Source organism: Nestor notabilis, unplaced genomic scaffold, assembly GCF_000696875.1.
Source record: "Nestor notabilis isolate BGI_N333 unplaced genomic scaffold, ASM69687v1 scaffold22710, whole genome shotgun sequence".
Lineage (NCBI taxonomy): Eukaryota > Metazoa > Chordata > Aves > Psittaciformes > Psittacidae > Nestor > Nestor notabilis.
In genome coordinates, this window is record NW_009912781.1 from 1 (window position 1) to 70534 (window position 70534).

General features: G+C 40.4%; 2 protein-coding genes across 2 annotated transcripts in view; one reads left to right on the plus strand and one right to left on the minus strand.

The window, feature by feature from the left end:
* The first annotated feature begins 12047 nt into the window (after positions 1-12047).
* Positions 12048-36866, plus strand: DLC1 (DLC1 Rho GTPase activating protein). The gene is made up of 13 exons (XM_010021344.1): positions 12048-12114; positions 14975-15056; positions 22348-22411; positions 25226-26652; positions 27811-27987; positions 29894-30053; positions 30291-30489; positions 32821-33034; positions 33421-33535; positions 34424-34645; positions 35339-35556; positions 35752-35925; positions 36494-36866. The coding sequence occupies exons 3-13, from the start codon at positions 22379-22381 to the stop codon at positions 36612-36614; spliced, it is 3060 nt and encodes a 1019-aa protein (XP_010019646.1). The 5' UTR covers positions 12048-12114; positions 14975-15056; positions 22348-22378; the 3' UTR covers positions 36615-36866.
* A 27392-nt stretch (positions 36867-64258) lies between these two features.
* Positions 64259-70534, minus strand: part of KIAA1456 (KIAA1456 ortholog) — a 6986-nt gene continuing 710 nt past the window's right edge. The window contains exons 2-3 of the mRNA XM_010021355.1: positions 68041-68214; positions 64259-65295 (exon numbers count right to left, since the gene is read on the minus strand). Coding sequence (XP_010019657.1) covers positions 64259-65295; positions 68041-68214 — 1211 coding nt within the window. The remainder of the gene's footprint in view (positions 65296-68040; positions 68215-70534) is intronic.

Here is a 70534-nt window from a genome sequence, read left to right on the forward strand (position 1 = left end):
CTCTCTGCGGAGGGCACCGTCGCCCATCTCTCCCATCTCTTTTCTCTCGTTGGTGTGTCTCGTCCGCCCGCACGCTCCCACCCCCTTTTTTTTCCGGGTGTCCTTGCGAGACGGGAGCCGTCGAGTTTCCTTTGAAGTTCTTCGTAATTAGCCCGGTGGCCTCCAGGAGCCCGGTGGCTCCCCCCGTGCGACGGCGGCCAGCCCTGATGTCACCCCGGGGCTTTGATCCCGGTGGAGGAGCAGCACGTCCTGCCAGCCCCCCTCCGCGCCGTTCTCTAGGCAAACCGAACACCGACGATGCTGTTTTCCAGTCGGGCAGTTTTGCGTTCCGTATCGCTCTGCCCTTCTTTGCAGACCGCCACCGATGACTGACTTCCACCGTAGCTGTGAAGTTGTTGAACGATGTGTTGCCATTAGACTAATTGCCAGTCAGAGGCACTTACAATTGGTATAACAACCTTTTTTTTTTTTTCCTTTCTTTTTTTTTTCATCCCCCGGTTCACTTTGGGAAAATTAGAGCACTGAAGAAATAACAGACTCTAAACTATGTGTTTAACTAGGTCAGAAAGTTCTGCCTGATGTGTCATAGTACTTAACACATGTGAATTGAAAGACAGGAATGTCACTTTATCTTAGCCATCCATTAGAGATACTTTTATATTTTTACAGGAGTGTGATCTGTTTGAATTGCCCTGCCCTGATCAAGAAGTTTCCAGCAGCAAATAAGTAACACTGCTCTGAGTCTGGTTATGCTTTAAGGCTGTTTGTAGTGAACTTAAGGTAATAGACAAGCAGTTTCACATGAGCCTCTGAGTATGAATCTAGTTCGGTGCCAGACCGATTAAGCATCCATCTGGCAGCCAGGCTATTGCCGGTTGACAGCACATGGAGGTGGTATTATGCACATCTGTTGATTGCACAGATGTAGCCTTTTATCGTGTCTTCCAGGTATCCTTACTGATGTCTGATAGGCATCTTAATCTACATCTACAGTGGAAGCAACAAAAAAGAGAAAAGCTGAAGTGGCCAGGAAGTGCGATCAGTGTCTCTCTAGCAAATGGTTTTGGTTACTACTTCAGTTGCCTGCGGGATCCTGATTAGGGCTGAGATTTTTTAATTATGGAACATAGTACATGCAAAAGAAGATGTAGATATTGTTTTAGAAGATTCCTTTTCTCTGCAAGTTCATAGAAATCAAAGCATTTGGAGCAACCTTCTGTAACTTCTAGGACTTCCCGATCTCTTTCTTTTAAAATAACTTGGTTTGTTAATTGATTTTTTTGTTTGTTTGTTTTAAATCAGAAGGAAGTGCAGATAGATTGTTTTAAACACCATGGAGCTATTGTTAAATTTAGTTTTCAAATGGTAGTTAAAAGCAAGAATATATCTTTTCATGGTTTTATTTGGGTTTTAAATCTCTGTATAGATTCAGTCCAGGATTTTTAATTCTTGAGTCAGAGTCTTTCCTGCCAGCTCTGCAACTGCCCTTGCTGGGCCAGAGAGGAATACTGATGCTAGTCATGGAAACTCAAAAGTACCATGTGTGTTTTTCCTCTGGTGGGCGCAGGAAAAAGGTACTGCAGTTGTCCTCATTCACTAATCTTGAGTGTTTATATTAGGATTCCTAGAAAAAGGAGATGAGAGGTGACTTTTTACTTTCTGGTTCTTCTAATTCATTACATTTTAGGCAATGGTTTGTTTAAGGCATGTGAATTTATGAGCTCTGCAAATATTTAGAGATGCAGATTGAACGATAAAGTTTTTTCTGGTCAGAATACCACAGTATGTTATGTTTGGGCTTCTTGAGAGGTTGAGGCTTCTCTTCCAATTCCCCTCTAACTGGAGTTGTGCTGTTGGCTTCAACATAAACACAACTGCACCCTTGTCTGGTTAAAAGAGGTGGAGGAAGAGAACTCATGTGTTTAACAGGATGGTCCTGTACTGTAAACAAGCGCTTTTCATGCTTAACTATCCTTCCTAGCAACAGGAAGAAGGAAATGAGGCTATGCAAAAGGACCCTGACACGTTTCAGACAATGCCAGACCCACCCTAGCATTCATACAGTACAGCCAGAAGACTTGGAGAAATAAAAATAACTTCAGATGTTTCCCCTTCCTTCTTGTGCATACTACAGAAATACAGCAGTCAAATGTTCTGCAGTTCACAGAAAACTTGCTGGCTTGATCTCTGATAAGTAAAGATGAGATGCCCCTTATAATTTATATATCTTCATTGGGTATCATACTGTTCTGCTTACAGTCTGATCCTCAGTGTTCCAGGGCAAATGAAATTACAAAACACCATATCCTCTCATGTTATGTAGTGAGTGTAGATATCCCATAATTTTTGTAATTTCAGCAATTCCAGGTGTACTTATTGCTTGTACCTATGCTATCAGTAATTCCGACTGGTGCAGAGTATCAAGATTGTCTTGCATATTTTTGATTTCCCAAGTTTTTTTCTAATGTTTTTTCTTTTTTCCTTTCTGTTTTCTCTTCTGTTCCCCTCCACACCCCCTTCTCCTGTTTTAAGTATAAAACAAAGTCTGTTTCCCAGCAGTGATGAAAAAGTCTCATAAAAGGGGCACAGGACTGTGCTGTGATTGGAGCTTTCTGGTTCTTTTCACTGGACACTTACTCTGCCATACTTGCTGACACTGAGTACAATGCTATCCTGCCCAGCATACCTTTGAAATCAGTAGGTGGTTAGCACAGTATACCATTGACATAACTGGTAGAAGTAAAGTCAAGAATGACTTAACCGCCTAGCTTTAATTATCTGCATTATCTGGAAGATACAGGTTATACTACTTACCTTTCTGAAGTACTTTGGTGTCTGTAGAAGAGCATGATAAGCATTATTATTTGTTAGGATTAATATTCTTTCAAATACTGTCTAGTATCTGTTTCCCTTGGGAAGGACTGTGCTAGATGAGATGGGATCAGGAAATAATATTATCTGGTCTCTCTTCTAATCAACACAGAATATGATGGCTCACTTATTGCTGAGGGGGACATTTTTTTTAAAGTCCAAAATGGTGTAGAATTCCTCAGACTTGGTTTAAAACATATTTATTTTATATTTATCCAAATCTCTTTATTCAAGTGCTCATCTCAGTCTGTGCAAAGAACACTTCCTGAGGAGATGTATGAAAGACATTTGCTGAAGCCACACAGTTTGACTTTCCCAGACCTATTCTTGTCATCTACTGAGGATGAGGATTAAGAAAAATATGCCCCCCTGCATTCTTGCATTTTGGGGATGTTCTTTCTGTAACCCTGGGGACCCACAGAACTGGATGCTGTGCTGGCCACCTTTCCCTCTGCTCTCCATTTGTGTCTCTGAGAACAGATTTCCTGTGCATTATAAGATGCAAGAAACTTTCCAGTGTAAAGCACCATGATTTGTTTTAACTCTCCTTCTTCTTCCCATACATAGTCTCTGCTTTCCTTTGCAGTGCTACCATGGCTCTGCTGTATATAGACCATTCTCTCAAAGTGTGACCATTAGATCAAGTACTGAGAAAAGCATTTTCAATTGTGCAGTATCACAGACAGAATACTGGAAATAGAAGGTTCATACTAATATTTGCTTTGGGACAATCCAGGTTTGTATCTTTAATTCTGATTTAGGGAAACAGGCATTCAGCTGGGAGACTACCAGCTTTATGCTGGGCTGTTTCACTGCAATAATATTTCGTAGCATTGTATCATCCACACAGGGTGCAGTTTGGGGACTGGGTCATCCCATTAGGTGTAAGCACGATGTGGTTATGACACAAAAGCAGGCTTTCTTCCACACAGTTCTTCCTATATGCGTGGATGGTTTTAAGGTTGAGGCTTAATATGCTAGAAGAAGTAACTGTCTCTATAAAATCTTCTTTCTTCTGTATGAACCATTGAGACAGCTCATATAATCTCTTACATAATTATTATTTCCCAGATCTGAACAGGTAGCCCAGACTTCGGGCATTTTTAGAGGAAGTATATCTGTCACGCAGGATCTACTCACTTTTGGTTCCCTCTGGAGCTCAATGTGCCTTTCATTTGAGCTTTGCATACAGTGTGCAAGCTTACCAGTTTACAGATAGGGTGCAATGGGACAATATTAATGCTGGGCTTGGGAGAAGCAATGGTTAATGTTTGCCCTTCAGTATGTTCTTAAGGTTCATTCTAACCAAGTAATTTCAGAGAGAAGAGAAGGTAAAAGTCATCTTCTGATCCCCAGTCTTTGGAGGAGGATTCATTTCTCACTCTGGAATCTGTCAACATGACCTCCTTCAGAGGATTTGACTAACTGCTTTCTCTGCCCCAAATAATCCTCCTCCAAGACCACCCTGTGTTAATCAGGCCAGATAAATAACCCACGTGCCCAATTATTTCTTAAGGGGGTTTTTTGAAGTCACTTGACATCTTGTTCTTCTTCATCTGCAAACCTTCTTAAAAACGAATGGGAGACAACCATATTTAATCTATAAAAAGAATTCTTCTTTGGCAGGAAAACTGCCATATGAAGCTTCAGTTTTCTGTTTAAACAAAGTTAGTTTTTAACTTTAGATCACATTTTTTAAATTCCTTTTAACATATCCTCCTGTATATGTTCAAAATGCAAAAAAAAAAAAAAAAACGAAACAAAAAAACAACCCTCCAAACATGTTTATGAATAAATTATCCAGATTTACTGTGTAAACCAGGAGTGTGATAGTTCTTTTGTGTTCTAGAACATGCTTTCCCAAAGTCTTAGGAACAAATTAGGAAGTAATGCAGCTAACTTTGGGCAGTTAGAAGCATATTTAATAGTGTGAGAATAAGCAGTAATTGCAGTCTGATACAGAGTGTATAGGGAAAGTGCTTCACAGAGAGATGGGGAATGTCCTTTGTTCTAGCACCCTTGTACTGAATCCTGAAATGGTGCTGATTTGATGCGTTTTGGAGTGTAACAGTGCTCCAGTAACAGTTGACAGAGGGGAGGACCACTTGCCAGCCAGGGCATGCTTGTGGTGCTGGTGGTTGTGCTCTCTCTGCCCTCCTGCCCTCAGGCACTGTCCTTCCTTGTGCTCTGATGAAAACCGGGGTTGCTCCTGATGCCTTGAGAAGGGGCTTATAACACAACTGGACTTACTGAAACCAGAAGTCTCATTTCAAATATTTTTGGAGTAAAAATAATGAGAACTGTGAAACTGATCCCCTTTATTCCTGAAAAAGAGTATTGTTGGGTTTTAGAGACCCATGGATTTGTGTTGGGAAAGATTTAATTCCTCTGAAATTCATGGACACTCCCATTGATTTCAGCAAGTGTTGACTCAGTCCTTAACCATTTTAAATATTTTCAACAAATTCTGTTTCTCTTGTTCAGGTTTGAGCTGAAAAACTTTAGAAGTGATTTTGATATGCTGAAGTCTGTGAAAAGGAGATCCAACTTAATTAGGTTTTGGTTCACAAAGGCAGTATTGTGTTTCCTGTGCTAGCCAAGAGGATTGGTGAGCAATTAAAACTACTATATTGTGTAACCTAGTACAGTTGGTAGGGAGAGAAATCACATACAACCAACATACACCTATGTGGATATTTTGGAAACTAGTCACATGTATTTTAATTTTTTTTATTCATTTGTTTTATTTTCATCATTAAGGGAATAAACAAACTTGAAACCCCACCAGTGGAAGTAAGCCATTTGCTCTTTCAAAAAGCTCTGCTGACAAAAAATGGTGTTCAAGCTTCCTGATTTTTTTCAGAAAAAAAATCAATATATGATCTTAAACATCTGTTTCCTTACTACTTCTTCATCTGTTCCCACACAAATTCCAAACATACTCTGTTTCTTCTCCCAGTGTCCTGTGGTTTATACATACCATCAGCAGCATAGTTGCTGTCTTGCTGCAAGGCTCCACAATTTGGAAACGCCAATCCCATGTTTAACCCAAAGGTAGCAGGAACACAAGGAAAGTGTTTCTTCAGTCATCACTGTATAGTTGAGAAATATTTGAGTTAGATTCACCACCACCACCTCTTTCTAGGCTATTTATGACTAGAAAGCAGCATATATATTTGCTGTCATATATACTTTATTTCAAGAACTTGTGGCTTTTTCCCCCGGGAAGTTTTTTGTAACAAGTATTTTCTTAGCATTGTGCATGCATCCATATCAGCTTCAACTGACTGTTAAGGCAGGCAGCGTTAAGGGGAGATCACAGCATGCATCATTTGACTAGGAAGGTAAATTAAAGCACAGTGGAATACAGGAGCACGCCAAAATAGGCAGCTGCTGTTGCAAAATGAAAGTTGCACTTTAAAGGTGAAAGGAGAAAATGGACCTTCTCAGGAAGGTTGTTAGTTTTCACTTCAAAATCTGCAAGCTTGTCATCAGTTCAAAAGCCATACTTACTGTTCTCTTAGACACGCTGGTTCTTCCAAAAATGAATCCTTTGTAGGCTGAATGTGTCAGACTAATATTTTAGGATAATTGTGTAAGATTAGATTGTTCTCTTAGAATAAGAAGAGTTTCGAAATGTTAGAAATTTGTGAAGAGCTTTTAATGAGATTCTTAGAATTCTCTAGCTTTTACTGGTTGAGCATTTATTGACAAACATACCAAGTTTCAGTGTTTGAGGGCATGATCCTTATAAAATGCTGTTCTTCATTAATTACGATTTTGCTTTCTGTAGTCCTCACTACATGCCACTTTCTTGATAGGTATGGAGCACTAAGTTAATGATACTGCTGGAGGAACATTTACTATTTAAGTTTGAGAAAAAACAGACCTATGAGAAGGAATTTAATTATTTTCAAGCTACAGTCACACATCTTCAAAGTGAAAATCATCTGAGGCCATGGACACATAGCAGGCTAACTCTTAGGAAGTCATACTGTCCCAACTTTAAAGGGTTGCAGGCATATATTGCACAGAACTGATTTATCATTTTCGGTGCCTGCCCTGTTCATTTGTAGACAGCTGCCATGGTGCAGTTTTTCCCCCGGTTTGTCTCAGATTTCACGTCCGTGTTCATTTATCTGTAGACTGAGTGGCTGGATAGTGTGATCAAATCTAGTGTGGGGACCACAATTCACATGTCAGGGATGTAATTCAAGCACTTGGAAAAATGATTTCTTGTGCTTGGGCAGTGGAATTCTATCCAGGAGAGAGTATTTCTTACATATACCACATCTGGTCTTAAAAAGTATGATTCTGAATGATCTCAAACTTCTTAATAACTCAGGACGGTGTTTTGGAGTTGAACAAAAAAAGTCAAGTAGTGAAATAAGTCAAATAGTGAAAAATAAGTCAACTAGTGAATTTCATCTAGAATGACCTGGTCAAAAATTAAGACCAAAAAGAACCCCAAACAGTCCAGTTGTTAGGTATGGCATTGGAGTGAACTCTTAGCAAAGAAGCCCATTTTTGGCTGAAATTTGATTTTAACAACTTTGATTTGACTTGTATTGCTACAGATTTTTACAGTCTGCTCTCTTAACAGAACCAAAAGGTGAGACGAGTAGAAGTGATGTGTGGAGGTGCTAATATGGCTATAAAGGTGTCTGAGTTGAGGCAAGAGGAAACCATCTGCTTGGAAGAACAGTTCATATGATGTTTAGCACTTAGGTGAAAATGGAGTCAGTGCATGACTGTGCAAAGATGTATCTGCTTTGCATCTTGTCCTGAAGACCCTGAAAGAGCTGGTGCTTAAGCTGCATGTTATTTCATGAAATCAAAAAGCAAGGAAGAATGAAAGCAAATGATCTTGCTGCTCCTAGCTAGACTGCTATGATTATTTTTTTTCTGAAAGGGCATTATTGCAGCATCACACTGGGGTTTTTTATTTTCTGTAGGAAGGAAGGTATCCTCCAACAAAAGACTATAGACATCTTAAGAATTTTGTCTTCTGCTATTGCAATATCAAACAAGATGTGAATTGAGGTATTTTTGCCATGAGGTTTTTAAGTTGCAAATTTGCAAGTCCATAATCCAAGATTAACCAAGTTAAACAAAAAGGAAGTTTTCAATTTTCACGTACCAGTTTGGGGGAGAATTAAGTCCTACTATAACCCCTCAGGAAGTGGGTAAATAAGGACTTATGGTTCCCAACCATACACAAAAGGAACTCCTACCCTTGACTTGAGCATGGAGGCCTGCTTTGTGAAGCAGACTAACAAATAAAGCTGTTTCCAATAAAAATTTCCTGTTTCCTCTTTAACACATTTGCCTGCTGTTTGCTTACACGACACTGAGAATAAAGCCTACATTGTACTCCTTTTTGTTATGTTTTGGGGGTGGGGATTTTTTGTTGTTGTTTTGTTTGTTTTGTTTTGTTTTACTGTCTAAGAGATTTTCTTGTGTATCGGGACATTCAGAAATGATAGCACAATTTCTTTCTTGCCAGCGGTTCTTCCGTACAAGAACCTCCTGCTGCTGGGGGAGGGCACAGGATGCACATCTGAAAAGCAGCGCATACGTTTCTTGCCTGGAATGTATACTGAATTGTAGGTTATTGTAAAGGTTTTAACTGGCAAGTATGTTTGATTCAGAAGGAAGTGGCACTACAGGCATGGAGCAGGGAGGAGGGAGTGAGACCAGTGTCTTGCCTGCAGCAACTTGTATCAGCTCAGCTGCAAGTCCTTCAGTGGAAAGGTGCTCACAGTGGGAAATTGCTTTGCATATCATGGCACCTTGATTGGGGCTGAAGCAGGGTTTCCCTAAAATGTGTTGGAAAACAATGTGGAATTCCTCTGCAGGCTCCTCCCTGTGGCTCTCAGCTGGCCCCAACCAAGTAGATTCTGGGCTTGGCAGCGAGTTCATAGCTCAGGTAATCATCTGTAACCTTGGTGCCCTGGGATGCTGAATGAAGGCTTCAGAGTTTCCTTGTCCCTTCTAAAACTTTACAGAAGTAGTGGAAAAATCTGACTTTTGAAGCTCTGTTCTTCCCTTGCCCCTCATCATCCTGGTTGCCATTGATCCAGATGACAAGGACTTGCACATATTCCACCTGGGTATGAAACCAGGAATCCCAGGACTGATACTGTTGAGCTGGAAGAAAGGTATTTGGAAAATGTGGGAATGAGCTTTCTCCTCTAGGTTAGTTTAAATGATTTGTCCAGAACCTCAGGTTTAACTAACTTATTTTATTCTCAAAGGCAGATTCCAGTTAAGTCATGCTAATGAACTTTTTACCTATAGAAGCTTTAGCTGTTTAAGTTTCTATCTCTTACATGAGGAAGCTTGTTCTGTGTACTCACCTTTCTGTGTAGCCTATTCAGTGCACCCTGGGCAGGATTCTTCTTCCAGCTATATTTTGATCTGCCTGAATTTCGTATACATACACAGTTGTGTTCATACTCTGGCTCCTCAGTAACCAGAAGGGTTGAGATGGAGAAGCTGGGTTGGAAATGACCTTTCTGTTCATTTGGTCACAGCACATCAGTACAGACGAGGAGCAATCCTGTGGTTGGCCAACTGGAGTTGAATGAAAGGAGCTGCTTTTTTAGGTCCTACCTCTGCTCCATCACCTTAACCCCTGCCGTGTTCCTCTCTGACACGCACTTTGTGTGGATGGAGGTGACACAGAGACAGCCCTGACTGCAGGGGACTCCCTGGCCCCTTCTTCAAGACAGCTCCCCAAGCCCTTTATCCTTCCAAGGACTTGCAACGGGAGCCAGAAGCTAGAGTCCTGGGTTTCCCAAAATGTTTGAGATGGGAATGGGGAAACTATTGTGTTTAAACCCTTTGTGCTGTCCTGTACGCAGCCGCAGGCATTTGCCTAGCCTAGCTGATAAACAGGTGCACTGATGTTTTATTATTCTCTGCCATTCTTGTAGCCAACCAGGAATAACTCAGGTGTTTCACTGTGTAGGTAGGCTTCTTGGGAGATTCTCGAGGGTATTCTGAAAGCAAATACGCTCAGAAAATCCCAAAGGCACCTGACACTTGGGTGCCCGTAAAATACGAGTTCCATGTAACTTGCATGTGTATTTGACATGAAAAGACACACAAAGCTTCTACAGAGAACCCTAAAAGAAGTCTGATAAATGCATATTCATAATTTCTAGCTATAGAAGTATTTTACAGGTCATATACCTGGGGTGCTCAGTAAAGGACCTGTGAACAAATATTTAAACATCTTTAAGAGCCCCTGTAGTGGTAAGGAATCTGATGCTTTTTTCGATTGCACTACAAGCATCTGTCTGCATTTTTAGATTAATACTGGTTATTGGGATTTGGTTAAGGGTTTTTTTCCCAGTTTTAAATCAGGTAAAATTGTCATTCAGTCCAGATGTTTCTGCAGGATGTGACCTGTAAGATAGTGCATTTTATTTTAAGTAATCTTAAAAATTAATTGCAGATCTTTTTTTACTTTAGTATTTTCATTGCTTCTGAGATAGCAGTATGGTGTTGTCCTTGCTTTAGCAGGATAAGTTTTAAATGTGTTTTAGATTCTTTTTTTTTTCCTTCTTTATTAACTTTTCCATGTATTTCCTTAGGATACTGAATTTAAAATACTACTTTAAGCAAAACTTTACAATCACTTGCAACTGGAATTGAAGAATGCTTGTTCTTAATGTGTACTTAAGTCAGTATGTCTGTACGTGCTTGTTCTCATGTGGTCCCATAACCCAAAGGTGAAGCAAACACAAGTTACACAAATGCCTGCTTGTCCTGACTTCAGTGAGAGTGGATTTTTAGCTGTTTATTTATCTGGAATGTTGTGCTTTGGCTCACCTTAACCCCTTGGTTTGGGTATGTATCTCAGCAAAGTATTCTGGCAAAGCACAAGTATTTTAACCCTGTTGTAGCAATTTGGAAAATTAGAGGGGAATTGCCATCATTTTGGAGACGGTAAAAGATACCTGCAGTTTCATCTGATTTTAATTGTGTACCTGTGTCTCCCTGGGAACATTTTGTAATGTGCCAAAATCTTGAGGTGTTTTACTGATGTTTGGCTCTGTTTGGCTCTTCACTGCTCTGTATGTAGTAACTTGTATTATGAGCAATTCTGAGGGAAAAAACCCTTGTACGTAGTTTCTGCAGCAGGTAGCTAAGTGTCAGCTCCAGGTAGGTGGCAAAATTGTCTACTGAGTTGTACATAATGAAGCTTTGCTTTTCTGGTCCATCAAGAACAGTGAATATAATCAAAGCCAGATGAACTTTAAGATTTTGTGATTGCTCACTGTCTGTTATACCAGTTCTAAGGAGCTAAATTCCCAGTAGCACTTTCTTGAATTTTTAGAACAACAAAATTAACCCAATCCATTTCCTGAACACATGGAGAATATATTGTTCTAGTTTGAGCTAATAAGATAACATATTCTTTATTTCTGCTTGTGTTAGGTAACATGATTTTCTGGACAATTTATTCACAGACTAATACAACCCATGTTAAGAATGTTTCCTTAGTTTTGGTGTCGTGTATATTTATGTGAATCATTTCATTTTGTGTCATGCTGTTTGGGCAGTGTGAGGGAAAGTTAGCTGAATTTCCTGTAATGTACCAAGTAACTCATAAGTGCCTTGAAGACATCCAGTGAGACTAGGTTCATGTTGTAGTAAATGTGCGCTTGAGTGAGCTGCAGTACAGTGTGTCTGTTGTTCTTGGGCTTGGATCTGTCAGTCCCATCTACAAGACATAAAAGTGCACAGTATTATGAGCTCTACTAGGAATTTCTGTCAAGACGAAATAGTTGTACAAGAGAATCATAAGATTTGTTGAACAAATGCTGCTCATGTTGATTGTGGTGCTGGTTCCTCTAGCGTTAACAAAACTTGTTTGGAATAATCTATAACTCTGCAGTATTTATCTGTGCCTGTTTCTTTAACTATTAAAATGATGAGCCTTTGATAAATCATAGATGAACGCTAGTGACTTTCCAGAATCTAGGATATGTTTGATCATAAGAAGAAAAGCAAACTGGGATAAGCAAACCTGTGTCTCAGTTCAAAGTTGCTCAATACCTTTGTTCTTGTTTTGTAATGGTAGTAGCAAAAGTGGCGGAGAGGAAGCTTTTGCTTTGCAGATCACTAATCAGAGGGTGTCTTGTTTCTGTCCTCTTCCAGAAATTGAGGCTAAGGAAGCTTGCGACTGGCTGCGGGCTGCTGGGTTCCCACAGTATGCGCAGCTTTATGAAGGTAGGCACCTAAGCTTTCAAGTCGATCATCCCCGGGTAATTTTTGGACAATAAGATGTAATATTCACCAGTAAATGAGGTTCAGGTGCTCAACTGAAATGCCAGTATGTAAGATGACTTTTAGGGACTGTACTGGTCTCTACTACTCACCACACACAGTGATCTACCAAACCCAGTGAGACCTGAAGCACTCTTGGAGTTTTAAACTTGTTTCAAGTTCGTTTTATTACGAATCTTCCATATGTCTTTATAGCACAAATGTTACATTAGCAGTGTGGTACATTCCCTGTAGTTAAAACATCAGTGAACTGTATTTTCATGAATGTAGTCATCCACAGCTACTAGCCCAGCCTTAGAGAAAAGCAGAAGCTGTGGCCAGCTCCAGTGGCCAGCTCTTCTGATGGAGCAGAGGTAGGAAATTCTGCATCTGCACTGCATCTGACAGCCTCATGATTCCCAAGTCCTGTGTGTTTTTTCAGAACAGTTTGAGTTGGTGTTAGACACAGGCTAACTATAAAGGGGAAAAAAGAACATACAAGCCGTTGTTGCAAATGTGCAGCAGTCCCTCAAAGAGAATGCTGCCTCCTGCACTTGTCCCGTGGGATGGATTCACTTTGCGTGTCCACTTTTACAATGGTTTTGCTCAATTAAAACTCTTGTCCTCATTGCCTTTCTAACCTACTAGACTCTTGCAAGGTTTGGCATACAGTTCTTACATTCTGATGCAGAATAACATACAGAAGTTTGTTTCAAAGTGTGACATCCTTTTTATATATGTATGTTATTGTTCAGAAGTTACCACCACCATTTAAAATTACGTGTATTGTAGCAAAATTATTATGCACCCTTATCTGCCTCTTCTTTTTCATAAAACAAACTCCAGCTGCTGTTTGTAAGAATGAGCACAGAAAGTCCATTATGTACAGTGAGTAACTGTTGGAAATTACAGCAAATGCTGAGCTGACCTTCTTGAAAAATGATCTCGTTGAGCTTTGGTTTGCAGCTGCATTGGCAATATGAGATGATAATAGCACTTTCAAAAGCAGCACTTGGCGAAACGTTTCTTCGCCTGTTCAGAAATAAGATTTCCTTTTATTATTTCTCTTCCTTTTTCCTTTTTTTTCCTTTTTTTGTGCTAATGGAGTTGCCAAGATTTTCTTGGGATGCAGAGCTGGGACTGTACTTCCAGTCTTTGTTACAACTGGAGACAAGACTCTCAGCTGAGTATCTGGGTTTCATGTTATGCTGAGCTGTAAATCCCCTAAAAAAGTAATTTCATTCAGAAAACATGTCCTAGCTGTGGTTACCATTGCCCTACCTCAAGACTCTAAACTTACATAGAGTTTCTAATGTAGGACCATGTCCTACACAACATCAAAAGGATTGCAGAGGTGAGAGCAAGGCCAGCCATGGCCATTGAAAAGACAGCTGTCTTTATAGCAAAACAATATGCCATTGTCCTTTGCAAGTCCCCCTGGCAGCAGAAGCAACAACAACAGCAGAAACAGCAGCAGCATAAAAAGCATAAAAAAAATGGACTCGTGCAGACTGTCAACTTCTTCACGTCACTTCTGTCACTTAAGTTCTCCCTTATCTCTCACTTTCTTGTGGGCATTCTAAGGTACTAACTTTCTCAGTGGAAAAGGTTACATCAGAACTGGTGAAAAATACCAGTTGGATGTATTCACCCTCTTTGCTTGCACCTTGGACTTAAAATAGTATCAGTTGGGTATACTTCAAGAGTTCTGAGAAGTCACCTGTATGGAGAAGTCCCACACAGTACACATTTAAAATGGAGATAAATCAGTGAACCTTTGTCGGTTGCTTTGCTAAAACTGCAGTTTTCTGTAGAAGAGACAGAATTTGTTGCTTTTTGAAGACTATGTCATAATCTGTTTATTCCTGAGGCAAAATCAGGACAGATAGTTCATTTGAGACATTATGTATTGGTATAGAAAACCCAGAATATTAACTACCTTTCCACAAATCAACACCAGTCCCATTCTTTTCATAAGCTCATTCTTTCCCGGTCTCTGGAAATTAAAGTACTTTAGAGACAATCACTTGGACCAGGAAAGTTGTATGCAACTACAGCAGTATATTTGTGGATTGTCTTTGTATTGCTGTGTACCCTGAACACCCAGTGGTTTTGGTGGGAGTTTCGGCTGTGCAAGGAATGCCAGATCAGGATCTGTATGACAGTCAGGAATCTGTGGAGGACAGTAAATAATATATATGTGGCTGCTGTTTCAGAGCTGTAGTAAATTTTCAGCTCTCTGCCAACATTGTTTCCTCCCCCTCACTCTCCCAGTTGTTTACCTAAATAATCTCCTAAGGAAAGGAGACGGCATGGGCTCCACGCAGCTTGTCTTGCTTTCATTTCAGTCCATATCTCATTAAAGTTGTACCAGCGTCAAACTTTTAAACAGCTTGATCAACAGACAAAGAGATTCAGTTTTTCACTCTTTTCCAGAGATTTGGGTTTACTGACCTTTTTTCTTTAATGTGAGATAGTAGTACTTTGGTGGAGACTGTATTTTAAATAAAGCAAGCCTGAGTCAATTTATGCTTCTGATGTTGGATAGGGAGCTAGCATTTTGCGTTTGCCCCTTTCCCTCTCCTGTTGTTTCATCTCTGCTTTGCTCATTTTTCCTCCATTTTGCATGTTACAAAAGCTGCTGTCAAAAATCTGTATGTGAAAAGGAAGCATCTGTGGCATTTGAGGTGAGAGCGTGTGTTTAACTGAGAAGTGCCGATCACTGGCATCTCAGTGAGCTCAGCTGGAGGCAGCTGGTTGTTCTGAAATAACTCACCACTGGGAATAAGGGTCATTTTGATTCCATCTGTCTCTATTCCTGCAGATCTCCTTTTTCCAATTGACATTGCTCTAGTCAAGCGAGAGCATGACTTCCTGGATAGAGATGCTATTGAGGCGTTATGCAGGTAGGTAAAAAAAAATGACGCTGCATTTTGAAACAAACCCCTTCGTGTAATAGAAAGTATAACCTGGGAAGAACATAACCTCAACTGGATTATGTACCATTAAATGACCGTTTGCTTAAGACCTTTAAATTATCCACTATCAGTATGTGCGTTATATTAGAATAATATATTGGGCTAAGTAATGTTTGGGATCTTATTTAAAACAAAGTTGGGAGGAGAGTGGCAGCAGGTATTTGTGACAGGTATTCCATAGGCATACCCTAATTTGTTTTCATTCCTAATTCTAAAATCAGTTAGGCATGCTCAAGCAGAACCATGTTGGCTACAGTCATCTGCACATACAACTGTAGCATCAGTTCTCACACAGGAATAGGTTTTTTGGGAGCAGTATTAGCCAAGCAGCGCTGCTGCACTGTACTCTTCTTTCTTACATTGGTGAGCAGCAATGTATACAAACAAAACAAAAACCTATGTATAGAAACCCTGATGCTGACCTCAGTGCATCACCCTGTGTGCACTGGGATCACAAAGTGGGTATAGGTATGGCTGAACGGGATAATATGAGCAAATCCAAGAGTTTATCACCACTGCAAAGATCAGCTTGCCTTCAGCCACATGCTCCCATTTCTTACCTCTTTTTTTGATGGGCTCCTTCCTTAAACCAGTTTGACTCACTCACCTTACAGAAAAAGCATCTGGACAGTCCTCTGTTGGTTTAGTAAATTAAATCAGCCCATGGAAAGGCATAATGAAGTTCGAGTAGGTGCAAAGAATGGGACAGGATCCCACAGCCAGCTGCAGGGGCAGGAGAAGGGATGAGTAGAGAGAAAGAGGGAGCTAAACATGCCAGTTTGTGGCAGCATGTTTTTATAGAACTACAGCCTCAGCATTGCCAATTTTATCATAAAAGCAGTTGTGATGGCCCCACCTGACATCCATCCATTAGTTACCTCTAGTTTGAGTCCATAATCTTAAATGGCAAAAACATGCCTTAACTTTTTGTATCTCCTGTTACCTAGAAATAAGTGCAGTTTTCTGCCTCAGTTCTTCAGTATGGCAGCTTTCCAGATTGTCTGCAAAATGTATGCTGTTGAATACTGCACACATGATGTCTGCAGCTCTAAATGTCAATAATTTTAATGAATTACAAAACCCTTTTAAGAAAGGCTTTAAGTTTATGGTGTTCTCATGCCAACACTGCCAAACTTGGAAGGGAAAGAGAGGAACTGGAATTTAAAGATCTTCAGAAATATTTTCAAACTAAGGAAACAGATTTGTTGTCCAGTCATTAGGAGGTAAAAGTCTCATTAATGTTAAATTCACACTTGAGATGTGCCCTACTCAAGTGCAGGGCAGCTGTCCCACTGATGTTAAATTGTGATGCACCAATGTGCTTATTTGAGGGCTCTGAAACTTGTGAAGTCATTGAACAGAAAGTGCAGCAATGTGAATAAATGGTGGTTCCCAGAAGCATGGTCTTCCCTTGCCAGGAAAACAAAATACAGTCAAGCCAGCATATTTTGGACCTAGGGCTCTCCCGCGAGAATACTTTCTAACCTGGGATTATTTATTTATATGGGTAAAAGAGGTAGCAGATCATTCCTCACTGGTGAAAGTAAGAATACGCCCTCCACATCTTTTTGAGATTTGCCATTAGTGTGATCGATAAAAACAGTTAGCGCTTCTTCTGAACACAGAGCACAGTAAAAAGGTCTGTGACCTAAGAATGGAAGCTTATACTGTAAGCCTGCCAATAAAGATGACCAAATCAAAATGATATGGGTATATACATACTTTGTGAAACTATGAAGTCCTTACTATGTGTACGAACTGAAAAATAACCCCTTTCTTTCATCTTCAAATCATTTTCTGTGTAATAAGCATAAAAATCCACCAGTCTTACTGTAGCTTGAGACAAAGATTTTAAAGGCTGAATTATATCATTCTGAAGCCTATGGTTTATATATCAGAGTTATAATTTACAAGATAACTTTAAAACTGAAGCTAAAGTTTTTCCAGAAGCATCTAGATCCCACCCAAAATAAAACTGAAGTAGTTCAGTTAATCATCTCAGATGGCTGTATTTGGGCCCTTACCATTTTTGTTAGACAAAAGCAGTACGTTATCACAACATTTCCACCTTTAGATTTTTTTTTTCTGCATCTCCTTGTTTAATTTTGTAAAGCTCATTAAAAAACACAGAGAAGGCACATAGTTTGGAATGCTGCATTTCTGCCTGAAGCCTGGGTTTATTTTGACTAATGCCATGGTCAGTGTGTAAACAGTAAAGGGGTTTACTCAGGAAAATACTTAGAGCTGTTTCACAACTGTGAGTCTATCACTGTTGCTTGACTGAAAATCAGAATAGTTTTGGAGTTACTTGCATTTTCAGCACAGAGCTAAATGAACACTGCATGCAGTGGATGGTAACAAAATAGTAAGTCATCTCTGCTGAGAATCTGCTTTCCTATATAACAACCGGTGTTCTCCCAGCAATTCCGACTACCTTGTTGTTCTAATTACTGCATGTGAAAAAAATTGTTTTTAAAAAGACTGTAGAAATCACATTGACAGTGATTTAAGTTGGAAGTATTTTAAATAATAGTTTACATCTGAACAGTATTGTAAATTATCATTTAATAATCTTGTAAGCAGGAAAACCAATGTAACTTTAAAACCAATATATTAGTAAATGTTTTGCCAGATTCCTTTCTAAATGGAAAAGGTATCAATATCCGCCCCATTAAGGTTTTTCTGGAAAAATTTTAAGTGACGAGTGGGTTGAATTACAGAGAAAGCATATGGCGCTTGGTAACAGTAGAAGATATATGGTTAAGAAATGTCATTTAGTGATCTTATCATGAAATGTTGGGTTAAAAATGTAAGAGCAATGACTAATTTGCTGGGATGCTTCATGTAGCGACTGTGCAAAGCACTGCTGGCCTTGGTTTCATAAGACTTTATGTAGATTAATGACTGCGAATTTATCTCTAGAGGATAACCGGCTGTATCATGCACTGATGAAACTAAGTACTAAAACATGCTTATGCTAAAGGTTGTTGCTAAGTAAAAAATACATAGCAAGCCATGATGGAAATCCTATTTAATCTCCTTGCGCATAGCTAGAAAACTGCCACGCTATACATATACAAGAGGTTTCTTAAATCTTTTACCATCAGGACTTCTCATCCAAGAACCTGGTTGTAAAGGATTCACATGAGCAGCATTCACTGCTCGTACCATTTGTTTTGGAGAGAGCTGGCCTCCTTTGCAGGTTGGAATGTGCATATGAACCCCAGGAGCCAGCGTGCAGGCTGTCTGCTTCAGTGAGACAAGAAAGTTCATGTATCATCAATTAGTTGCAGGTATAGCAGAGTTGGAATTTGCCTTGTAAGAAGGAATTACTTTAGATCCATCAGGAAATATTTTAAACCTTAAAGCTAGATCATACAGTTACTCAAATTGAAAACTGTCATTTGAAATGTGTAAATCTAACATTCTGCATTGCTACCACTTAATTCTTGAGTGCATGGGTTGAGAATTTTCTCCTGTTAATGACAGCAGAATGAATTATCTAGGGTTATAGCCAACATCAAACTGACTGGTACCTAGATTTAACAAAGACTTCACATTATAGCCCATATTTTAATTTATAAATTAGCTGAAATTAGCTGTTCAAAATGCATTTTTGATAGCAAATATCTTGTTTAGGCTGCCTTTCTTAAAAGAAGTTCAGGTTAAACTAGTTTGGCCATTTACGAGGAGAAGACTAGGAAGAATGCATCACTTGCTCATTTCTGAGAGAAGCTCCAGTGCCTCATGTTTTGCTGCCAGCAGGTTCCGTCATCCAATGTAATAGCTACTCTGACAGATACAGGCCAGTCTCAACTCAGGGTCTGGGTCTGAGAGGCAGGTCCTGTTGCATTGGTCACTCTCAAGAAGAAGGTTTTAGCAGAGCGAGGTTGAAGAAGGGTAAGAGCCTGAGTAAGAGTAAGACAAGGAAAAGTGACGTCTTGGAGACAGAATGCTCCACAGGAGTAAGATACCATCTGGATGTGAAGATGTATATAGAGAGGGCTGACTCAAAAGCATTTATCTAAATGATGGGAAAGAATATTATCTTGTCATCCAGACAGTCATCCAGAAAGTGGCCAGAGTAGGAGGCATTGTAGAAATTGAGATAGCCAGACAGTGAAAGCACCTCTGACTGCTGTCTGTAGCAATCCTGCCCCATCCCTCCATCTCCCATCTTCTCCTTGCTAAGGTGTCGCTGGGACAGGTTTGGGCAGAATAAGACGGAGCTAAAGAATGAGGCAGACGTGCTGACTGTCAGTAGGGAAATGATAAATTGAATTTATACCTGGGAACGGAATTACCAAATGGAGCCAGAAAATTGCAGTTCATTAACAAGCATCGATGTTATGAGAAGATCTGTAGAAAATGCATGTGTGTTTCTATGCTTAAAAAGTATTGCAAAGCGTATGTGAAGGTTAATGACAGTTGTATAGCTAACTCTCATCCTGGCAAAGCCTAAACTTTGTAAGCTTAGCTTTGCAGACTCAATAATGTGTTTGGAAGGCAGTTTTGCATGTTGTACTGTTTTCAGTGGCCTATAGCTCAAGGAACTGGGCACTGCTGAACTAGAGCAGAAGTTAAAGCAGGATGTGTGATGTATATAATGAAAATTGCAGACCTGAGGCAATTGCTGCAGAGCATTTACGTTTTAAAAGGGAAACTGGTTTTGTGATGAAATCATGTCAAATGTGTAACAGAACCTTTATTTGCCTCACTGCTATTGTATTTAACCTTGCTCATTGGGGGTTACCTTATCTTTCCTTCGTGCTCATTTTTGTGAGGTGTGCACTGGGAGGGGTTTTTTTTTCTTAAACACCCTCTGTGGAAATAGAGGCCTTTGCTCTAACCCTTTCCACCTATGTCAGGGGTTTAATTTGACTAGGAGGAAAGTCTGGGGATGTAATCTTTGTGAAATCAGAGATCGTCTTTATTAGCGGTCAGACAGACTGGAGCTATATAAAGCCTGATACAGGGATTCTATGATAACTTCTGTCTGCATAAGTCAAAGGTTGTAACACTGTGAAATTTTTAAATTATTACACAATATAGGTCTGAAACCAGTGTGTAATATTCCCTGGTCTTGAGGCTCAGGAGTTTTAAGGAGAATGTTTTTATAGCAGAGAGGGAGACAGCCTTCTGCTGCTGTGTGGCCTCAAATCCTAGTTTTCTTGTGTGTCATGTAGATGGGACATTCGCCCTTCACCTATGCCGTAAATACAGTTCCTCTCAAATTGACTGGACTTGTGCATGTACCCACCAACTGCAGCCAGCAAGACTGAGTTTCTGCCTTTTAAAGTCAGAGCAAAGATGAAAATGGAGAGATCTGGATAACTTTCCTAACCTGCCACTGCCCTACTATCTGACCCATGGCAATTCTTCCTGTTTCTCTTCTTTTCTGCTGTGTTGTGGCTGGGTCTAATTATAGATCAAACTGCCTTCTTTTTTTCCTTTTTTTTCTTTTTTTTTCTTTTTTTTTTTTTACTTCACAACTGCAGCAAAAGCACCAGTAGGAGCTTTTCCACTTTCTTTGATGGCCTCAGGATCAAGCCCTGTGTAAATACCATCTGCAACCAATCCTGTGCATAAAAGGCGAGGGGAAAGAGAAGGAACTAGTAATTCTTCCTGCGCACACATTTTCTAGATTCAAGTTACAAGTTCCATGAATCTGAAAAGATTCATCTGAAACAACAGGACGAGTCAGCAATTTTTTTGTTTGTTTTGGGGTTTTTTTGTTTGTTTGGGGTTTTTTTTTGGGTTTTTTTTTTTTTAGTTTTTCAGAGCTGCTGATACAGGCTCTTCTTTACACTTTGTTCAGATAAACTGTGTGAAAATTACACAAGTCCCTTCAGAATGACTTAAGCTTTTTAAAGCCCAGTTTTGCACCTGTTGAATTTGGGCCGAAGTCAGGCTGTAGGAAAGGGACTGCTCTGCTGCCCTGCCTCACCTTTCCCTTTACAGAGCTTGGGCAACCGACCTGGGAGAAATTCAACCCAACGAAGTATTGAAAGATTAGTTTTCAGCTCAATTAGTCTCTTCATCCCATCCCCAGTACAGCCTCATGAGTGGAAGTAGCACAAAGGGCCAAACCATCGCTTCTATGAAGCGGCTGCTTCAGTTTTCCTGCCTTCTGCATCACACCCATCCCATTCCTGCCCTTTGCCTTGTTGTAACACCAGCATTTCTCAAACCACACTTTACTAGTGCAAGTTTTAGCTGAGCCATGACCCCGGAGCAGCTTCTGGAGAGACGAGGGTTGGGAGAAGGGCAGCAGACCATGGCAGCCTGCACTCAGCTGTGCCTGAGCTGCCACGGAGCTGTGTGTTTAACAGTGCCAAGTTTTGCTCTGCTTTAAGCAGTTTCTGCTCAGCCCTGCACACTGAGCTTGCAGGAAATGGGGAGAAGAAAGTCAGTTCTTTTTATTTTAGGAATACCTACCAGATCATTAGCTCATCAGAGAAGAGTCGGATGCTTACATACGTTCTCATACAGTACTTCAAGATACATATGCAGACTGCTGTCACATTTCACAAGGAAGCTGTTTTAACTGTTGTTGCTGCAGCAATTTATTTTTGTTTAAATTTTAGTCCTTCAGAACAACATTTTTATGTATAAAAGAAACTTACAGTTTAGGAAGGAAAAATCAGGTCTGTGTTTTGTTGTACTTTTTTTTTTTAAAACTGGTGAGTTGTCTCGTCCTAGGACTGTATTGAAAATAATCATTGTTCACAAACAAAGTAGAGACCTAATAAGTAGAAAATAAGTTTTCCTCTGAGAGGTTTTAGCTTATAAGATGCAATTTTAAAGCAGGATGCTTCTTTCACACAGGCATATGTACAGTGTCAACTATGGAGCCTTTTATTTTCAGTCTGTTGAGACTGTTTCAGGGTTCAAATGTCTGCTGATTAAACAAAGGTAATTATTACATTTCATCGAATGTAATGCACTTCTCAACTTAGTCTAAGTTTCCGTTCACGTCTCTTTACTTTGATTCAGGTAATTGTGACAAATAGTCATCCATCCCTCCCTCTGAAGTTAGAATACAACCAAATGTAATGGGTTAATGGTTAAGTATAATTAGGGCTCTAATTGAAACTCTGCTTGTGGCTATTTGTATGCAAAGCAGTTTGCTGACAGCCTTCACAAAAGCTTGTGAACTGGAATACCCTGTGTCAAAACACTGGAGTGTTCTCTTAATATGGTTTCCTTTGCTTTGCAGGCGCTTAAATACTTTAAACAAATGTGCAGTGATGAAGCTAGAAATTAGTCCCCACAGGAAAAGGGTAAGTTCCTTTAACATCTTCTGTTACAGCCCTGTACATTAATCAAACTGAAAAAAACCCACCATCTAGCAGATTGCTTAGCTACAGTCTAGGATAACACCTGAGTAGAACCTGGCAAAGGACACACAGTCAAAATGCTGCTTGCATTTCATTTTGTGTTCTCACTGAGTGAAAACTGCAGGATTTGGCTGTGGGTAAAGGTTATTCGTCTAGCAAACTCTTCCCCTGGGATGCTGCTCCCAGTGCGAAAGGCACTGGGCTTCTCTGCCCGCCAGAGAGGCTGCCCTTGTTGTAGTATATAACCTGCATTCGGGCAGGGTTGTAAAGAGTAGGCTTGATGGAGGAGATCCTGACCAGCCATAATAAGCTGACCTGAATATTAGAACATAATCTCTGGCATCATCTTCACAATTTTTTGGTTCTTTGCCATCACATAAGGATTGTATTACTTGATTATGATATAGACAAGATCAGTTAGACTGTACTTGGCTTGCAAAGGAGAGAGCTAATCCTTTGTAGAATAGGGAAAATCGTTTACTTGTTTTTTAATTACATGGCTCGAAATTCAAGTAATATATTTATAGAATACATCAGATACCTTTTTAGAAATGTTTCCTGAATCTTCAGGATCCCTGTGGAGCTGGGTGAGAAATACGAGAGCACCAACTGAAACTTCAGTAGGCAGTACCGACAGAAAGCTGAATTGGTGGGGTCTGTTAGTAAGGTACCACTCAATAGCTGTCTTAAAACTATGTGTGTGTCCTAGGAGGGATCAGTAGTTTATACTGTCCCCTGGGATATGACAACTGCAGATAAAGATGACTGAGCTAAGGCAATACAATACTGCCCTACCCTTAGCAAGAATGCATACAAATACTCTGAGGTTGTTTACCAGGAATTAATCCCCTCTTTAAATCTGTTTGTGGTATGTTGGAAACAGCATCCAAGCTCCAGAAGATAACACTCCGAGGCAGCATATGTAGGAACTCTAAAAGTGGGGGTAGGCAGCTGGACTACTGTTTATGACTGCCAGAAGATTTCACCTCCTTGTTCCTGAACCTTGTTAACACTGGAATGAGCAGTATTGCTGTTAGAGGTCAGACCAGACCTGACTTCAGGTCCAAGCCCCAGATCTTCCGGAGTCTGGACGCTACCTTTTGTTTCAGTCTTTCCTGATTTTCATTCACCACCCATGTTCTGGCAGATGGACTTGGATCCTATTCCCTTTTGTTGTTGACTTCATTAAAATCAATACTTACCCTCTGAAGCTTTTTAACACGAGGGAAAAAAACTGTGCTGACAGAAACATATGTTTCCTTATGTTTGCATTGACCTCTTTGCAAATTACATTCGCTTTACTGCTCCTTTTTTCCCATTATTATCCAGTGGCAGTTTCAGGTGACTTTTTTCCTCCTGAAAACTTTCAGTAAGCAAGACAGACCTCTTAGGTTTTCATGAGTCGTGGAGAGAAGCAGTTTGTAGAGGCTGGGTAACAAAGAGGATGACACTCACTCTACATCTCATGTGTATTTGGTTATAAAAAATAAATATGGTGTTTCACTTATTTTCCTGAGGTGATGAAATGTGCTATAAAAAAAACCCCAACCCAAAACATTAGGAGAGGATTGGGAACTAATGTATGCGTAAATAAAATACTTCACATATGAATAATTTACTTGTTTTTCAGAGAATAACTGTTTGTGTTCCTGGCACATAAATAGTTACAGTTTGGGGCATGCCTGTGTGTTTGTTTTTAAATTAAAGCAATCTAAACAAATCAAGTGGAACTCATGGAGCTAGGTGGCAATTAGTGTTTCCTGCTCTGAACACCAAAGGTTATTTTGTGGTTTCATGGTGTTGTATTAAAATATCTTTATTGGTTTTATTCTTCCAATGTGAAATTTTCCAGATATTTGGAAGACCAAATATGTCAGTCACAGGATCATTCCCTTTCAGTCTTTAGATGAAAAGATTGTGGGCATAAGTGATGTAATTGTGCCCTCAGGCGTTACTCATACATCAAACATCATCAGTGGGGATGTTATTTACAATTCACTTACGTGCTATACTGTCAGTGAGCTCTTGCTGCTCGCTATCTATGAGTGTTAAAGTTTGCCTGAAGGGAGACTGAAGTGGAAAGTTCACAGGACATTCTTAAAACGTTAGCTGCTAGCCTGTGGGAGGAAGAGTGGACCAGGTAAGAGCCTGGAGGCATCACACTCTTTCAGCACAAGAGCTTCTTTTGCTACCTCATTAGTCACAGCTTGAGACTGTTCAGACTTCCTGCATGGGTAAGGAATTAAGTCACTACAATTCATAACATATGAGAAACATCTCATAATTGCAAAGAGGAGTATAAACACACAGCCGCTATCAACAGAGTGTAACTTTGGAGAGAGTCCAGAGGAACCCCAACCCCTGACTGACTCCAGTTTGAAATTTTATGCATGCCAGGAATTTCCATTGATCTGAGAGCTATCCACTGTGACCAATTAATTAAAAGTCTATGGATACTAGGTTTTTTAGAAAAGAGCAATTTAAAGCAGATTGTATTGTTTGTTTCTTTTTATGAAGCTTGTATCTTTTGTATTTAAAAACTGTTAAAATACATTGCCTGTCCCACGTTATCTTTTCCTGTGATGGGCTTTATGGCCCAATCTTCCTCTCCCTGAAGTAAAAGACTGTTCTCACTTCAAATTCAGTGAGAATAAGGTCATGCTTAAAGCAGTTTAGTGGGCATTGTATTTAAATGCAACCGCCTTTGCTGTTTGGGCAGTTTGCAAGCAGTACTTTCAGGGTTGTTGTTCTTTGCAGAGCGAAGATTCAGATGAAGATGAACCTTGTGCAATAAGTGGCAAATGGACTTTCCAGAGGGACAGCAAGAGGTGGTCGAGGCTTGAAGAGTTTGATGTGTTCCCTCCAAAACCGGACTTGAATGCCCCCTCCCCAGAAACTCCTCACCTTAGTAACGCTGCAAGCCGTGAGAGCGTGCTAACAGACCTCAGCGAACGCCAGGAAGTGGCTTCTATTCTGAGCATCAGTAGCACCAGCAGCCACCAACCAACCCTGCAGAGCGAGGCATCTACTACCAGGACAAACTCAGTCGTGAGCATTTGTTCATCGAGCAATTTCGTAGCAAATGATGATTCATTCAGCAGCCTGCCCTCACCCAGGGAGCTGAATAGCTTCAGCTTCAACACGAAAGCCAATGAGAAGAACGCCAAGTCCAAAACAAAGAGCCTGCTGAAGAGAATGGAGAGCCTGAAAATCAAAAGCTCTCACCATGGCAAGAGTAAAGCTCCTTCAAAACTTGGCCTTATTATTAGCGGGCCCATCCTGCAGGAGGGCATGGATGAAGATAAACTGAAACAACTTAACTGCGTGGAGATCTCTGCCCTCAACGGCAATCACATCAGCCTCCCCATGGTACGAAAGAGGAGCGTCTCCAATTCCACGCAGACCAGCAGCAGCAGTAGTCAGTCTGAGACAAGCAGTGCTGTCAGCACACCCAGTCCTGTCACACGAACACGCAGCCTCAGTGCGTACAACAAAAGGGTGGGCATGTACCTGGAAGGCTTTGACCCCTTCAACCAGTCAACGTTCAGTGACGTGATAGAGCAGAACTTCAAGAACCGGGGAAGCTTTGCAGAAGACACAGTGTTTTTTATCCCTGAAGATCATAAGCCCGGCACTTTTCCAAAAGCACTCTCCAATGGCAACTTCTGCCCGACAGAAAACAATGCCTCTGTGAACTGGAGGACAGGGAGTTACCATGGACATGGCCATCTCAGCCTCCGGAGGGAAAACAGCGGTGACAGCTCTAAAGAGCTGGGCATGGGGAAAAGGCGTAACTCCTCCAGCTCAGTGACCAGCCGCCTGAGTATTTATGACAACGTGCCAGGCTCGATCCTGTATTCCAGTACTAGCGACCTGGCTGACCTCGAAAATGAAGACATATTCCCAGAACTAGACGACATCCTGTACCACGTCAAAGGGATGCAGAGAATAGTAAACCAGTGGTCAGAGAAGTTCTCGGATGAAGGGGACTCCGACTCAGCGCTCGACTCCATCTCCCCTTGTCCTTCGTCTCCAAAGCAGATCCACCTCGATGTAGATAATGATCGAGCAACACCAAGTGACCTCGACAGTACGGGGAACTCACTGAACGAAACGGAAGAGCCCACAGGGATGCAGGACAGGAGGGACTCTGGGGTGGGTGCATCGCTGACGAGGTCCAGCAGGTGAGATCATGGGCACTGGGTCTTGGGGTGGCCCCGGTGCAATCCCCCTCAGCCCCAGTGGCTCAGTGTGGCTGCACCATGCTCAGTTAAGGTGCAGTAGAAGTTGTGGCCATTCAAGCAGACACACACTGTTCCCATCGATTCCCAGAACAATTATAGGCAAGGGAAGTATTTGTGCAAGACTTTTGGACAAGCGATTCCCACACTTCACAGCTGTGTGTTTGTATGTTCAGCCTGAGTCGTCATTGAAAAACAGCCTGCTCAGCGAGTCAGCGTTAGGAGGAGTGTTAAGGCAGTTTTAGGGGATGATAATTCTTCAAACTGAAATGGTGTGTGGGAGGGAGAGGGACCTCAGTAGGATTATTACTTTTTAAGTTGGATGGGAGAACCAGTGTCAATGTGGTCTGGTTTGTGTCAGTGTAGTAAAAGCCTTGACTTTTAGACTGTTTCAAAAAATCACACTTTTCAGTAGCAAGCTCTTTCTTAATAGCATGCCGGGACATTAAATCTGCAGGGAAAATAAGGTTTGTTTACTTTCTCTTGATCACTGTAGCACAGTGGGGACCTGGGGGAGTTCCAGTGGCCTCACAGTTTCTTCTGGGTGTTTTACCATGGGGTGGATGACAGTGTTTTGAATTGTGAGTAGCGCAAGGAGTTGAATTCTTTCTAGCTTTGTTTCCAGTTTTCCTTTAAAACTGGTGCACATCATTTAGGGCCTGGTTTCTGCTGTCATTTGGTCTCACAGCTGCTTTTATGAACCTCATGGGACTTTTAGAAGTTCTTAGTTCCCATTTGATGTGTCTTAAAAAATTTGGGCTGTTTTTTCTTAATGGAGTTTTTTGATTCCCACTGCCTTAATACTGAAAGGGCTTCTGAAAAAGGGTGTTGGAGCCCTCGGAGGATATCTGATAGGGCAAGAGCATGTAGTTAACACTGAGCTGAGAGTCAGCTTAGGATGCACGTTCTCACCTGAAGTACCTGCGCATGCTTTATTGCGCCAGGTGAGGCACAGAGGCTACCAGCTGAGGCCTGTGAGATTTCCCAAAGAGAGCGGCTGACAAGGGCAGGGAGCTCACCATTACGTTTGCAGCAATTCCTGCACATCTTGCAGAGACATTTCAGTGACCAGTCCTGTTCTGTGTCCTGTCTTCTCCGCAGGCACCGGCTGAGGTGGCACAGCTTCCAGAGCTCCCACCGGCCCAGTCTCAGCTCAGCATCGCTGCAGATCAACTGCCAGTCGGTGGCACAGATGAACCTGCTGCAGAAGTACTCTCTCCTGAAGCTGACTGCTCTCCTGGAGAAGTACACACCTTCCAACAAGCACGGCTTCAGCTGGTAAGGACACGGTGCCCTGTGTAGAAAGGCCGACTACACAAGCATGACAGTTGAGCTCATCCTGAGAAACTTTTGGAAAGATACAGTGAATCCCTCCATCCCTCTTGTTCCATATTTGCACTTCTTCCTCCAGCCTGTGCCATCAGTGATTTGTGGTTTCCTAAGACAAGGCTAAAATCACTAATCCTTTACATAAGTGTAATCTTATTAGGCTTGAGATTTATGTTTATAGGGGGCATGTGAGGGAACAAAAGCAGTGAAGTGCAGGCCAGCTTCCTGAGCGGGAAGATGTCCACTGTCCGTAGCAAAAGGAGGACTAGTCGTTTATTGAGGCAGTTAGCAAACAATAGCAGAAACTTCAGTAGATCTTAATAGGCTTGCTTTTCTTCAGTTATTCTCTACATAATTATGTAATTAAATAATGTAAATTTCCTTTAGTTCTAGTCTCTCATTAGCCATAATCTATATCCCCTTTTTAAAGCACTATAAATCCAGTTAGCTTGCAAGAAAGATAGAGGGGGTGGGAAGAAAAGTTGGAAGAACTACGGATTTTTCTGTAGGCATCAATTTCTTCTGTGGCCAGGTGTTTGTAACCCATGTGAATGTTCCTTGTCGGAAGAATGGAATAGAAAGCTCTTTTATGATTGTATCTGCAGTACAGCCTGTGTAACATTCAGGATGCAAAAGACGCAATAAAATTTTTCTTCTCCCTACCACAGGCCAGCCTCCTCCCTTCCCCAGGAGTCATAGAGAGTATTTAGCTTCAGCATCAAAGTACCTCCTGTTCAAAGGCTGTTATTATGTCAGCCTTTCTAAATACAGAAGTTGTTTGTTCTGAAAGACAGAAATAAGTATTGACCAGTTATCCCTGCATGCTTCAGATTCTCGGTGGAGATCGCAATGTGTTTTTTCACATTCCATTGGCATGGTTTTTGACAAAGCCAGTATTATTCATACATATATCAATAATGCCCTAAACTTAACTGTACGGCGATATAAATTGGTTCTGGTTTACTATGTAACAAGATTAGTCAGCTGTAAATCTAATACACTGTTTGTGTAGCTGTACTGTATACTGAAATGTTAAATAAGTCTCCCTGTTTTCCAGTGCTGCTGTGTCCTATTAGTTGTTGCACTGGACATTAGCTTTTCTCCCTGTTTAGGAAAATGATCTCAATATTTTCACATTTTAGTGGCTTTTTTTTCCCCTTTTTGAGACCAGTACTCTTGGGGACCTGAGGGTAAATAATTCTTTTGTATTTAGTAACTTTTTCCTTGGAGTCATAAGCGGATGGAAAGGCCTCTCATTGTAACCAGAGTGGGAGGTAGGGGTAACAACAGTCACGGGCTGACAAGGAGGGGGGTCCCTCAAAGGGGTTGTTTATAGAGCTGAAGTTTTTAGCTGACAAACTCAAATGTATTACATCAGTTTCCTGCTGTTATGCACACTGGTGGGTGGTGGACCCAGTTTGAGGACTTTGCAGAACAAGTAGTTGACATACAAAAGCTCATTGTTCAAATGCCCATCTTTCCCGAAACCTAAAGAAGCAGTGTTATAAGGGGTCACTGACCGCAGGATTTATTTTGACTCTTTGGCAATTTAATCTGGCCCCTGCAGTTTTACCCTGTAGCTTTTGTCCTACTAATATTGATGGAGTAGCACCACATTAATACTTACAGGCAGCATACTGCCCTGAATGTCAAGCCTTTCTCTTAGAGAAACTCTTGTTTTCTGTCCTCTTCCCCTTCCCAGCTCTGAGTGGGTTAGCTAATTTATACTGTCAGTACATTTCATACTACTGAAGTGTTTCACTTATTTTCACTGACTTTCTGAATTACTAGAAATACAAGCAATAAATGGTCAACAGAGGTTTAATTAATTTTGTCATTGCTTTTGCTTAACTAGGGCAGTACCAAAATTTATGAAAAGGATAAAGGTGCCAGATTATAAAGACCGAAATGTGTTTGGAGTGCCACTGCAAGTCAATGTCCAGCGCACAGGACAGCCTCTTCCACAGAGCATTCAGCAAGCCATGAGGTACCTCCGCAACCACTGCCTGGATCAGGTGGGTTTTCTGTCATTGCACATGCATGCAGCACCCAGGGCCCAGCCTTCCATTAATTGTTATTGTTCCTGGGTCAGGCTGAAAAAAAGTAGGTGCAAAGCAGGACAAAATAGATAATTAATGCAAGTAAAGATTTCCGTGAAATTAGAACCTGTACATCAGAAGTTAAAGAGCATATTTACATTTCAGATTTGCTGGACTCATTGTAAATGTGTTTACCTTTCCATACGTATTTAGGTTGGACTGTTTAGGAAATCTGGAGTCAAATCAAGAATTCAGGCTTTGCGTCAAATGAACGAGAATTCAGCAGACTGCGTCAACTACGAAGGCCAGTCTGCTTATGATGTAGCAGACATGTTAAAGCAATTCTTCCGTGATCTCCCTGAGCCTCTCATGACCAACAAACTGTCCGAGACCTTCTTACAGATATACCAGTGTAAGTAAGTAGTGAGATTTCTGTGGCAGGTGGCAACTGGTCATTTGTGTAGCAAGGGTGGAACCTTCTAATACGGCTCCTCTGGCCACTACACATGTTGCATATGTTGGTCTTTGCCTTTCTCCAGCAGCCATTATAGTTCAGGCTCCCTCATAAGGAATTGACATTTGATGTTGCTGTTGTATAAAAATTTGTAGTAGAAGTTCTTTTGATTTCACCTTTCTCTGTAGTTCAGGAACAAATATAAGTCCTCCATCACTTGCTATAAAGTTTCCTCTCCTTTGAGCATGCTTGATACTACGGTTTGAAAATAAGCCACATCTAATGTGGCTAGGAAGAGGAGCTGTGCAAACACTACATGGACAGAGTCAGGGGCTTTCAAAGGGATTGGCAAGGCTACCAAAAAAATTCTATTTTCATATAATCCATGTTCTTCTATCCCTCACCATAAGTTTTGAAAACAACCTTACCATTGAAAGCTTTTCTGTTACTGACTTGTAGCTACTTTACTGATAGGTAACATAAACAGAAAGTGCTTAGAACATAAAAATTTGAGTTTATCAATGCTGTGAAAAGAAATAATTAGTCCTTCTGAGATGGCAAGTTCAGTTCCAGCAAGGGAAACATTCTCTTTTGCAAGCTAGATGAATAGAGTTCTCCTAATTTTGTGCTGGATCTTTCTAAACAAGACATTGTTCCTTCAACGTTGTTCTTTCATTGGGAGTACTCTCATTTAATAAATTGGCCAAAGGTGAATCAATGTTTGGTGACCAGAACACCAAACCTTTTTGAATTACTCATGGGGGTCCAAACTGACCCATGCACTATGGGCACCTTGCTGATCCTGTGGTTTCTCTCCCTAACACCATCCCAGCTCTCTCCCCTTGTATTCTTCCCATGGGAGCACAGCCACAAAGAACTCACTGCAAAAACACCTCCTTGCTGTATTTTGTGCCTTTCTGATGATCACGATTACAAAAAAGTTACAGGAATTTCCTTCAGAGCTCCGTAGGTGGAGGTGACGGTTTAAAATGGAAGACATAGATACTGTTATTTCAGTGCACACAATTTTTGTGTGTATTTGGGTTCCCAAGAAGATTTATGGAGAAAATTAATCAGACTCTCCACTTCTGTGCACATTAAATTGCAGCTTTTAGTGGATTTAGTGACAGAAAAAGTTTGATAGATCATTGCAGAAGTATCTGTTACTTTCCTTTCGCAGGTGGTAGGTCTGAGGAATCCCCAGAGGTGGTCGGGAAGTATTATCTTTGTGAAAATCAAAGAGCCTTAAAGCAGCTGTAAATTTTGCATCCCCACAAAGGACAAAATTTCCCTTTGCTTTAGTGTTATGTACCAGGCTGCACACTGGAATTGTCCGCACGTGGCTTAAATCTGCTTCGAGCTGATTGAGGGGAGAGTGTGGAAAACAGTGGGATTTTGCTTAAAATTGCTTTCTAAACTCACCTGCTAGCCTTGCGAAGTTGCTGAAGCCCAAAGCAAATACCATTTAAATACCTGATTGGCACCACATGTATTATAAGACAGGCAGTGAGGTTGGTGTGGTGCTAATGATGATATAAATGCTCCAGGATTAAGACTGATGCTGTCTTCAGAGATGGCTTTTTGGAAATCCCTTTGTAAGAAGCAGATCTGGTCTGGTTTATTTCATTTTTCTGTTCCCTTCAAGTTTGGCGGAGAGGGCCTTATATAAAGACACACATCAAATTTTTCCAATGCCTGTTTGTTGTTAGTAACCAAGGAGCTGTTTAATGGTATGGGGCTTCACAGCGTTGACTTTCTTTTTCCACCGCATGACTTTGAATGATCTGCTCAATAAAGCAGATCATACCCAGTGTTTGGTAAAGCGCTCTCTGGATATTTTATGACATCATTGTTGAAAAGGTTTGCTAGCCAATTCATTTAATTAATTCACCTATTCTAAAATGCTCTCATGTTTTGAATTTCTTTGAAGGCCAAAGAACCTCTAAATTGGTTGGACTGTGTTTGCTTGTTCACTGCCTGACTCCAGGCTTCTGTCATTTTGGTGCATCTGCGGGAGCATGTAACTATTGAAATTAAATCTAAAATTAGCTCTGGCCTAAGCACAACTTCTTGCTTGCATTTCTTGCGAGGCAGGAAATAGCTGAGGTTAGTTAAAGTAGTGGGTTAAAAAAAAAATGCCTTCATGTTTCCTACGAATGGTATGCATCCTGAAGGAAATCACTTCAAACTCCAGTCAAATATTTGAAGCTGGAGTTTGCTTTGGGATGTATTCATGCTGTGTATGTGGAAAATCAATGGGCTGATGAGAGAATTACTAATATTATGCAGATGTGCCGAAGGATCAGCGTCTCCAGGCTATCAAGGCTGCCATTATGCTTTTACCCGATGAGAACAGGGAGGTCCTCCAGATTCTTCTCTATTTCCTGAGTGATGTCACAGCTGCAGTGAAGGAAAACCAGATGACACCGACAAACCTGGCCGTCTGCTTAGCACCTTCCCTCTTCCACTTAAACACTCTCAAAAGAGAGAATTCTTCCCCAAGGTATGTTTCTGGGGAGCAGGGCTTGTTGCTGCTGCTCCTGTACCGCTGCTGCTCCTGTACCACAGCTGGCAGTGACCCTACCAGTTGTGATCACCTCTGACACCTCAGAGAGCACAGGGCTTAGAACGGTTAGGACATCCTACCTTTTGGTAGAGATTTGTTAAAGTATAAGCAAGTTCATAAGAAGGAAGAAATGGGAGGATTCCAAATTAAAAATTTAAAGCTTAGTGAGAGAAATCAGTGACACTGTGCCAAGATTTGGTCATGGGCAGCACTGCTCTAAATTGCCAACAGATTTGGGAATCCTACTGGTTTTTACCAAGTGTGTCTCTTGCTCTGCATTAACTAACTGGATTTGTGCATGTGTGCTCTTTTCCCTTGCGAAGGGTGATGCAAAGAAAGCCAAGCCTGGGAAAACCCGATCAGAAAGACCTAAATGAAAATCTGGCTGCAACCCAAGGGCTAGCTCATATGATCGCTGAATGCAAGAAGCTCTTTCAGGTAAAAAACCTATTTGCAAAACTGATGGGTGGAATATTGGCCAACATAGTGTAGATCTGCTGTGTAATGGAAAGCTGGGAATACATCTTCATTAAAATAAAGTTTAATATAGGATAAATAGCTTTTAAAAAAATTTGCATCCTGATCTGGGTGCATACATGAATTGGAAGTGGTGCCAGAAGAAAAGGGAGTTCTTTCGTTGGCACTGGCACTCAAAAGTCAGGAAGGAGTTGTGGGGTTTGCGACTTTTTTGTTACATCCACGCTGCATTTGAAATACATTTCCAAGCTTTTATTGTGCAGCCATGAGGATCTGTGAACTTCAGTTCTAATTACAAAGCAAGAAGCCATTTCCAGGAATGTCAGTGCTTGTTTTATACTTAAATTCCCAAGAGTTAGAAAGGCTAGGCCACAGAAGCAGCCTGGAATGTGGTGCTGTCGAAACGTAGGTTGAAGGGTCTGTAGGAACTAAGGCATGCTCCCTCTAGGGCCTGGGATAGAGAACTAGCCAAGTCAAGAGTCCTGGTTTTCTTCACTGTCATCGAATATTTTCAGAGCCGTCAGCTGAAGACATGCCTGTCTCTTTTCTTGCGGCTGACAACTGATGCCTCCTTCCTTCAGTCTGCAGGATAAACTGTGCTGTGGGAATGGATCTGAGTTGTGTAGCAAAGAGGGACACTCCACAACAAAAAATAAGATACCGTATAAATGAGAGACTAATTTGAGTTAAAGTCACATACTGAATTTTGGCATTTTCTCACATTGAGTGCTTGTCTGGGCATATATGTGTTCCACGACCCATCTTTGTGTGGCTGTCAAGCTGCTAGACTAACTCTGTGATTTGGGGAGAGAGCTGCAAGAAGATGGTTTCACCCTTGTTGCCCCTCAGATACCTGAAGAAATGAGCAGGGGCCGGAACTCATACACGGAGCAGGACCTGCGTCCCCTCAGCCTGGAGGAGCTCCAGGGTGGCAGCAGCACCACTGAGCCCACTGACTACCACTGCTATCTCCAGGACTGCATGGATGACTTGCTCAAAGAGATGAAGGAGAAGTTTAAGGGCTGGGTCAGCTGCTCCACTTCAGAGCAAGCAGATCTGGCCTACAAGAAGGTATGCACCCTGTCATTCATGCCACAGCTCTTGTTTTTAGCTTGTCTTCTCTAATATAAGCAGGCTTTTGATGTAGGATAATACAGAAGGTTCACTGTACACCTTTACTTTGCAGGTATACTTAAGAAAAAAACCCATCTTAATATTTTGACATAGTTGCACACTATCTAAAAGCAACATGTCTTTTAGCAGTAGTCAACTAACGTGCTGATTTGTGTTCTTCTGTTTATCCAGCCCAGGAATGTTCACTGTATTGCATTTACATGCCTTCACTCATACATGCAAAGCCTTGACAGGCTGAGTGAAGCCTCTAAGAATTGTCAATATGCAGGCTGTAGGAAAGAAGTTTCTTGCCTCTAATCCCTCATGGCTCAGGGCTAGCACAGGGAGAAGTGTTTCAATGAGATTTTAAAAAAAAATGAACTAGGGAAATTAGGGTAGTATTATTCTACAGCATCATGATTTAATAGTGACCTGTACTGGAGAAGATAGCTGTAACTTAAAAACAATTTGGAAGTCAGCATGCAGATGCCTTTGGTTGTTATTAAAACAACCTTATTCTGAGCTTATGAGAAGCTTAATACAATACATACATACATGTGTTTGCATTTAGTTTGCTGTATTTAGCCAACACTAAAAGGAAAAGAAAGTGTAAGGAAGAGTAAAACTGAGGACTCTGCTGATTTTCCCCAGGTATGTGAAGGTCCCCCACTCCGGCTATGGAAAACGATCATTGAAATCCCAGCTACGCCAGAGGACATTTTAAATCGTTTACTTAAAGAGCAGCATCTTTGGGATGAAGATCTTATAGATTCAAAAGTAATCGAACCTTTGGATAGCCAGACAGATATATACCAGTATGTCCAGAACAGCATGGCACCTCACCCAGCCAGGGACTTCGTAATCTTAAGGTAAGTCTTCTATATGCACTGATATTTATTATATCCTACACATAGGGCAACCTTGACTATGATTCCTGTATAATATAAGTTATATGGATAAATATCTATTTGTGCATAATTTGAAGTCTGATTAGATGTTTGAGTTCGATGTTTGAATTACTGTTTCTCGAAGATAAGACTTCTTTTTTCTTCTTTTTTTCTTAGAACATGGAGGACAAATTTTCCCAAAGGAGCTTGTGTGCTTCTAGCAACCTCAGTGGACCACGACCGTGCTCCTGTGGCAGGTGTTAGAGTCAATGTGCTCCTGTCTAGGTATCTGATTGAGCCCTGCGGGTCAGGAAAATCTAAACTTACCTACATGTGCAGAATTGATTTAAGGTATGAATTTCTCATTGTCTTTCTGTGGTGGTAACTTTTCTTTTACAGTTTTCATGTAGTCAGTGCAAAATTTACACTGTCCAGCAGGCTTTAGCTTGGCCAGTAGTACGTACTTCTCAAAGGCATGCACAGGTCTCTGAGATGGCACAGAAAATTGGCTTCAGTGCACATCTAACAGCAAGTCTGGCTTGTTGCATCAGAAACCTCCAGAATGTGCTGCATAACTTAGTAACTATAATATCATAATAGGTATTGGTATATAATCCTACCCCTTCCTCTGACAGATGTATCTGGATGCAAGGACATAATAATTTTAATATTAATTTAGTAAAGAGGAACAAGTTCTCACAATTTTCTATAACTTTTCCTCATAACTTTTCCTCACTGCGGCAAACATGTCTTGGAGCGAGGCTATTATATCTTTAAGGCTGACCTGAGCAATAAGCAGTAATAAGGAGATTTCCTAGTTGGGCATTTAACCAGCTAGATAAGTGTTTGTTTCTGACTAAGAAAATGCATGCAAAGTTACCAGTACCTAATTCATTCTACCTTTTTCTCCACACATCAGGGGCCACACACCAGACTGGTACACCAAGTCTTTTGGACACTTGTGTGCATCTGAAGTTGTTAAGATACGAGACTCTTTCAGTCATCAGAGTCTTGAGAGCAAGGAAGTAAAATCCAGGTGACTACTGAAGAGGAACACCCACGTGCTCCACACATCGGCAACGTAGACGTTATCCAAAACTGAAGCTTGTCCACTGCGAACAGGACTAGTGTGCCATCTGCAAGTCCTGTCATGAAGGGATGACAGCATGAGAACTTGACTGTGAGCATAACATTCCTGGACTGTGGCCATACCATACACTTTAAAGCTGCTTCCTGTCTGTGTAAGGTCTATAGTGTAGGCCTTGACTGGAATACATAAGAGGACTGTGCAAGAAGAAAAAAAGAAGTATTGTACTATTAGATGGTTTGAATTGCTTCTGAGAAGCAAAATTCTTTAAATGCAAAGTATATTATGAAAGATGGTGAAGGCTCATCATTCCCATGTGAAATACTTAGCTTTATGTACATACTCATGTATTTGTAGTGTGTTGAGGGACTGGCGTATCCACTGGAATAGTTGGTACTCTTCAATGTGTTCTCACTGAGATAGACAGAGAAAGGTTTGCACAGAGATTGAAGTGTGAATGAGTGTGTTAACGGTTGAAAGGATAGCAGAAGTCGAACTTGAAATGTGTCTGGTACACTGATAGGCAACCAGAATGGATTTTAGTATGCTGGATACAGTTCAACCTAGAATGGGACTTACCTGTGGACCAGGAGTAGCCATCCTTCCCATGCAGCAGTTCTGCATTTTCGTCAGCTCTAACCTTGTTAAAAACCTTAAGCAGATGCTACAAGAGGCTTGCTCTGATTACTGTCCACTCCTTATCCAGATGATCTTTTAGGAGTGATTAGCAATTCTGTAGCAATTTTAAGTAAACATACTTTTGAGCAACATAGCAGCTTAGAAATGAAATGTCTATGCAATGGTGAAGAGAGCCAATAATCTCAATTGTTAATTTGCCAAAAAATGTTTGTTGGTTTTACTCTTACCTGCGTTAACTATAAATGTTTTAATGGGATTCATATATTTTACTGTATTCTAATGGCTCAAGAGGAAAAAAGTCAACACTGGAGTTGCGGTGCTGGGAAGTGGCAGGACTCCTGCAGCAGCAGGTGGGGTGAGGTGGCTAGGAAGAGTCACACAAACTCTCCCTTTCTCTCCCTTCTTCACCTGTTTTCCTAAAAGCCGCACATTTACACAAACACAACCTGGATGTGAGCAATTTGGAAGGTTATATTTGGGGGCAGAGAGGAGAGTGGGGTTTTGATTTGGGTTTAATGGGGTTTTAAGCCCTTTGGGATATTCCCCCTCCTTAAGAATCAACTTGTATGAACTGTAGGAAGTCTTGAGGGCCTCTGGAAAGGTGTCATTCTGTAGGTTTTACTGTAAAGGTAAAGATGAGCTTTCGAGGTGCAGTATTAGGTGATAAATGCATTTTGTGGCTACGGTATGAATGAGTTGCAAGGTGGAATTTTGACTGAGACTTTGTTACCATTGTCAGTATTATTTTAAGCTTTTTGATGAAGATTTTTTTTATTATGGCAAATAATGTAGTACTTCCAGTAACAGCGTTCCTTATGAGTAGGAAAACCTTGTATATTCTTCTACATCAAACACTTTTGAATTTGTAAAATTGTATGTTGTACATACCATTCTATTGTAAACATGTATACTTGCCCACAGTGTACTGTCAAACATAGATAAAGCATGATAAAGATTATTTAAAATATACCTGTATTTATACCTCAAATATTCTTTTTGGGTTTTTGTACCTCAAGTATGTTTTCTATTGTAAATGTGCTTTACATGACTATGATCTATGTGAGAAAAAGGAAGATGTTTAACTTACTATAGATGATGTCTGTACAGATTATACTCAATAAGTGCACTATTAAATGTTTAAAATTGGAGAAGCATAATGGTTTTTATTTTATTCTGCATTCTTCACTATGCTTCTGTGCCCAGAGGAGGAAGCACTTTTCTTAGCACTGGTTCTTTGCTTACTACTACTGACTGCATAGCCATCCCTGCCCTCTCCCAGGCTGATATTTTTAGCATTGTTAAAGGCAGGTACCAAAGCAATTAATACTTTTGGAATGCAAATCTTCATGATGGAAGACAGCTGGACAGAAATATCTGCTTTTCAATAGCTTCATACATTTAAAAGTAAGAAGAAACCTCTGGTTTGCTGCTGTCTTGTGGAAAGGGGCTCTTAAATTTAGCAGGGAGCAAAGCAGACTCCTGCTTGATAGGCAGCTGTATGCAATGCTGAAAAATAATTCACTGCTTTCCTGCGGGGAGAATGGGGGTGTGACAAGTTGTGGAGTCATAGGTTTGCTTTAAAAAATGCAAGCGGAGAAAGTTAAAGCACACACAGCAGTGAAATGAAGCCAAAGAGAAGGCCAGGAGGATATACAAACAACTGACTAAGGTGAAAAATGAAGCCAAAGACAACTGTTAATTCAAGCAACTTTAAAAACTTTTTAAAGTCTTAGCCAACAGAAATATAAATTGGGCACCTGAAGTAGGATTCTGATTTGTGAGGCTTGTCTGACAGAGTAGCTGGATGGAAGCCTGCTGCTTTTCAGTTACCAACATCGTCATACTCTTTCTCTGCCTGAGCATCTGCCTGAGTCTTGAGTGCTATCGCTTCCCAGTCTGATCCCCAGGGAGCAGTGAGGGATGCTGCTTCACTGTGGCAAAAGCAAACCTCTTGCTGTCATGATTCCTGTTCTCACACACCAGAGTCTTTCAGAGAACCTTTCTGATAAGGGACTGTCATTTTTTTGGCTCATAAGATCTTTTTCTTCCCAAGTCGATACTAAAAATGAAACAACTGCAGAATTTAGAAACATAAAAAAAACAGGCTTGTTCACAGGTTTGGGCTGTTGGAGATAATTAATTTTTCTAATAATGGGTTTGATTGTATTTTTAAGCACACTAATGCATGACACATCTCAGGCACTTCAAGGATTTACTCTGCATTTTGTTTAAAGTGCATTTAGGTTACTTTCAAATCAGCATTTTTCTAAATATTTCTAAACCATGAGTTAAAATTAACTCTTCTAAATAGTCTCAAGCTCCTGAACCTTTGTTCTCTTGGCACCTTCGTTTTCAGGTGTCCATGTTGTAGTTGGACAATAGAATTCAAGTTTCCATGTCTGTGTTTCTTGCCAGGTGTCACTCATGGCTCTTGCTTTAAGCAGCTCTTGCTGTAGAGAGACTGCTGGCCTGGCTCCAGTTCCATTCTGGCTGGGTGGTGGTATGGCAAGCTGCGTACCTGGCATCCTGAGTGCAGCACTGGTCCAGCCTGCTGTGTGCTTCAGTAGTGCTGCATTTCAGTAGCGCTCACAAACAAATTCAAATGGGAAAAGTCATGTTTTGCTATCATTCCTCAAGAACTGCACTCCACGATTAGATATTTATGAAGCTGTAAATAATCAGTGGCCTTCATCTTAAAGGCCAGAATGCAATGTCACGGTCTGGGAAAGCAAGGCCGAAAGGTTACAAACCAGTATCTCTGCAGTCTGGCACAAGACCTTGAAAAGAGCAGGACCTAATATATATCCACAGTAGTCTGTGCCATGAGAAAGTTGATAAGAAAATGGTATCCATGACTTTGGCTACAACATAAAAGGTAGATATTTCCACTTAAGACATACGAAAATTAAATGCTATACACAGATCTTGTGCTAAGTGCTGGAAGCAGTGTCTACACTCAATGAATGAAATTGAGATACTATTTTAATACAGCAAGGCATTAAATTTACAAAGACAAAATGCTAATTCCTTTGCCTTTGTTATACCATAACTTGCCAATACAGTCATTGACTGCACCCATTATACAAGGAAATTACTTTTGGGTATTTCTGATCTGTCAACCCAGAGCTATTTTATTTCTCTAGTAAGGAAAGGTATCAATGTCTAAAATGATGACTAGCATAGCACTGGAGGTGAAAGCAAAGTGCTGTTCTTATTACTGATTCTAATATGCAATGTTTGCACCCATGCTCCTTTTGCATTGACCACTACCACAGACACTTGAGGCTTGCTCACTTTCCCCTACCCTTTGCATTGTCTTTTACTCTATTCTCCTGTATTGCCCAAGGCATCCAGAATGCTCACAAAAAATGAACTTCCAGGCTGAGTCCAGGGACAGCAAAGAGCAGCGAAGGATGGGAATGAATTCAAACAAGGGAAAAAAGAGAGATTGGGCCCTGAAGTGGTACATTTACGCAGAAAGATTCAATACACATAATCTGGCCACTAGGCAAGGGGGTTGTAATAGAAGTCTACTAGCACTGGAAGGTCAAAAATACACAGAAGAGTTCAAACTAGCTGTGTGGGTGTACAAATCGGGATAAAAATTTGCTAATGGAAAATTTGAGGCAGAAGGAAAGGAAAAGGCATTTTCCACACAGCACAGAGGTCTTTGAGGCTGTGGGACAATCGCTCCCTGAGAAGCAGCAGGAGTGTAAGTCATTCATTCATTCATTCATTCATTTAAAACTTCACAGGCTCAAGCCCTGGAATCATTCCTGCATTAGCTTCCATTAAGCATCATGAAGACCTAAAAAAGGTTCTGTTTTCATTATTTGACATGATTACAGGACTTACAGCCACCAGTTTTCACATGTAAGTGGCAGGTAGCACTGCCTTGCTAAGAAATGATCTGGTGTCAAAAAAAAAGTTATATTTAAATAACTAAATTATTTTGGAAGTTGCTAATAAGCTTTCTCTAAAAATTACATTGGAGGTTGTGGAGTGCAGTTTGCTTATGTTTTATAGCAGTGGGCATTCATTTAAATGAGAAGATGCAGCGCTTCCTTGGCATGGGCCAAGACCATGAAGATCAGCGTGGGGAGGTTACCAGATTGCTGGGAGAGTGTCTTTTGCTTTCCTAAAATATACTCAAACCCCAGAAAGACCTGTAACTGGTAAGCATGATTTCCCTATCACAGTGGGAATCAAACCTCTTATTCCATAGGCTCAATATTGTTGTTACAGCAAATGTGTTGTGTATGCTTCTCCAGGTATCAGTCTTCTACTAGTCACTTCATTAGCTCAAGTAATAAAAGGGTGGTATGGTGGGTCTGAACATCACAGTTGCTCCTGGCCCACACAGACATTGCCTATGGCTTTAGAACACTAAAAATGGAAAAGCCCCTTAGGAACTGAATTCTCAGCAAACGCACGAGTATTACTACTAAAAAGAAATCAAATACTGAAAAGGTAGAGTAAGTGCCAGTGCAGTTACATAGGTATTCCAGGGAGCAAATCACATCTTCCATGATACAGTAGGCCTGTTACAAGCATAAACAAAGGGCAGTATAGCTGAGACAGCTCTGATTTGAGGGGCTTGTGCCTCATTTATTAGAGAAGTTGGAAAACCGTCAGCAAGTTAAATTGGAATTTTAAGAAAGGGTGGCCTCAATTAAACCACTTGTGTGTCACTTTAGAGACACGCCTTTTTTTTGTGTAAGCCAGCTAGCAGTAAAAGTAGATCATGTTCACAACAGAACCCAAAGATGGTGTGCAAGGTGTGAGTAATAGAAGAAGAGTTCTCCTAAAGGAAGAGGAGGACCCTGTGGGCCGAACACTTCACATGTTTAGTAACACAGCAGTGTGAAATATCTATGCAAAACAAACAGGTCATCTGGTAATAATTCTCCTTTGTTTCAAAAACAGTTAAAATACATTTCAGTCAAGGCATTGTTGTGAGGTGGTTAAACATGTAATCTTCAGCTAGGCTGTAATTCAAGTGTACAGAAACACTGATGGTATGGTTAGCAAAGTTCCTATAGGCCACTGTTTTCACCCATACCACTGGGGAAAATTGTACAATAGAGCGTATTCTACATTGTTCATTTAAACATATGAAAAGGATTGCAAAGATGCCAAAATATTTGTTTTAACTCAATCATTTAGTCTCCAGCAGTCTGTGTTCTTTTCATTTCTCTACATACCCGCCAGCACCACAGCAGCATAACAGTATGTCTGAAGAACACATATGAGGTTTTTCACTGACCTATATGATCAGTTGTGGGGGTTTTGGAACATAAAAATGGTTTAGGGAGTTTTGCACTCTTTGTCCTTACCATTTCTAAAACGTACAGTCCTTACTACTGATGCCCACAGGAAAAAAATTCTAACTGAAGCTTTTGTCACCTACATCATTTACCAACTAAAACATGTCTTTGAAAACATACAAGTGATAAAGCATTCGGTAATGATAATATATTAATCCAAATTGATTTTGAATATTCCACCTCAGTGACATACTCACAAAGCTAGAACTACAATAAAATCAGTACTCAAGTAAAAGGAAGAAAATGGTTAAACTTTAGTATCCATGAACAATTTCATCCACCAGCAGGTAACAACAAAAAATGCTTTGTGATGCATAGAAAAGCACCTTTGAAAGACTTGCTAGACCTTTGTTGAGAGTGAGGTCCATTAAGGTAATGTGTTTGGAAAACAGCATCTGCCCTCCCTCTACATAAACACTATACTCCATTATCTAAGACCGGGAGAAGTACATGCAGAATACTGAAACTGCTAAATTCTGGTGCTGTCGCCTGTAAATCCTCAACAACAGTGAGGCATCCACCTCCCAGTGAGGGGAAAAGCAGATGAAATCAGAGGATTCTCAGTCTTGCTCAGTGGTGAGAACTAACAGTGATTCTCTTCCCCAAGGATATCCCATCTCTGTACCCCACTCCCCATCAGATCAAATGGCACATGCAGCATAGAAACATATATTCCTAATAATGTGGAGTGAGTAGTCAATTGAAGTGGAAACAAACCACATCTAGAAGGGATCACAACCACTCATGAATTCCGGGACTGTAGCAGTGCACTCAACACTGCTAACACTGCACAGTGCTTGGTCTGCAAGCCCCCTTATATGGCTTTGAAGGTGTCCAAAAACACATTAAATTGCATTTGGAGGCCTTTTAAGAATGACCTTGAGCAAGCAGGAAAGTAGATTTTCTAGCTAATGCTTGAACCATAGTCTAAAAGTAAATCATACAATCACATTTGCTTTCTTCCCCTTTCCAAACTATGACAAGAATAGATGTTTGCGTATAAAAATATCATACAACCTTGTAAGTAAAGCACTCGCCTTGTGGCACTAGCTGCAAACAAGCCCAGGCAGAATAGGTATCAAACTATGTTCAATTAATCAGACTTATTGGGACTGGGGAAGGAGGAAAGGCTGTGCCCCGAGCATCCTACCATATAAGGCAAGATCAATGAGGGAATAAGTGACCCGTCAAGAGCAGTGATGGAGTTCAGAGGCCCTGCTGCTGAGCAGCACAGAGGTTTTAGCAGGACAGTCATGGCTAAAAGACTATTAGGCATGTGTTTGATAAAAACCAAAGCAACTGGCAGACCTTGGGGAGTTTTAAGTGTCTAAGGTTTTAGACTTGGATTACTGTTAGACTGCTTAGACTTCAGCTTACTGCTAGAAGCAGAGTCCTGAAGCACTGATTCAAAATTACACCAAGCTGTCCGAGGAATGAAGGCAAAACAAGCTGATTTCTGGCCCCATCAGCCTTTTACAGAAGTGATTATTTTCAGTATATCATTAACCCTTGGAATTCACTACTCGTCTTCAGAGGTGGGTTTTTTGCAGAGCTTGGAGACATGTATTTGCAGAAGTTTCTGTTCCTCTTCTCAGGTTCAATTTCTGTACTAGTAGAAGCCAGTAGAAGCAGCCATTTGATCTTACTTTTGCACATTTTTCACAAAAGCCTGCAGGAAGTTTCTTGTGCTGTTTTCTGAGCAGTCTTGCTGTGGTCACTGTCAGAGAGAGAGCATTCATTTAAGTTGCCCCTGTTTACAATGCACCATGCAGAAAGGCAAGCCCAACATGCTTTTCTTTTTTAATTCCTTGAAAACTGCTTTTTACATATATATATATGTTGGGGTTTTTTAACTGCTTAAACACAATGTATGATTGATTTGGAGGTTTTCTATGCAACTTTATACTTATTTTAAACACACAAAAAAAGCTTCTTTCCTGTGCCTCCTCTTCCTCTCTTATTAAATTGCTAAAACAGCTTCCAGGGCCAGCCAACTCTGTGCAGTGGTTTGCTGGTTTCTGATGAAAGAGCTGCTGCCAAATTTTATAAAGAATGTTCCCTGGGGCACATAGGGGAGGGAAGTATTCTTCATGGCCTCTGTTTTCTTCCTATATTGTTTAACAAACAAGCAAACTGCCCTGCAGTCGCTCTGACCCCTATTTAGACATATCCCTTTCAGGCAGCCACACTAATGAACTAGGAAGGAAGTGCCGTCACGGCCCTTAGAAAAGATAGAGGGAAATAAAGGCAAACATTGTGTGTCTAAACAAACAAGCTCGCTCTGCTCTGCCCTTGTCTTCTGCTTAATTCTTACAGGGACCCATCCCAGAAGTAGGAGTTCGGGCAAGAGTATTTCCCTGGTTGTGCAGCACTTGGCTCCCCACCCGCTCCATGCCCACCGCCCTGCCAGGTTTTGCCCCAGCCTTTGGCATAAATGGGAACTCAGCCTAGCCTCTTTGAATGGTCCCTCGATCTGGTTTCTTGTGTGGACTTCATGCCCTCTGTGCCTCAGTTTCCCTAGTTAGACTTACCTGGGCGGGGGGGGGGAGAGGGAGGAGACAAATATAGTGTTTGTGCTTCAGTAACCATAAACTGAAAGTTTAAGTTTTGCAAGAAGCTGAAACAAAACTACCTAGAGCCCAAGCTGAGAACAGGTTTATCTTTGAGCCGCTTCTTGCCTATACACAACTCCAAAGGATTTCTAAACCAAATTACTTTTGATAGCAAGAGGTGAAACAGATGTGCTATCAACCAACCCCATTTTGTGATGGGGAGCTAGAACATACAAAATTTTGGAACTAGAGATGCAACTAGAACATTTGAAAAACAACTCCAGTGTTGCATGCTAATCACAGGAACAAGTTTTGACATATCAGAGCTGATAAACCTGGTTTAAAGAAAGCTTAGAAAAACTGGGGGGGGAAAGAAGAAGAACAAAAAAGAAAATATAGTAATTAAAAAGATTATGAGGATGATTTGTAAAGTATTTCCACATTCTCTGGTAACTTCCGTTCATAGTAGTCCCACCTTGCTGAAACCACAGGTGGACATTTACCTTAAAGCGGTTACTGAAGCTGAAGTCAGCTCTGGCTGACAAAAGCATGGCATTGCCATAGGACCATGACCCAGCACAAGCACAACATCACCTGCACTCCCCTTGGTCTGCTGCAGGTGTCGTCTGCTCTCCAGGCTCTTCTCAACACAGCAAACCTTGGGGCTGCTTTTCCCCAGCCATGAGCTTTAGCCTGACAGAAAGACAAGATATCTCATCTCAAACAAAACGCGGGACTGACGGTACGAGCAAAGTCCTATTTGCAGTCCACGCTCGTGCTCTGTAGCCAGCACAGATTTCTAGGCTTTGTTTAAAATTTGCCACAGGAGTGCACAGGAGAGCAACTCAAACAGTTGTGAAGGATTTGTCAAGAGCATCGCTTTGCCCTTGCTTGCAGCTTTTTGTTGATAGCGCCACACAGAGCAGATAGAAAACAGAGCTGGATCTGGTCGGCATCATGCACAGACTGTGATATGTGCATATTTGTGCCTAAGGAGCTACCGATTACTGTGATGAATAGCATCACATTTAGCTATCTCCTTAAAGAGATAAGATGCCCTAACTTTTTCTTATCAGTTGCGCCCAGATTTGTACCATTAAACAAAAAATTGGATTAATATTTTTTAAACAAATCAGATTAATGTTTTGTACCCATTATCATGCTCTAGGGGGTTATAAACTGGGATAGAAAATACATGTATAATTTGCAGTTATTTCAAGCCATGAAAGAGAGAACAGCCTACAAGTCACCCTTTGCAAGGAAATGTTTCCTACAGTGTTGCTCCCTAGGTCTCAGCACTCTTAAAAATACTTTTCTTTCTTGACCTTGATTGCTAATCAAACATGCTGTATGTGACTTAAAGATGCAAACTTTTCACAAAAGCCCCCAAATGCTTCCCAATCACAGATAAGATGTTCCAGTTGCTCCCTCTGAAACACTGCAGGAGCAGGCAGCTGAGGCTGAGCAGCAGTAGCTTCTGAAATCCTTCACTGTTGCAGCCTTCCTGTTTTATGTAGTGCCACTTTTTGTTCTGTAAAGTCCTGTCAGAGCCTGCAAGCTCTCTTTTTGAGCAGTTCTCCACTGTTTGTGTGTTTGTCTGGCTGCAATGGTTGCTCCATCCCACCAGAGCCAGCACTGCAGCCAGGTCAGGCTCAGCCCTTGGTATCTCATTTCCGTCTCCCTTTGCCTGCCCTGATCTGATGCAGCCTGTGCATAGCTCAGGCTAGGTGGCCTATTTTGCTTATAGATTGCATCGTGCTTAGCAACAGTTGGAGGTAAGGGGCCTGTCATCACCCTCTTGGAGAGCTCGAGTTCTGAACAACCAGCCTTTCCCCTAAAATGCATGAGTTCATGCAGGTGAGGGATTGTCCCGAAGTTTCCCTGGCTGAGACAAGAGCAGAACTTGATCGGAATTTGATCAGAAATTGTAAATAAACCCTGCTATTTATTTTCAAGGATGGAGATTAAGTTACTAATCAAGGTACCCACAAGTTCAGGATCATCAAAAAGTATTTGCTTGTTCTAAGATATTTGACTATTTTTGACCAAGAGCAAGAAACCTTTTAGCTTCTGATGTGCTCTATAGCACGACACAGCTGCTACTGGTGAACTGAGACCCACTGTGGCAATGAACTGGACTAGCATACTCTTCTGTCAGCCTGCAAAAGCAGCCATTAAACTTGTGTGTAAATCTGACGTCTTCAGAGAAGACAGCTGCTGGTGGCAAGTACTGCACCCAGTCACTTTAAAACAGGAGGGAGACCAAACCACCACAGCACGGCCTCTCTACAGAGCTGCTTTCTACTAATACTGCCTGTCCAAGTGTTTAAGAATTACACATGAACACTTACCGACTGAGAGGTCAGCCACTGTTCAACACAGTATTTAGTTTAACTTGCTTCCTGCCAGAGCCTCTCACAATGGTATTTCTAACTTTCTTTAATCGGACTGATACCTACACACCCCAATTCCACATTTTACCCCACTGCCCTGCTCTCTTCTGATGTAGGAAATATACCTGCAAGTTGGGCAGATGCCTGGCTCTGGCTAAAAGCAGGTCTGCGCTGCCAGGTCTCTCCTCCCACTTTGCAATGGCATGAGTGGTGGTGGCCATGGGCAGCTTTACTGAGATTTGACTTCCAAGAAAATTTATTATTTAAAACCAGGCAAATACCATGACGAAGGATCGTTGCTATTATTTCATATTCTGCTTTTCCTGCAGACAAACACTTTGCCTCAAGAGACCAACTGTCCTCTCACTGTTAACTCTAGGACAGCTGAGAGGCTCCCCAAGGCATACAGAAGAGCAGTGGGGTAAGATGTTAATTAAAACATACCTCAAACCATCCCTTGGTCATTTTCACTCATCACTGGTCTACAGAGAATAAGAAATATGCGCCTTATGAGAGTCAAATGCAACACTATAAATTAATGCCAGTGCAGATAAACCCGCTGAGCTAGCTCAGAGAGTATTTTTAGCCGAGACACAGCTTCCTCAGGGAATTAGTCTCCAAATCAGTACAGATGTTCCAAAAAAAAAAAAATCTGAGAAAAGCTGCTTCTTTCTCCTTCTCCTCAAGTATACTGAGTGCCTTTCACCACACAACTGCAAGTATGAAATTCACTCTCAAATGCAACTGTCTGGCTGAAATAACTTCTTGTTTGTGTGGCTGCAATACCATGTCCAGAAACCCTCACCATCACTAACTACACAGTTATATTCACATGATAAAAATACAGTGGCATTAATGGCTTGTGCTGGCATGCCTTTCCAATTGTCAGGGCTTTACATAAATACAGAATTTCATCTATAGATTTGTTTCAGAGCCTTTTTATATCTGATTATGGCTCCAGGCAGATCATAGCCTGTATAGACACAGCAATTGAGCACTGGAAATTCTGTCCAGCAGCCAATATTCCCTACAGTGGGAGGCATACGATGGGTTTTCAGTTGCTCAGCATTTCAGAAGCTCACTGGAAGCCAGCTATTAGAAAGCTGTGCTGTACAAGGACAGAGCACCAGCTTCAAGGGAAAACAGCCAGCAAGTCTTTCCATTTCAGCATCTCAGTGGGAGAAAGTGGTTGCCCTGAAGACCTCTATAGGAAACATTTTCACTTACATAGTTCCACAGATGCATGTGGAAAGCTGCAGCTCCCATGTGTTAAACCAGGGACAGGCGTTCTCAAACAAGTATGCAGCCACACCGTTTCTTGGGAACGAGCTGGATACACACAGAAAAACAAAGGAGGGTTCTTAAATTTCTGAAGTACATGTCATAGGATTAGCAGATAAATAAAATGTCATCAATAAAAACATTATTTTTTTCTTGAATTATTTCACAGAGGTGAGAATTTCAACATCAAACCAAAACTTGGTTGCAGCAAATCCCAAGTTTTATTCCCACACTTCACAGCCAAGGTTTCTGTCAGCTGGGAAGAAAACACAGCTGAGCTAGAAATCATGAATGTTTGCAAATAGCAGGAGGAGAGCACAGCATAACAACAGCACCAAGTCCAGCACTGAAGACATCAGTCTTGAGCAGAATTGCAATTTGAACACTGTCAGCTCATTTTGCTGTGTTTTGGTTCCTGTAGGTTTGTTACAGGTCAACTCAGATACGGCAAGAAGTCCCCCGTGGGCACCACTGGCTCATCCTGAGACCCCTGGCTCCTTCCTCCAGGCCAGCACTGTCACAAACCAATACCCTTGTATAAACAAGTTCTAAGAACATTTTGGCTGAAACATTTGTATGACCTTGATTTGAAACTCATCAGACTAAAGGAAGAAAAGCATAATACTTGAAGAAGTATGCCAAAACCAGCACAAAGAACTGAACAACTTAAATAACTGGGGGATAGAGGGACTCAGCTAGAGCCTCCAGCTCCTACAGAAGAGCCTTCCCTAAGACAGAAGTGGCATCCAGGTCCCAAACCTCCCAGATTTACCAGACCAGGAAAAACAACCTCCTATTGGCTTGCATCCGAGCTATTCACAGACTCACACCTTAGTGGAAGGATGGTATAAGCCAGTTCCTGGTGACCTCCAAAGCATAGTCTATATTATATACATGACTAAAAATTATTAGGATAGCTCTGCTATTAACAACAGTACCTGAATACCTTTATTTGCAATCAATGAAGAACACCTTCCAAACCAGCATGTTTCTGGGAAAGGCCTCCCCATGTCTAATCCAATGGGGAAAATTACTGTTTACTACAATACCACAGGTAATATGAGACAATTCAAGCATTCCTGAAGTTACATTGTGGGGGTCCTGGTGCTGGGGCTTGAAATCACATTGTGAAGATAGGAGCTGATTTTCTTCTCATCTTCCAGCAGGGAAGCTGAGCTGAGTGGGTAAGGAGCTGCTGAAGAACAGTATAGAGATACTCCTGGCTCCCAGTTCCTCCTGCAAAGCCTTCCTGCTGCTTCTAGGAGGTGGCCCAGGTACCCCCAACTCCACTGCCAGCCCCAGTGGTGACAAGCAGGAATATGGAGTGATTGGTTTTCTTTTTATTACCCTTCTTCTGGCACAACTGATCCACTTCATCCTTTGTTATGTAAAATGAGATACAGCCTGTCTCAGAGGGAAGAAGAGCAAACCAAGAAGCCTGCAGGATTTCTGTAGCTGGAAAATATCCTCTTTATGAGGAGCAGAGCCAGGAATGACAAAGACAAGACTGATGCTGATGGCAGTGTAGAAAATACAGGCTGGACAATAATAGACCACATTGGTGGTTCCTTTTGTGTCTCTGCTTTGCCAGATTACACAGCCCAGCAGCCACAGGCCCAAAGGAAAACAGAAACCAAACCAACCAGCTCCCTGGGCAGCCTGGGCAGCCAGTCCCTCTACCCTGCCACCATCATGGACATTGTCCACCAGTTCCTCCAGTGAGAGCTTCATCTTGCCTGAGCACAGTTAGCCTTTAACCCTTTTCCTGGTGGGTATGGGATATAAAGTGAAGTGATATCATGAAGCTGATGCTCTCTTTTAACAGGTACCTCTGACTTTTGCATCATAGCCCCTTGATCAGATTTTCTCAGATCACTGTTTCCATAAGTACCCTGCCCGAAAACATAGTGGCACAATTAAAATACAAAAGTCATCCATTACTCTTATTCTATCAAATTACTTATACTTGCTATTTACTTGGCGGGGGTGGAGAAGCATCCTGCAGCTCTCAGAGTAATGGTTTTACAGAGACTCAGAGATCAACAATCCTGATTTACACATGCTAATGCATCTACATCAGGCACAGTAGGCAACATCAGAAGCTGCATCCCATGTGGGTGTAACCTGTTCAGAGCAGAGTTGCACACACGAAATGTTACTATAAACAGTGTATCTGGGACAAAGCCTCCCACAAGAGGTGGGCTCTGGTTTTTATGAAGCCAGACTTAAAATCCTCTCTATGCTTTCTTTCTTCTTGTGCTTTCTGTAGCAACCTCTGGCTCACTCTGTCTGGTCGGTGCGTCTTGCTCTGCACCATCGTTTTTCTTTCCTTTCTTGTGTGCCCTTCAGGTGCTGCCCTCTCCAGTGCAGCTCCAGACTGGTCAAGGCTGGCACAAGAAGCAGTTGGACATCTTCAATTGCCGCTATGGCCAGCAACACGAAGTCAAGGCCATCAGGGAGAACCACATCTGGCTTCCCTTTTCAAATCCATATCGATGCATCTGCCTTTTCCTCTGGCCTTCTTTTGGCAGTCTTTCCCAGTTTATGCTTCTGTACTCTTCCGGCGCTCTCAAAACCGTTCCCAAGGACCTTACCGTGCCTTGCACTGTGAAAGGTCCTGTCTTATTTTAGTGCAATGTTAGTTCAAAGAATTGACACTTTGGAGCTTCCTTGAAAGGTGTTGGATACTGCTTTTCATTGAAAGGAGAGGTATCTGAGGCATCCTCCTCTTGAAAGGGTCACATCCTCCTGCTGCGGGCTCAGGACTGGCATAGGCAGGGCCAGCCTACCCATTCTCTTGCTTCCCGCCTTCCATTTTCCCTGGAATTGCTTGTTCATGGCTCGTTTGTATTAGACTTGAAGTTTGTGGGAGTTTTCTTGACTGCTGTTAAATGGAAAATGTAATGCAAACAAGAAAACACAGAGGTACAACTAAAATACAAAAGTCATCCAGTTGGTCCCATTCTTTCAAAATGTTCCTGATTAGTATTCACGACTATATATATATACACATACATCCAATTTTTAGGACAGCTCTGCATCCACATTTTGCTCTCTAGTCAATTTTGCAGAGCACGCCATTTAACCAAAGAAATAGATTGACTGACACCTAGTGGAAAATTGAAGCTTTTCTCTCAATCGGCTAATTGAAACTTTTTAGGCAGTATTTAAATTGACCTTGTAAATATTACCATTATTGTAGAAAACAATAATATTAGCAGTTCGTCTGCATTTTATTTCTATTTTATTAGTATATACAAATATTCAGTATAATCACAAACAGGACAGTCAACAACAATTAATTTTAAATATGTACAGGTTCTTTCTTTGGTTAATGAAGGAGTCTGGTATCAGACCAGAGTACCATCCCTTCCTCACATTAAGCAGATCAGTAACACATAGCTCTGGGAGCCCCTGAAGTGCTAATAAATAAACATAAATTCATTGTCAAAACTAACAGTCTTCTGGAGTTGTTGTTTCTACTAAACCAGAATTATTGATTCCTTGAAGAATTATTAATGACTTATGTGTAAATATTTAAGAACTGAAAAGTATTTTTTCCCTAAATTTAGATTTCTATTTGCCTTAGAGAAGTTCATCATATGGTATCATTTAGTCTGACTAACAATGAGAAGAGGATTTTGCTTTGTCATTAGGATTTGTAGATGCTTTAGACTTTTGTCTCAGTGGTCGCCTAATATTTAGCATCTGTGAAGGGATTTTGCAATGCCAGACAAATGCCAAACATAGCTTAGCTGGCTGCAGAGTTCCCACAGACTGATGTAGGTACCATCACCCATATGTGTTTGTAACTAATAGATGTGATTGGTGCAATGCTGTGCTTTACAAGCCTTGCTGAAGAATCACTTTACAAGGTCCAGCTGGAGAGGACTTAAATAGAAGGGATTCTCTTGCAGACAACAATCTCTAAATATAATTCCCTGGTAGTGAGAGGCTTTTGTATTCACTTTCTTAGGACAGCATGTCCATTCTCCTAGTAACTCTCTGTACTTCCCAAAATAAGTTCTCTGAACTGTCAGATCCTGACCCAGAAAATCTATATTCCTCTGCCTTACTCTTCTGTCTCAAATGAATCACATGCGGGCATTTAGAAATAACCTGATACGTAGTTTTTAATGAGAACTATGTCATACAGTACATAGCTGAGAATAAAACTTCATATTGCCAGCAGTGCTATTCACACCCAAATCTCAGAGATCAAAGTTAGGTTTGATAATGATTACACAACTTGGTCTGAAGTCACCTTGATAAATATCCAGGTTCTGAGGAGTTATTTATAAGCCTTTTTAAGGCACTGCTACCCAAAAGCTAATTTTCCTATCTAAAATCCCAGGCTGATGACCCCATAAAAGCTTCTGCACTCCAAACACAGTGATCAGTTTTGCCTATCAAAATAACTAAAGAATCACATTGCATTATAAAATCAGTGGGTCTTCATGTTCTCATTCCAAGTTGTCAAAATACAATTTTAATAAATTCAAAGATTTGTACTAAGTCAAATATTAAATATTTCATAGCTACTTAAATGACCATTAAATTCTTCTGACTAGTGATATTCCTGTGAAGAAAAGCAAGAACTTTAGATCATAGCTGTAGATCCTGTGTTTGTATTCTGTTTTTCATAACACTTAGTTACTTTCAGTTGGCCTCTAGCTGGACATGGGAATGTCATCTTTTTCTGCAGAGTTTTGGGTTTTTTTTCAGTTTAGCTCTTTTACCATCTCTTTTTCCTCTGTTCCTACTTTTGGTCTCTGGGAACAGCATAAACCACAAAACGCTTTTAATTATCCACTTAATCCCCTCCAGCAGTGCAGTGTCTTTAGCCTAGACTTCAGTGAAACTACATTTATTTGATGAGCTTTCAGTTCTCAATTAAAAAATAGAAAAAAACTTGAGAAACTTCCTGTTGTCCCTCGAACAGACTCTTGGCCAGTTTATATGACAAAAACACTGACTTATAGTTCATGTTCACATTTCTTGTTCCTTTCCCTTAATATTTTTTAAAACTACTTTATTTAGAAATTCTTTTTTAATTATGGCATTCTCCAGCACTGTTACAAATATTCCCAATTATGGCTTTTCCATCCTCTCTCTCTCTTACATTTCTGAATCCTTCCAACTTAATCTTTCAAACCTTTGCGCTTGTTCCAAGGGGAAGCTGGCACTAAAATGCAGGAGACTGCTATAATGTTGTTAGCAATGACCTTGGCCTTGGCAGGAAAATGTCACTTCAAGTTATTCTCTGCATGGACCCAACCAACCAATGCAGCAACAGCCAGCTTTGGTACACACAAACCATAGGTACCAAACTAGCTGAAATGTAGCCCCAGATCATGTGCTGGCATTTCCTTGATTATATTACCTTTCTCTATAATCCCCCTGTATTCAAGAAAGAACACGAGTCTATAGGTATCAGAGGCAGGCTGCAGCAATGATTTTAATACTGCCAACTCAATGGAACCAATGTGGTCTTCAGTTAACTACCATCTCAGAGAAGCCCACCCTGCCAAATACCCCTCGACAAAGATGCACCTCAGATATGAACCATGCTGATCACTGAACATCATTGTCATTCATAGTTTGTTCCTCAGGATGTGAGGAGGGGACCATGAGTGTCTCAGAGCTGCACCATTCACCAAAAATAACATCTCTCTTGTGATGTCCAGTGGGTCTAGTTGGAAGGGACCTTAAAGATCATCTAGTTCCAACCCCTGTGCCACAGCCAGGGGCACCTTCCACTAGACAAGGTTGATGAAAGCCCCGTTCAACCTGGCCTTGAACTCTTCCAGGGATCTGGTATCCACAATGTTTCAGGGCAACCTGTTCCAGTGTCTCACCACCATCACAGTAAAGAATTTCTTCCTAATACCAACCTAAATCTACCCTCTTAAGAGTTTAAAGCCATTCACCCTTGTCCTGTCACTACATGCCCTTGTAAAAAGTCCCTCTCCAGCTTTCTTGTAGGCCCCCTTTAGTTCATCATCCCTAAAATCTCCATTTATTATCAAGTGGCTATCACTGCACATGACTTTATTTCAAACTTCAATGGAAGAATGTTGAAACTAGTTATGTAGCTGCTGTATTAAATCTCTTTTAGGTATTTATCCACTTAAACATGTTTTTTGAAACTCTGTCTCCAGTGAGTTCTCATTATTGCTTCTTTACTCTCAGTAAGCAAGAGCCTAGTACGTTACCAGCGAGACATGATCCAGCACAGATTGAAGGGCTCATGTGGGTATCCTGCTCAGAGACACTAATGGTTTGTTTAATATTTTATAGATACGTCAATTATAAATTCAGCTCATACTAGAAAGCCTTCCTTGCACCACACTAAATCACTTCACATTTCCTGTAAGGTCTTTATGAGAACTGAAAGGCAAAGGTGAATCTGAGGACATGTGGGGTTGCATGCAGACATTTTCCCACACTGGCTCCAAAAGACACTCGTCCTAATAGCAGGCATGCACTCTGTGGCAAAAATCCCATTTAGGAGCTTGACTCAAACAGCAGCAAAGTCAGTGGATGTAACTCAAAGCAAACTCAGGTACAAAAATCAGTCTTTTGCACAGGTGAGTTTGAAAAGTTTCCTTTTACTCCAGAATTTCATATCTCCAGCTGAGCCTTGGGAATTTTTCATGGTAGCTAAGAATACGAAGGCAGGATTTTGGTGCTCTAAATACCCACCTCAAGGAGCAGATGAGAATGTCACAGCCTCAGTCTACCCTTTGTGCTTGGATTTTTAGTTTTATTTCCTTGTGAATGGGCTGGAAAGAGAAAGGAAGCGGGGTGTGCCTGTGGCTCAGTCTTCAAGGGACTTTGGAAACACTCCTGGGCAACTGTGGTCAAACACTTATCCTGCTCTTAAACTGACTGCCTGGCCTACTGTATATTTAAGCATAAAGAAAACAACCCAGGGATCTTTGTTTCTCCTCTGAATCAAAAATCTCAGGGTAAAAATCAACACAAAGACCAGGGAAATCAATGGAATACTTTGAATCAGACTTTAAGGTAATTACTCCCAGAATCAGGTCAGACTTCACAGGCTTGAGCAGTTTTCTGTTAGTCTCCTAAAGTGGTTCTCCTAGCACCTTCCCCTTCTTCCTTGCTACATCCATCCAGACATGCCTTGGCTGGCAGCTCATTTGCACTTATGTCTTCTTCCTTTCTTCCTCATTGTCAAGTGGTTTGTTTGCCTTCCAGAAACTGCACCAAGCACTAGATGCTATTGTATTGTAATGTAAGTAAAAATCTTAATACATGCAGAAGAAAGAAAAATAAAACCAAATGAAAAAGGTTGCATCAATATATACATACATGTATATCTGTATCTGCTCGTATTTAGAGTAACTTTTTAGTGGTCCAGTGGTCAATGTTGGAACATTGTTCATAGTGAAGAGGGCCAGATCCCAAGAGGCAGTGAGCACTCTTGACTGTTACTGATGTTGATAGGAACTGCTAGTGCTCAGTACAGGCAATGACCTCCATCAGGCTATGTCATTGAATAAAGCATCAATTTAAAGCAGCCTGGAGATGTAGTGTGTGATGAGCCCTCTATTAATTTTATCACTGTCTCACCCCTGGTGTTCTTTCAGACACACTGGAAAGTGGCTTTGGCCAGTGAGACACAAAACTACCCGTTTTCCCTCTTTTTAATTAGACAGGTTTAACCTTGCATTGAATGTCTGTGTTTTCTCTGCACTAGAGCATTCGTTCTGTCCAAGCAGTGAATTTCTCCTTTCCCAAGAAACGCTTTATTCTACCCAGTCCAAATATTCAAAACTAAATGTGTCCTGTCAGTCCTGTGGTAAGGAAGCAGATCTGTGAAGGGTCAGTTTATTCTCATGAATTCTGACACATAGCATAGTCTTTTCCATAAAGACGCAGAAGAGAGGCACAGAAAAGAACATGATGTTGCCTTACCAAAAAGCCTCCCACGAATGACTCATTTTTATCCTGTGCAAGAGGAACATCGACTTTCAGTCTGACTGTGTGCACACAGACTTCTCTGTTAGCACATTGGTAAGAGGTGATATTTTCAGATATGGGGTTAACATCTGCTTATTTATGTCCCCCTTCTTTATCTTTGTCTCTTTTACCTGTTGACAGTTTCAAAATGACTGCAAACCATACAAGTAATCCTTTCTTCATTCAAGAAAGAGAATTTTAGATGCTGTACAAACAGTAACAAGAAGTTAATATTCTGCAGAAATCAACCTACTTTGTCACAACAGAAGAGGGCAACCTAAAACCATTTCACTGCTCCTATGTCAACTATCATCCCATCCACAGACCCCTCATAAAAGCAGTGTAGCACCTTGTCAACAGGGCTAGGGGGGATGAAGAATTTATACTCAAGAACCTTTTCAAAGCTAGGAGCACCACTCATAAATCCATACTTCTTTTCTTCTCCCACATTTCCATTTCAGTTTGCACATGATCATAACTGCTGAAGCACCTCCTACTAGGGTTTGGTGGTGGTGGTTTTGAGGGGGGTGGTTTGTTTGTTTTACAGAGTATTTGAATTCTGTTTAAGATAACTTTTTTCTGTTGGGCACTGGGAGAAGCAGCAGGCACAGGTGCTGAATTGCCACACAGCAACAGAGGCATCTGTTGTCCTCAAGCACCCCAAGCGCTACGAAGACATAGGCATAGCTTAAGGGGTTCAAAAGGTACCTAAGTGAAGACAATGATGAGTAAATAACAGCTGAAGGGAAAAAAAGATAGTAAAAGGAATTGTGTGTCTATGATACCATTACTTTTTGTACTATTAAAAATTCAAAGTGCCCATAATCCCTTAAATTAGTTATTGTAATGAGGTTTTCTATGATGCTTTGAGGTATTAAGGGTTTATGGCAGGGGAAGGGTTCACTTTTATCTTCATCCGTCAGAGGCAGAAGTATGAAAACAGCCTGGAAGTATCAATACAGAGATTTCAGGGTAAAAATGAGAAATACATACATATTTGCGATAATCTGAGGTGACACTGCTGTGTTTGTTGTTTGGCTGTATCTGAATAGAAAGGAGGAGGGCTGAAGTGGAGAATCTGGAAGAAAATGGTCAGAAAGAAGAAAACAAATTAAATTAGAAACAGAAACTAAATAAACAGCAATAGTGGAGCCCTTGATTATTGGTCAAGCAAAGGGGACTGTGCAATCACATTCATCTGAATACAGAATGCTAAATATATTTACTACTACAGTAGCAAACCAAGTATCTAGTAGTTCACTCAAGGAAGATTTTGAAATTTATCTAAATATCAAAGATGCAGGTACATGACTAGTACGTTCTTCTACAGCATGCACATACATACCTAATGTATCAAGGGGGAGTCTCAGAGCAATCCTTTCATTACTCTGAAAAATACACTTTAGTTACTGTACAAATAGTAACAGTAAGCCATTAGGAGCCATCAACTGCTGAAAGTATGCACCTTTTTGTGCCTTAATACTTATTTAATCCAACCATACAACCCTTACTACATGCAAAGTTTGTACCACTGCAACTATATCGGTAGAACACAGGTAAAACAAATGCAGCCTCTGATTGTGGGCATAGTTGAACAAGGCCAAATGAGCCAGAGTGAACTGAAGCATTCAGCAAGAATAAAGGAATCAAAACAGAACATGCTGCAATGAAGTGATGGAGATATGAAGGAAGGAAAAATTGTTATCCCTAACCAATCTTCTTCTAGGCATATGCCTTGCATTGGAAGTGTACAGGAAAGAGTATTGAACTCAAGTGGTGGGGAAAAGGTACGTTCCTCCGTCTGCACATAAGTGAGACAACAGGAAGGTATCACTCAGACCCTCCAGACAGTAAGAACAGTCAAAACAGGGACCTCTGCATATCCAACTATGCTGACTATGCTTTCTCTGCTATGATTGCTTCCATTTTTGTCATTGCCTTTCATTTCTCTGAACACTTCCTATCTTTGCCCTTTTGACTTAGCCTTTCTCAGTGCTGTATCGTATTTAATCCATTCCCTTCTCATAAAGACGATTCCCCCTGAAATTACATTTTTGACCACTCTATTGTCCAGCCTGTGCTCATACTGCTTTCCCATAATCTAAATGCTATTAGGCTGCATACACTGTAGAATTGCACATATATTAATACTCATCTTAGAATCATAGAATACAATCATAGAATAGTTAGGGTTGGAAAGGACCTTAAGATCATCTAGTTCCAACCCCCCTGCCATGAGCAGGGACACCACACACTAATCTATGTCACCCAAGGCTCTGTCCAGCCTGGCCTTGAACACCTCCAGGGTTGGAGCATTCACAACTTCCTTGGGCAACCCATTCCAGTGCCTCATCACCCTCACTGTGAAGAACTTCTTCCTTATATCTAACCTAAACTTCCCCTGTTTAAGTTTAAAGCCATTACCCCTTGTCCTACCACTAGAGTCCCTAATGAAGAGTCCATCTTGATAGTGCTTAATTACTACTAGGCCCTTAGTCATTACTCCAAGAAGCATATCACTACAATAAGTCATCACTGTAATTGTACAACCACAATAACCACTGCAATTGTAAAAATACTTTTAGCACAGTATAGATATAACCTCGCCAGACAATTGCAGAATTCTAATTACTTTGTTTTTTCTTTTCTGATTTAAATTGGCACAAAAAGAACGTTGATAATCCCCAAAAAGTGCTTCAATGTTACCTTACACCACAAAGCATAATCATGAATAACTGCAAATATATCAGAAGGAGCAGGAAATGTAGCTTTGTAGCAATTTATTCTGCTGACCATCCTGCTTTTCTGTCATCAACAGGACACAAAGTACTAACACGATTAAAAACTACATTTCATCACCTTTATTTACATAATTCAAATAATCACATTTATGGCTGGGTTAACTATGGTTGTCTAAAGTGAAGACATATTCCCTGGCTTCATGGTAAATCACTGTGCTTACCTGCTCTGCGTGTGGTCTAAGTTACTGAGCAAATAGCACTAACAGAGTCTTCTCAGGTTTAATAGTCATTAAGAAATTCCCAAGACACAGAGTTTCCAGTGGCTAATATATTTATTAACTAATCTGAAAGCACAGAAATTCTGTAGGAAACAGTATTTTAGTCCAAGTAGGACTTTTTTCTGTTGGATACTAAAGAATAGGTTCCATGTATGGACAAAAAATTGATTACAGAGAAGTACCCAAGTATGGTTTTGACCAGCAGATTGGAAGATAAAATCACAGGTAGCTGCCAGAATTCATATACTGTAAAAGTAAGAAACACAGAACTCACTAAAGAAATATACAATTGTATATATTTAACACTGATGTACTTGATTTTCCTGGTGCACTGAAGTAGACACAAATCCTGACAAAGTGCTGAGAAAGAACATGGGTAGACCAGTAGATTCAACACAGTGTCAATAATAATATAGCAATATAAATTCAGTCTGACAGAGACATGACACAGTAAAGAGGACACAGGATCAGAGCCATCATTTCTATTCAGAATCTACCCAGGTGGTTCACTAACAGTATTCTGCCGGTAGACCACATACAGCTTTTCTCTCAGCATTTTAAACTCTACACATAAGTTGTATACAGATATGTACCAGAAAAGAAAAAATCTGCTAGAACATTTATAGCTTTCATTGCTCACCTGTGCTTTTAAAATTCCTACACCATACGCTGGGAAGAAAGCAAAAAATGATACTTCTGCACTTCTAATATAAATATTTTCATGTATTAAAAAAGCAAAAAAAAAAAAAGACAAAATCTCATTTATCAAAGACTGCAATTGAGTTGGTCCTTCAAGAATAACTCTGTTCAGTTGTATCTTTTTTATTGCAATTGTTCATTTGGATTACAGTCTGTGAGAGCAATACGGTAACAGCTTTCTTTTTGCCAGTTCAGACTGACAATGATACTAATAAATTAAATTGTAAAAAAACAGGACATCTTTTTCTTGTGTAACCAAGATTTCTCTTTGTGCCACTTAAACCTAGATGAGCAGCTTAGAGCAGTCCTAGCCCACTGCAGTCAGAAGTAGGTTTGTTATCAGCATACCTGAAGTGAGAAGATTGCCCACTTGTCAGACAAGAAATACAAGAGCGCATTTGCCTTTTACCTTCTAGCAGTCAGATCTTGCAGTCTGGACAGTGCTGAGAGTTTGAGCATGCAAGGACAACTGAGTTTTATTTCTTTGTTCATTCATTCATTTACTATAAACTTTTCAATGATATGCACACTTCTCTGTGCACATTAACTATGTCTATAAGCTATTAAAGACTGGGATCACATGGATTCTTCTGGAAATTACATTTTGCTTAAAATGGGCCTCATCAAATTGCAACCAATCAAGAGAGACAGACATTCACCATGCTCTCAGTGAGGTAAGCTGGCTTCTTATTAGATGATAAAGCTCTTACAGACCTACACAGCCTCCATAAATAGATGGGAGACTGTGTATGGGAATAAAACCTTGCTGTGCAGACCTCACATTTGTGACCACAGCTGACTGATACCCAGTCTATAAAAATTAAGTTACACAGTGGTTATACATCTTAAGAGGAAAACTGAATATTTGAGGGAGAAAAAAACAGTTTACCAAACCTCCCCTCTCCTTCACCAAGAAATTTATAACAACACAATCCAAACTTCTATGGAACATGACTTAATGGCATCATCTCAAAACACAAGAAAATCCAATACAGAAATGAATAATCGTGGAAAGCATCCCCAGTCAAGAACCTCAAACCAAAAATTGCATTGAAAGTCTACAAGCAAAAAAGCTGTTTAAGGTATGTCAGTGGCTTTGGGGTGACACCTGTTATTCATACAGCTGACGGAGCAGGAAGTTTTCACTGAAGCCTGAAACACAGATTCAGCCTCTATTGTAAAGAACATGGACACCTTTCCTTTCTTGGTTTACCCCAAATTTCATCAGCTTCCTTGACTGCATACTAAATATTCCACAGACTATAGAAGTACAGGTAACAAAATTATAGAATCATAGAATGGTGTTCCTTTTCCCACTTAACTGAACCCAGATGACAGTTTAAATAAGTAACATTTTATAAATACTTTTAGAGATGTGTAATACAGTTTCCGCATCCTGGAGTTTAGGGATGAACTTTCAATATCGGATATAGGATGATAATCAACTACAACTTTCTGAAATACAGCCCAAATTCCAGCAGCTGTATAGCCAACTGGCCAATACAATATATGGCCAATTGGCCAATATGCCAATTCCACTGGCGTATCTTATCTGGAAGCAACTAAGTTTTCTTCTAAAATCCTCAAGCTCCTCCAGTAATCCTCAAAAAGCGAGGCAGGCCTCACCTGTCCAACACGAGCACGTTGCAGATGAGGTGTGGAGCTCAGCATGATCCACACCGACTCTGCAATATGCCAGCATGGGTATTTTTGCACTCTGCTTCTGAAACTGGAGCTTTAGGATGCAGCAGGAGCAGCCCCCTCAGCCATGAGCAGCTGGACCCAGCTAGGCAGGGAATATTGCCAGTTTTCTAAAGTATGGCTCAGACACATCGTCTGAGAACCACAGCTCCAGGCTGAATTGAAATTTATATTTAGAGCTGAATATTTCAGAAGTCTCGGATGAATGGTTCTTTGACCACACTTTTATTTGCAAAAGGCAGTGGAAAATGCAAGTGGTATAGACCCAGCAAGGATAAAGTACCAGGATCCCAAACTATGAGGAAGACAAAAATTATTGTTCTACAGGCATCACTCCAGTAAATAAATCTATAATATATATTACCATGTGGCAATTACTCCTGGGCAACTACATCTAAAAATACTCAACATCATCAGGGCTTTCTGCTGAACAACCCCAAATCCATATACTTGCACAGCATAAACTGGAAAAGTTTGGTATTCCACTCCTGTTGCTTTGTTTTCAGTTATTTGCTCAGTAATAGGGCAGACATCATGTGGGTCTCTAAAAGTGCTGTAGCAAAAGGGTTGATCTCTGAGGTGAATCTGTGCAGCTCCATTAAAGCTCATGAAATCACATCAACTGAAGATGTGCCCTACACTACACCGACTAACTGTAAATAAAGCCTAGAAATGAAGTAACTCTATGCTAACAAGGCAATTACCCTGTTCTAGCCCTGCTTCTGTTGGTATCAATTACAGCTTCACTACTAATCTTCAGAAGCCAGGTGCACTTTATCAACAGCACGTGTAACTTCACATCCCAAGCCTCCACTGAAAGGGGTGAGATTATTTGAGTGTAAAGAACTCTGTGAGGGCAACTGTTGTAATCCTGTAAAAGTGGATGGTGATGAGGCACCATTTTCAGCAAAATTCGTGTCTTATAGGGAAAGTTTTTAAGCCATCTATTATCATCTAGGTCCCAAAAGATTAATTCAAACTGCAGAAGACAGGAATTTCCATTTTGTATACAAACTGGACTTGTACCCTCTTCCTATCTACATTGTTTAACACAGCATGTAATATACATTCTCATGTCAGTGAATGAGGAAAGCAAATATGACAGCTGACCAGATATGCACTGGATTTTTATTAATTTTATCTTAGCCTCCCAGGCTTATCAAAAAGATATATATATGTATCTCAAACATTTGATCTTTTGTAACCTTTACATAATACTGATACTCTCACGAATCCCTCTTGACTTCTATATATAGACATAACCAATGAAAAACTACAGCAAAGGAAATTAAGATAAAGTGTTTGTGAGAGCCAACACATAAAACCTAACCTGCACCTCACAAATTAAATTATTTTTAACACAAAAGTCCAAAATAGTGTTCAAAATTTGTTCTGTCATTTGCTCCCATATACAAACCCCAGATGACAGAATGTGCAGAGCTTGTTTTGTACATTGTTTTTTCCCATTAACAACTCTACTCCAAGCTAAGTAGCACTGGGACCATGCTTGCTCCCAGTTCTGCAGCATGCACTGTAGCAGCATACAGTCAAGTATGTTTTCAAATGTACCTGGGTCTCTATTTACAGGACTTCAAGAACAAGGAGTAATGTGACACATTTTCAGCATCTGAAGAACAAAGCCTAAACTTTCTACTGAGAGGATACTTCTCATAAAAGATGCCCTGATCCTTGTCTTATAAAAAGGTTTTATTTCTCAATAGAAAAGTATATCTAAAAACACAATTATTTGTGAAAAGCAGTAGAAAACTCTCCAGTTTTAACTTCATAAAAGTTTAACAAAACATATTGTTTACCACTTACATTCCTTTATATGCATCTTGCATTAGATAGTTAAATAGGTAGAGAGACAGTAACTCAGAAATGAATGGCACATGGCAACTACATGAGATTAAAAATCCATGTCACACTGCACAATCACAGAAACACAAGGAGCAGCTTAAACTCTTCAGTCACTGGATTCTGCTTTGTTCTTTTTACAGCTATGTTCCTCTTTTTTCTGCAATAATGCACCAGTTTCCATGGTCATAGCAGGAAGAAAGTATCTGAAGCTCAGGCACATTCTCTTCTACCAGAGAGCACAGCTCCCCTTCTCGAAAAACATGGTAATAACGCATAAAGGCTTTTGTATCCAATGTGGCATCAGTTTGGTCCCCAACAGACACTGCTGAATCCAAAGCAGAGTCAGTGGAGTCAGTTGTTGAAGTTCTTTTGAAAAACTTGCTGGCATTAGACTTACCAGCACCATCCTTATTACAACCGCAGCTGTAGTCCCTGTCTTCCAGTGGGCCATTTATACATGAAGTTTCTTCACTCTTGATCTGAGCAACACTTTGGTGTCCTCCATTTAAACTTAAGTCCTTCAGTGCATCTGTGGCTGGTGACCACTGTGGTTTTTTGAGAGACAGGCTTTCCACAAACACGTCATCATCATCTAAACTTTGTTCTTTTAACAGTGCCCCATGGTGACCTAAATCCAAACTACAATGTCGCGAATGCTGAACAGGTACAGTACTGTTTGCCCATTCTCCTTCATTCTTCAGAGACTTCATTTTGTCGGTTTGCTTTCTCAGGGCTGATTCATCAAGGGATGTAGAGAAAAACCATGAGCGGAAAGATCTTCCTAAAGCACTGTAAAATCTGTTTTCTCCTTCAGAAATTTTCATGCAGCAGGCTCTGGACAAGCAATGGTCCATATTGTGGGAATGTTTTGAGTCAGTTTCTGGCTGGAGATTGGTTTGGTAGCTGCAATCAGAGATGACTAGCTGTGCAGGATGTGTATCTTGGCTTTTTACAGCATGCACAAACTCACCCTTATCTCCAGATTGATTTGATTCTGAAAAATGACGTGAGCACAAGGCCTTGTTCCATGGAACAAATACATCTTGTTTCTCAAAGCGACGATTCTTTTGTTCCATAGCCCAAACATAAATCATCATTTGGCCTCCGGGTATCAATACCCTTGCCATTTCCTTTATTGCTTTGATTCTTCTTTGTTTAGTTGAGAAATGATGGATCACTGTGAAAAAGGAAAGGCATTATGTATTGAATATTAGTAAGGACATAGCATTTTTGTCTTCAACCTGTTCTGTGATCAGTCATTTTAGTTGCCATATTCCAAAAATCACTCACTGCAAGTCAGCAAAGGTGCTGAATTCATTGGTACCACAGCACAAGTTTACCTCAGAAGGCTCTCTTTTACGTTTATGTATGATGGATAAAAGTAGGAAAATCCCAAAGAAGGAAATTCATCTAATATCAAAATAGGGATTCAAGAAAACTCAGGCATATAAGCTGGAGGTTTTGGTTTCTCTACATTGCCCATAAAAGATCATAGCATGACTAGCTTTCACTTAAATGCCTGGCCTTTAGGTGAATTAGGTAATATTAAGCTTGATTTTAGTTTTTGGGGCACTTTTTACACATATCTTACTGAAAACAGAAAATCTTTTCACCATGTAACAAATACAGCAAAAAGTATTATCATTAAAAAGATACCCTGTATGTTTATATCAGTGCACTTTCAAAAGAGCTAGTGAGAAAACTGAAGCAGAAATATTTTCCATTGCTTTAATTTTATAAAAAGTTATTGCCTTTATAGATTGGTTTGGAGGAAAAAAAATGAGAAGTATCTCAGTCTATATTACATGTTTGAGAATGATGATTTTTTGTTGCATTATGTTATTATAAATAAACAAATAAATAATCAAATTCAGAATAGAACTATTTAATTTTCTTTCCAAGATAATGTCCGCATTTTCCAATTTCACTGCAATGTAAAATGAAGCTACGTTTCAGTATTTCTACAGTTTCTATCTTCCTATTTACCTGAAGGATCCTATTTTAACATCCAGAGAATGGCTAAGACAGCTATTTTCTCCCAGAAACATTAACTTGTACTTGGATTGGTCATGTTGCTCATGTCATTCTATATGTGATTACTACTAGATTTAATTCAATCAATAGCGTAAAGAGGACTGATACCATAATTTGTTTCAAGTGGACTTGGAGGCAGCCACTTCTACATGCAAAACATCCAAATTACCCATATAAAAAGATACAATAATAATATCTGTTCTTAGCTGAAGACATCTCCATACCATCAGAAAAAATAGATTGTCTTTATAGGTGCTGCTTGACAGTAGCCAATTCTACTTGTAGAAATAGTGTTATTTCAACACTGCAGTTATGAAAGTGTGTCCAACTAGCCCTGTCTTTATTCAAAACAATGATTAAATTACCAAGGGGAAAAAAATGTAGCTTTTTTTACTACAAGCCAAGGAAAACATTCTTGGCAGTTGACATTAAGTAGGCCCTCACAAGCAGCTGAGAACACAAGACAGCAAACTCTGAGAAAAGCTCCCCGGTCTGTATGGTTAGTGTTCATTTCCAGTTACTCATGACTCTCGTTAGTATTTTCTTGCACAAGATGGGGAGAAAAGAACTGAAATTTTCTCTCATACTGGAGTTAGGCCATTTATCACCATAGAACCTGCTGGGAAATAATATCAAAACTGACAGACAGCATAAACACGTAAGCTTAGTTCATCAGAAAGCAAGTGCCAGTCAACCAATAGCATCTGTACAAGCTCAATGCAATTAATTTACAGGGTTAAATATGGATAAAATTATACAATCTGGTGGTTCTGCAGAAATTCAAACCCTTTATACAGGATGATACCAGTAAAGCCAAGAAGAGTATTTGACTATATACTTAAATGCTTGCTATTCTCTGGAATGGGACTCAGGTATACCATGTCTCTATTCAAGAGGGATTAAAATCCATACTGTTAATGTGCAGATATACCATGCGAATTTCTAATTTTGTCAGGCCTATAGCTGGTATAAACACTAGGTAGGTACACTATCCTTCAAAGTCAGATGATCTGATAGCACTGAAATTACGCTAGACAACCTGAAATGTGGATAGGGCTTACTGGTTAACTGGCATGAAAACAAAGTAATGTAGATACTGCTTGCACATTAGTCACCCTTGCTTTCACCGTACATATGTGAAAAATACGTTTTAAAATACGTTTCTATCATATTACAAGTAAGTAGTTTGTTTATTGCTACCAATAATTATAATGCTTTATATTTTTGCTGATACAGTAAGATGCTGCTGATGCAGTAGACTGCAGCTGGGTACTCTATTCCTCATATAACCTTTCCCAGTTTATACTTCTCAAATTACAAGTAGTATTTACAAAAACAGAGGTCAGAGAAGTTAAGATGCTGAGATGCTTCACTCATTTTAGACAACAGGCACTTGTATGGCTCTAAGTCTTACTTCAATACTCTTCTAAGAAATTTGAATTCATAGCATAATAGTTAACTTGAGTTTCAAGTTCTGCTATAGAGAAAGCAAGTTTTCATTTCAATGCATTTCTGGTCAAAACAGATCCTAAGGAGGAACCAAGAGTTTATCTTGACCACCTAATCTGTTTAAACTTTGACCAGCCATGTTTATATTAGTTTTTACTTGTTTAAAATGCATGCTGGCAGGAAATCGTTTCTCAACAGAGTGAACAAGACCACATATAAACAAATAAATGATTCACATACTTCCCTGATCAATAGCACCTCTGTGCAATGGAACTAATTTTTTTGTTTGTTTTCACGTTTACCACATTCGTTTCAGTAATATCTGCTGTGATTCTAAGAGAACTGTTTCAAAACAAACGTAACTGAAGGCACATAGAAAGAAAAGGATCCCAAAAAATTCTCATTTCCTGTGGGCCAGAATGCATGTGTGTTTTCTTACCTCCAATGGAAATGACTGCATTGAAGCACTGGTCCCTGAAGGGAAGGTTAAGGTTGTCACACACCAGAACTTCTTCATCTTTCTTCCTTGCAATTTCTACCAATGGTCCACAGTAATCACAGCCAAGATTATACACCTGACTGTTGACACTGAGATACTTTCCAGTTCCACAACCTAAGGAAAAGAATACTAGATCAGGAGTCACATGTTCCAAACATTTGTTATCCCTCCCAAAGCAGTGAAAATAGTGGGAGGGCTTTCCTAATTGTAAAGGGTTTTTTTGAAAATAAATGAGGGCTTGCTCCTACTAGCCTAACTGCTTCAGGGCTCACTTTGACTGTTCACAACTATATGTTCACACCATAAGGAGCCTAACAGTACCAACATCACCAACAAAAGTACTCCTTAAACAGCCCTGTGTAATATCAGGTTACACATATTTCTTTGGGGAATAAGTGTAAGTGTAGGTGGGAGGGAGAAGGAGTGGTTCTCTGCAGCCACTATTGCATATCTCAGAACAAAAAACCTACCATGCTGCTTCATACTGAGCTATTGTACTGCCTGGTATCCTGTTTCCAACAATGAGCACAAATGGGCACCCATGAAGGAGTAAGAACAGGCTAATAAGCATTATGACCCTTTTCCTCAACTTCCTTCCAGCTTCCAACTACTTTCTGTTGAGGGGATTTCCTGAAGCAAGCGTGTTTTGTCTATTTAGACCTGCAATAGATCCCTCTTCCAATTCCTTCCCCAGTCTTTGCTAAACCGCACGTAGCACCTCCCTCTTTCTGTCTTGGTGCCAATGCATTATAACGCATGTAAATGCAATTAATTGTTCCAGAATGTCTTCCACCTAAAAGTATGTCTTCTCAAGGACTGTGCTGTACTAAATTGAAATCTTTCAGAGCGTTCTTCAATACTGCATGCATAACAGGTGGCTTTCAAAATTAGATTAGGAAACATTCACTGCAGTTATGGGTCAGCAGTGAAGAATAATTTCTGAAGGTTGACTGCCAAGCAACGGGGTAGCAGCTTGGCAAAGAGAACCATCTCAGCATTGGTAATTCAATTTAAAGGCCTGGAGTTATCTTTAGAAACATCACTGCTTCTTGCAGCGCTGCTGCTCTCGCTGATGTTAATGTGCACCATTACCTAGAGAGACAGCACACGAACTGTTGGAGAACAGCACAACACTTAGGCGGTGAAAAAAGAGCATATTTCTAAAGTAAAAAGCAAGCACTATTCTTTGAAGTAGCACTTGAGAAAAATGGAAAAGATTTATATTGGTAATGCAGTTCAAGGAATATATGCAATAAAACATGAACCTCTGCATGTTAGTAAGAAAGCGCGAGTTTTTAAATTAGTATAACATCTTATTGGTTACTGTGTTTGCAGAAGAAACACATTTAGGCAAATGTACATTAATTTAGAAGATTCAATTGCTTAATACATGGCTTTTATTTGAGTGCTTTTTAATCACATTGAGGTTTTGGAAGTAGAGGGTTCTCTCTGGAACGAAGCTAAATAGTGATAACACTCCCAGTACTCAAAAAATCTACATTCCCTTTTAAATGAGTCATCAGGAGGGTGGATTCCTTCATGAAGCTGTTAACAGTGGCCATGCTATTGTCATTTATTCTGATGAATGAACAATAATAAGTCAATTAGATAAAATGATATTTTAATAAAAGGTGGCATTAAACAGATAATGAAATTATCAATTGAAGATCTCATTTTGAAAATTTTTGTGCCACTAGGCAACCCTCCTCCCAAAATACATACCAAAAATAAACACAATAGGTAGATCCCTCTGTATCTTATTAAACCTCATAAAAAGAGGCACCAAGTGTGCTTTGATGGGAATATTCTTACTGTCAGCTGTAAGCATCTACCTTCTCTCCAGATGTATCACATGCATTTAAATTATTTCGGCTGAAAATGTAACAGGGTGATCTTAAGCTTTCAGCAACCACTGTGATACCTGCTGATAAAGCCCCGAAGAACTTCAGCTAATCTTCAAATGACCTCTGTTGAGGTGATAAAAAACTTTGGCTGACAAATAATCATGTTAAGCTGACTGCTGAATGAGTGTATACCATAGGATATTTTTACTGAAAATGGTTCAGACATATACAAGTAGATAAACATTCAAAATAACAGCAATCGAGTTTTTTGGGGGTACTGCTCAACAGCAGCAGAGCTATATATTATCTTTTGATTATGGCTTACAACATATTCAAGTAATGTTTTTCTTTTATAGGATAAGGCAGATGGATAAATTATTGTGCACATCTATTACATTTTGCTGTATAAAAGCGTTTTATTAGTCTAAACAGTGAGGAAAATCCAGTGGTGCAAAGGAGCATCTGGTTTGCAATGATGTGCTGTATAGAACTGAAGTCAAAACACAAAGCAAACACAACAGGACCTGGACACCCCTGAATTTTATGTAGGTGCAACAGAAAGTCAAGGCATAAATTGAACATGTAGGGAA

What these genes read in the sequence shown, in the direction of transcription:
- DLC1 (XM_010021344.1), top strand. Translation starts at nt 22,379, where the DNA reads ATGAAGCTAGAAATTAGTCCCCACAGGAAAAGG. An exon ending in GCAACCACTGCCTGGATCAG is followed by an intron (nt 30,054 to 30,290) that starts GTGGGTTTTCTG and finishes ATACGTATTTAG; the next exon opens with GTTGGACTGTTTAGGAAATC. An exon ending in AGGGACTTCGTAATCTTAAG is followed by an intron (nt 35,557 to 35,751) that starts GTAAGTCTTCTA and finishes TTTTTTTCTTAG; the next exon opens with AACATGGAGGACAAATTTTC.